Consider the following 67,677-nt stretch of genomic DNA (forward strand, 5'->3'; position numbering starts at 1 on the left):
ACAGGGATCTGAGTCAAATGGTAATAGCAACCAGGCTGTCTGTGGGCACGTGCCTCAGTTTTCATAACAGAAGAGAGCAAAGAGAACAGAGTTAGCAAGCACTGAGTGTCTCCTCTTTGCCAGTCACCATGCACATTATGTGCCTTCTTTTAACCTCACGAGAATTCAACAAGGGAACAGATACACTAATAACCTCATTATACAAAGGCCACAGACTATAGAGCAGCTAGGGGCATAGGCTCTGGAGAAAAGACTGCCGGGGTCCAAACTTTGGCTCTTCTTCTCCCTGCTGTTTGCCTTTGGGCAAGTTCCTTCACCTCTCTGTGCCTCAGTGTCCATTCTCATCAGTTCTTCCCTGGCCTCCAGACTTGAAATGCAACATTGGCCCTTCCCCGATCTCCAGCCTGCTGACCCACTCCGCAGATTTTGGATTTGCCAGCCTCCTTAATCAAATGAGCCAATTCCTTAAAATAACCCCCAGGCTCCACCTCCCTCTGGAATGTATGACCCCCCCCCCTTTGCTTCTTCTCAAGCCAACGATTGTCCACACTGGTGCCATCTACCAGGCCCAAGAGAAGGCCACTCCTCAGGAGAGCTGGCCCAGCCCTGGCAGGTGGGGTCAGTTATTGCTGTCATGGTTATATTTACCTAGGTTGTAAAGGCCTTTACCTCCCTGGCTTCCAGCCCAACATCAGGGTAGCACCTGGTGGGGGCATCACGGCTGGGGGTGGAGGGACTTCTCACACCGAAAGCCCATGGGCTGTTTCTGGAGTCCGGTTTGTCAGTCCTTTACCCTTCTCAGCAAAACTTCCTGAGCCACAGAGACACTAGATCATTTTCCCAAGGCTACACTGCTAGTGGATTTCAACCCAGATTTGCCTCCAGGGACCACCACCTACTTCTACTTGCTGTGGCATTAAATTAGGTAATAACCCAATCACACATGTGAAGTGAGTAACAAGCATCACATCTGGGGGCGCCTGGGTGGCTCAGGCGGTTAAACGGCCGACTCTTGATTTCCGCTCGGGTCATGAGCTCACAGTTTGTGAGCGTGATCTCATGCTGAAAACAAGGAGCCTGCTTGGGATTCTCTCTCTCTCCCCCCTCCCCCATGTCTCTCTCTCATTCTCTCTCTCTCTCTCTCTCTCTCTCAATAAACAAACAAACGAACATTTCAAAAAAAATAACCACAACGTCTGGTGCATTTTAGGTGTTCCATAGTCATTAGCTTTTCTTACAGACATGATTGTCATCCAATCTTTACAAAGGATTGACACTTAAGACAGTTCCACCATTTTCTCAAAGTTACTCATACCGAGTGAAGGTCAGAGCTAAGATGACTGTGCAATGCTGATAGGAAAATAAAACCCACCGAATGAAAGCATTACTACTTTATCGGCATTACCTCGGTGGTCTAGACGCCCGTACATTTGCCATACAAAATGTGAGAGAAGTTAGGGTTGCAAAGTTAAGACACTTCAAAGGCAAAGAGTTGACATTTCAAAACCACAAGAGCATTTCTTGCGAATTTGTAATTCTCATAAAAAGTGATGAATGTCCATGCTATTTGGCCTTCCACCCCTCCTAGGCTGGCTGGTCAAAGTCAAGGTCATGGCTTGTGGCTTTACGGCCCTGCTCTGAAATCGACTGGTCACTAATACCCTGTCATCCAGTCCTCTGCTGCCGGAGGATGGCTCCTGGGTCCAGTCCAGGTGTGAGCTTGCCATCCTTAAAGATTTCCCAGGAAAGACACCTCTGAGTCTCCCCTGTCATCATTTCCTTCCTGTAGCTAATGACCATTGTCATCAATGCTTCATATATCCATGTTCAAGGATCTTGGTTAAAACATCATGGTGGTGGAAATTGGGTAACAAACGTTCACCAACTGTTCACCAACAAACAAACAACAAACAACAGAGGAACCAGACAGCTACGGCTTACGTACCCACAACGGGAAACTCCAGGCAGTGGCAGACAGGGATGAATGCATCTGCTATGTGTACATGGAAAGAGGGTCAAGACATATTGTGAAGTGAGAGAATCTCGAAAACGACGCTTGTAAACACCATTCCGTGTATTAACGGATAATAAGGGATGCTGATGCTTTCTCTGCATTTACTTAACATGAATGTGAGATAGAAAAAGCTCTGAATTAGCCAAACTGACAATAATTACCACCGGGATGGGGAAAAGTGACACAAAAATAGGGGATTGCAGCTTTTTCTGAGCCGTCTTAATTTTTCCACAAGAATAATGTATCCATGCGCTGCTTATGCAATTATAGAAAATTTCAAATAAAGTCGCTTTGATTATTTACATTAGAGAAACGGTAACATAAGGTGTTAAAGGATGCAGCGTAGGTTCAGATCTTGGCTTCCACGTTGACTGGGCCACTCAATAGCTGTGTGACCTAAAATAAGTTTACTTAACGTCTCTGCGTCTCTTCAGCCTTTTCTATAAAACAAAGCTGATACTAGCACTTAGCTCAGAAGGTGTAGGGAGGAATTAAATGAGGTAATGGAGTAAGCACTCAACTCTGTGCCTAGAGCATTAAGTGATAAGTAATATTGGCAACTCGTTTGGTTCCTGAAGACCTCTGAGGAACTGTGGCTTCTGCCCTGGAACTGGCAGAGATCTACTGGCGATTACTAAACGTCTCATCACAACTACAGGATTTCTATCAGGGAAATATCCAGAGTTCGTGCCTCACCCCCAGTGCACACACACACACACACACACACACCAGAGGAGAAGAAACGGCAGGACAAGTGACAGCCAACAGGGAAGCTGGATGGAGAACAGGCATGAGAGCTCTTGTCTGTTGAGGTCAGAGGTTGTTTACGGAAGCAGGTCCCAAAGACCCAGGACTCATCTGACATCCTTTCCCCAACATGGCTGATCCCCCCTTAGCTCCGAGGGCAGGAGTTCACCCCCAGGGAAATCAGATCCCTAGAAGAAGGCATTTGGAAATAGAAAGGGGCAAATAGAAGAACTGAAAGAGAGCATTTCTTCCTTCCTGTAAGACCACCACTCAGTTGACTGTGCTGAGCGCTGGCTGAGCAGGGAAGGTGGACAATAATGAGGGGGTGGCTGGGAAGGTCCAGTTAGGAGAGTGGTGGGGTAGGGGGCTTTCTCCAGAGAGTGAGGCTAGACCAGGCTCTGTCTATCCCAGCCCAGCACAGACCCAGAACCACAGCATGGCTGTTAAGGATGTAGGAGTCCGGGGAAGCAGGGCTGCTGTTCGGCACAACATATCCATCTGAATTCCAGTGACTGGCTTCGGGGCCAAATAACTCTGTAATCTTACCCTTCAAGCGAGGGAGGGACTAATGCTTTCCTTGGCACTTAGCCAGAGTCTACAAGCACACGTCCCGAGCGTTGCCTTTACAGAGCCGAATGCTATGTATCCTGATTAAATATTGGTAATAGCTCTACCTGCCTTATCTTGATCTGGTGGAAACCTGGTCCCCGGGGAGCTGTGCATTCAGGCTGGGATTTACCTGCTGTGCTACATGCCAAGGAGATTTCCTTGAGTCATCTCTGCAAAGAAACTGCTCTAAATTATGTAAAATCCAAATCTGTGTTTTAAATACTTACATTAGCAAAATCGTTTGTCTGACTGTTAAACCCTAAATAAAAGTCTCCTTCAGCCATCTGGGTTTGGGAGGTGAATAGCAGGAATGTCACCTGTGTGACTTAATAAATCACTCATTAACTTTCTCCTGGCAGGTTCCGTGGGGGGTGGTGTGAAAGGCCCGGGCGCAGATCCCTGATGCCTGTGCTTGAGGCTGCTGACCATCCAGGCCCTCCCCATCCAGGGCCAGGGCCTGCGAGGTCTGAGGGAGTCCAAGAATGCCAGACCTAAAAGAAAGGACTAGCTTGAAGTGAAATCTTCAGGGGGCAGATGTTACCCTCAGTCCAAGCTTGCCCAGTCGCTCGGGGCCCTCAGGCTATTCTGTGCCATACAGGACCCGGACCTCTATGCTGTGTCTTCCCTAGGAACATGCCAGCCCCCTGCCTGGGACCCCTGATTTCCCCACTACGCACCCTGCTAAAGGGGCAAGATTAGATTACGATTATCTCCCAGGAGATGAGGAAGGGGTGATCCCACGCCCTAGGTCTCTTTGTTGGCAGAGGTCATCAGGGTGTCCCTCGCGAGGAGGGTTTCTGATGGCAGAGCTCACTACAGTAAGGAGGGTGGGCACTTGTGACTCCCCCAGGCAGGTCCCCTGCTCTGCAGGTGTGAGTCAGAGGTTTCTCTCTCCCCCTCCCGCCTCCACCCCACAACCCCTGGCAGACAAGTGAATCTAATCAGAAGCACAAATGCTCAAGACCGAGTTTTCAGTTTGCGCGACATCCTAAGACCCTTCTGGTAAGAGCTCTGATTCGCTGCCGTCTCACACTCCCTTCCACCCCTCCCCAGGCAGGAGATCACGAGTTCCAGAGCTCTGTGACAGAGAAGAGCCACACGCCTCTAGAACGCTGGATATGGTCTTCTCTTCAGGGGAGAATGTTTTGGTGTCAGATCCCATAGGCCACAGAGACAGATCTCTGAGACGTCAGGTTTTCTCTCTCGTTCTTCCCCGGTGCCACCTGTCACTCAAGACACCAGGCCCTAGGATAAGTGCTTTGTGTATTATAGTAGCTCATCTAATCTTCAAGGTAATCCTTTGAGAACCCATTTTATAGATGGAGAAACTAGGGCAGAGAAGCAGCAACCAACGTGCCCTTGGTCACATGGCGACTCAGTGACAGAATCAGGGTTTGAAACTAGATCCATCCGACCTCATAGACCAGCTCTCAGCCAGTCGGAGACTCTAGGGCAAGACCGCTGAGGTTACCGTAGTATGAAATGAGTTACTACCCATGAGGTACTTAGAGCAGAGCCTAGAACATTGTAACACTGTGCAGGGTTTATTAATTCATAACAAGCCTTGTGGGACCACAGGAGAAGATGACGCCGAGCGTCTGCGTGGCCAGGATGCAGCCCACAAATGGAGGAGTGGCCTGGGACCAGGCTGAAGAGCCTCTCAGATCTCTGCCCCTTTCGAACTCCTGACTGTCCCCCTAACCCCATGTGCTGAGGAGGAAGTGGGAGCCACCGGCACAGTTCTCGGCTCTGCCTGTACTTGACGGTCCCTGGGGCTGGAAAGGGCAAGAGTGATCTCCTGCAAGGGCTCCCAGGAAGGCTGCACTCAGCCCCCTAAGCCTGGACGTTAATACAGCTGGAGTTCGTTTGCATTGGGATCGCACGGGCACCGCATCATCCAGGAGATAAGTCTGCATTATGCAAATTACTTGTGCCAGGATTCTCCAGAAATAACCGAGCCACAGGGGAATTGCCTAACCGCTTAACCCTTTCCATCCAGCTCCAGATTGAAAACAGACACTGCTGATCAATGCGAAGTTTCCCAGGACTTGATAACTTGATGAGCAGACGGTGACCACTCAGGATGGGTGTGACGGGCACGGGACTCACCCAGTGGGTTTGCGGGTTTGCCCTTACAGCTGGTTTGAAGCCCGAACTCTGCCTTCCCATACCTCTTGAAGGGGAATGTGTTTCCTCCAGGGGATCCTTGGGGCTCACTGAGGGCGGGAGATTCCTCCAACGGGCCCCAGGAGCTCAGAGTCATTTACTCTGACTGACAAGGCGGTGGGGGTTCTCAGAAAGGTGGTATTTGAACTTGACATTGGGGGTGAGTCAACCAGAGAGAAAGAGCATGTCAGGGACACAGAAGCAGAAAAGTCTTCAGTTTATATTGAGGACAGCAAGCGGTTTAAGCGGACTAGGTAACGAACAAAGGCAAAGTGCGTTTTGTTTTACAGAAATCAGTGTAACAAAGCTAGGGATATTTACTAAAATCACCAAGTTCATATCTATGAGCTATAAAATTTACCACTTGAACAAAAGACAAACAACAAACAAACAATTGCCCAAACTCACTAGACAGATTTCCTACCGGCAGGCATGTGGGCATTGGAGGTTCCAAAGCAAAAGGTAAGGTCGGCACAAATACAAACTCATAACTGGCATTTGCATAGCTGAGCTCCCGGGTCCAGCTGGAGCAGACAAGCCCCAGGAAGGCCAACAGCTTGGCCACCTGGGGCTTAGACTGCCAAGTGAGAAGAAAGCAAAGGGTCCCTCAGAAAGGCCAGTTTCCCCTTGTGAGTGGCAATCTGAGACATCAGCTTTTCTTCTGGCGTCCATAAGAAGGAGTCATGGGATCTCAGGGCGGGTGGCCAACCAGAGAGCATCTGATCCATCCTTCTATTTTGAGGCCAAACTGTACTACCTCTAACAAAAAATGGAGACAGAGAGATGATGCTCATCAAATGCGTCTTGTGACAGTAATGTTCCCAGCCCAGCCTGTCCTTTGATGCTCAGAGATCTTATTGATTCCATTCACCCTATGGTGACGATTTTACTGCCTTTATTTTATTTTATTTTTATTTTTTTAATGTTTATTTTTGAGAGAGAGACAGAGAGAGACAGAGCCTGAGTGGGGGAGGGGCAGAAAGAGGGAGACACAGAATCCAAAGCAGGCTCCAGGCTCTGAGCTGTCAGCACAGAGCCTGACACAGGGCTGGAACTCATGAACCGCGATATCACCCATCTGAGCCGAAGTTGGACGCTTAACCGACTGAGCCACCCAGGCACCCCTCACTGCCTTTATAACCAAAAGCTGTTTCTTTAGCGTCAGCCTGGAACCCTGGAGAGGAACTGTGAGCATCCATGGCTTTAGATGATAGAAAATGGACCACCTTCTCACATATGCTTCCTACATTTGCCCTCGCTTATCAGTTGACAGAACAGGACTCACTAAGCCCTGTGCTCTTAGAAAAGTCACTTAATCCCTGTGGACTCAGTTTCATCTCTGTAAAATGCAGATAACAGCATCATGTTCTCATAAGATTGCTGTGGAGATCAAAGGAGAACATAGAAGCTAAATCTGTTCATAAATAATGCAGTATAAATATAAAATATCATAGTATTATTTCTACTTACAAAAGAACAATACCAGTGAGCAAACAGTAAGCACAATGAGGCTGAAGTGGCTATATTAATATCAAATAAAGTAGACTTCAAAACAAACGGTATGACCAGAGACAAAGAGGGATATTTCATAATGATAAAAGAATCTATTTATACTGAAGCCATGACAACGTAAATGTGTATCTACCTAACAAGAGAAATTCAAAATACATGAATCAAAAGTCAACAGGACTAAATAGAGAAATAAATAAACTCACAATCATAGAGATTTTAACACCGTCTTTCAGCAATTGATAGAATAAGTAGACCAAAATAATCAGTAAATACATAGGAGACTTAACACTATCAACCATCTTAATTGAATTAACATGTATAGAATACCACATCCAACAGTTACAGAATTTGATTTTTTTTTCAAGAGATCATGGTATATTCACCAAGAAAGACCAAATGTTGGTCCATAAACACAAGTCTCAATACATTTTAAGATCGCAATCTTACAGACTATGTCCCCTCGCAACAGGGGCGCCTGGGTGGTTCAGTCGGTTAGGCATCTGACTCTTGATTTCGGCTCAGGTCATGATCTCACGGTTCATGGGATTGGGCCCCATGTCAGGCTCTGCACTGACAATGCCAGGCCCACTCAGGATTTTCTCTTGCCCTCTCTCTCTGCCCCTCCCTTGCTCATGCTCTCTCTGTCTCTCTCAAAATAAATAAATAGACATTAAAGAAAAAAGAATATATTCCCCCACAATAGAATTAAATTGCAAACCAGGAATGTTATGATTTCTAGAGAATTCCAAAGCATTTGGAAATTAAAACATACCCACATACCCATGGCCAAAGAAGAAATCACAAGGAAAATTAAAAATATCCCTGAATTAATTATAATTAAAATACCATACATAAAAATTTGCAGAGCACAGCTAAGGTAATGTTAAGGGAAATTTATAGATCTAAATGCATATTTTAAAAGGTATTAAAAGAAAATTCAGTGACCTCAGATGTATCTTTAAACTATAGGTCAAATGTAATTCTCAACCAGGAGTGATTTTATTCCCTAGAGGATACTTGGAAATGTATAGAGACATTTTTGGTGTCACAGCTGGGTGAGGGAGAGCTATTAGCATCTAATGGATAGAGGGCAGGTTTGGCCCTAACCATCCTGCAACGAATCAAACAGCCTCCCCCAACAAAGAATTATCCAGTCAAAAATGTCCATAGTGCCAGGGTTGAGAAACCTGAATTAAATATGGCATGGAAAACAGCCCCACAAAAAAAGCTATAGGCCCAGATAATTTCATTGGTAAATTGTTTCAAACATTTCAGGAAACGATGAATACCAATCTTACACAAACTACTGTAGAATACGGAAAACAAACAAACAAACAAACAAACAGTTCCCCATTCAGGTTATGAGGCTAGCATAACCTGTTATTAAAACCTGATAAAGACAGGACATATATACAGGTGAAAATTTTTTTACCAAACAAGTTACATCGTGGCCTAGTGAGATTTATTCCAAGAATACAAGGTTAGTTTAAATTCCAAATAAACCTATTGATGTAATTCACCATATTGACAGAAAGAAGAAGAAAAACTGCATGATTATCTCAATGGATCAGAAAAAGTCACATGACAAATTCAGCATCATTGTGACTTTTTTTAACTCAGCAAATTAGAAATAAAAAGGTATTTCCTCAATCTTATAAAGGGCATCCATTAAAAACCTACAATTAATATTATACATAATGGTAAATATTGGTTTCTCTCTAAGATCGGGAATAAGGCAAGTATGTTGCCTCTCTCCACTTCTATTCAACATTTACTAGAGGTCCTAACCCATGTGATAAAACAAGAAACGAAAATAACCCAAACAGACTGGAGAGAAAGAACTCTGTTCACACATGAATGTCTATATATAAAATCCTAAGAAGCCTTTGAAAAATAGCGACTATAATCAATAAATAAGTTTAGCAAGATTGTGGGGTACAAGGTCAATCCACAAATGTTAGTTGTATTTGTATATACTAGCAGCAATTAGAGAATGAAATTTTTAAATACAATTTCTTTTATGATAACATAAAAAAATGAAATACTTAGGAGTAAATTTTGAAAACATGTATAGGATTTGTACATTAAAAACTACAAAACCTTGGTAAGAAAAATTTTTAAAGAACTAGATATATGGAGAGATACACCACGTACATGTATTGGAATATGCAATGTTTTAATATGTGAATTACTGAAAATTGATGTACAAATTTAATAAGATCCAATCATAATCTCACCAGGCTTTTTTTGGGGGGGGTGGGGGGGGAGTAGGAATTGACAAGCTGATTCAAAATTTACATGGAAATGAAAAGGACCTACAATATTCAAAGCAATCTTGAGAAAAAGAAGAACAAAATTGGAGAACTTGCATATTTGATTTAAGTTTCACTACAAAGCTATAATAATTAAGACAGTATAGTACTAGCATAAGAATAGATAAATGTATCAATAGATCAGAAAAGAAAGTCCAGAAATAGAATTAGACTTACATACTTATCTAATTTCAGCAAAAAACATCAGAAAAATCTGATGGAGAAGGGCAAGGCTTTTCAACAAAGACTATTTCATACCCCACCAAAAAAAAATGGATATTAGGTTTCAACATAAAACATAAAACTATCAAGCTTCTAGAAAAAAAATAGGATAATATTTTCACAACTTGGTAGGGAGGGTAGGCAACAAAAATTTCTTAGGTAAGACACAGAAATAAATACCCATAAAAGAAACTACTGCCTCAAATTAAGATCTTATTCGCACTAAAAGATACTATGGGAAAAATGAATGTGCAAGCTGCAGCCTGGGAGAAATATTCACAAAATATATACGGGGCAAAGGAATTATATTCAGAATACATAAAGATCCTATAACTCAATAAAAAAGAAGACAAATTGCCTTATTAAAAAATGGGCAAAATATCTGAACAGACATTTCACAAAGGAAGATAAATGAACAATAAATATGTGTAGGACAGTATCCAACATCATTAGTCATCAAAGAAATGCAAACTGAGATACACCAAACATTGGCAAGGATGTGGAATAAAATGGCACAACCACTTTGGAAAAAGATCTGGCAGCTTTTTTATGAAACTAAATATATACCTCCTATATGATACAGTAATTCACTCTTGGGTATTTACCTGAGATAAATAAAAACCTATGTGTACCCACACAGACATAGGCAAAGTAAACCAACTCGCACAGGACTGTTTTTAGCAACCGCATTCGGAATAGCCCCAAACTGGCAACAGCCCGGGTGTCAGTCAATAGGAAAATGGGTAAAGCGACTGTGATGTGTTCTTGCCATGGAATAGTACTCGGCAGTTCAAAGAAACCATACGTTCAACAATGGGGGTAAGCATGAACAGCATTATACTGAGTGACAGGAGAGTTACACGAGGGAGTGTATACTGTATGATCCGATTCATGTTAATTCTCCAACAGGCAACACTGATCTATGAGGAAAAATAATTGGTGGTTGCCTCCATGGAGTTGGCAGTGGAGACTGAGGGCATGAGGGGATTTGGGAGTGATGGTAACATTTTGGGTCTTGATAGAGATTCGAGTTACACAGGTGTACTCGTTGAATTCTTACATTTCGTTTTACGTAAATTTGCCCTCCCAATAAGAAATAAGAGCCCTGATCTCAGTTGGGTTTTTTTTCTCATCTCATTTTTTCTTTTTTTTTTAATTTTTTTTTTCCAACGTTTATTTATTTTGGGGACAGAGAGAGACAGAGCATGAACGGGGGAGGGGCAGAGAGAGAGGGAGACACAGAATCGGAAACAGGCTCCAGGCTCTGAGCCATCAGCCCAGAGCCCGACGCGGGGCTCGAACTCACGGACCGCGAGATCGTGACCTGGCTGAAGTCGGCCGCTTAACCCACTGCGCCACCCAGGCGCCCCTCATCTCATTTTTAACATACGCGTCCTAAAGTACTTAGAGGTGAGTGCACCGATGTCCACGACTTAGTTTGAGATACATCTAAATACAAAATCGATTAATGGAGAAAAAGATGCATTAGATCAGTTTATAATAAACTAGAGAGAAATGCTCATTGTAGCTCTGGGGTGGGGGGGGTGGTGAGCATATGGGCATTCACTGTATGTTTTTTTAAATTTTGGTGCCTGTTTGAAAATTCTTATGATGAAATGCAGGGAAAAAAAGTAACGGTGATGGGAAATATCAGAACTCTTCCTGGTAGCCTCAGGGCAAAGGTATGTGCGCTTCTCCTGTTTCTTTCCTGCCCACTCGCCCACCTGTTGCCATGAATGGGTTCTTCTAAACACAGGCGTCTGATAAACCCACATCGTTACGTTGAACTTGCCCAAAAGAATATACAGTGTTTTCAGTAAGTCTGCGCGTACCTTCTAATTTTAATAGTGGTTGCCAGTATAAGGTTTATGATAAGTACATCATTTAAGTATATGAAAGGTACCCTTATTTCAGACGTAAAGCTAGTGACACACAACTGCTATATACAGCAGTTTGTGTAATAAATGAAACTCTATATTTATATAATAAGCAAGCTATAAAAAATATAATTATTTTGCAGCCAGGTGATTCTGTTTTACCATCAGCGATAAGAAAGGTAGTTTGCCTTTAAATTTTGTTTCGGAAGTGTTTCTACCATACCTGTGGGCTGCTTTTAAAGTTTCAGTACAAGATGCCGGAAGATCTTCTTTACCTTCTACTCAGGAGGAACTAACATTCATGCAAGGTTTATGATAGCTACGTCAGACGTTCCCACGGGCACTTTAATTCTACTCTGACATATATCATACCCATTCAAACCTAGTTTCGTCTGCTCTAAGCTGTTCTCCTTTTCACCAGGTACCTCTGCGGCAGATGGGGTAACAATGGCTTTTGATGTGAGAAAGAGTCTGTTATTCCATTTCAAAGGTGCAGGTAAACAGATCTTGTACAGGGGACACAGCAGCAAACACCTAGTGTCTGAACTCGCCCCAGGTGAGTTGGCGCTGAGTCACTGCAATGACTCAGCTCAAAAGCCTTCTTGTCTTCAAGTTCATAGACCAGAGTCACTGTTCCCGGGGGGGGGGGGGGGGGGGGGGGGGGTCAATAGGGCCGAATGCCACAACTCCAAAAAAATATTTATCCTGACTTACTTCCTGAGGCAGAAAGACAGAAATTCAGGTCTGCAAAGGCATTTAGGCGTTCTCGATGCATCTTTACCCCAAAGCCCTTGCACTCTTTATTGGCTTATGCAGAAAGGATTATGCTTTTTCTGTTTAGTAAGATGGTGTGTAGATTTCTGTTTAAAACGGAGAAAGTAGATCTGTAAGTCTAAGAGATTTGGAAAAACAAAAGAGGATCCCCTTCAGAATAAAGAGAAATACCTGTTTCAAATTATCTCATAAAAACTTCATACCGACTACATCATTCCTTCCTCTGAAGGGCATTTTTTTTAATTTAGTTTATTTTTGAGAGAGACAGAGACAGAGACAGAGCAAGGGAGAGGCAGAGAGAGTGGGAGACACAGAATCTGAAGCAGGTTCCAGGCCCTGAGCTGTCAGCACAGAGCCCTACTCAGGCCTCCCAAGTCACCAGCTATCAGATCATGACCTGAGCCGAAGTCGGACGCTTAACGGACTGAGCCACCCAGGCGCCCCAGAAAGGCATTTTTAAATCAAATCTACAGAACAGGGTACTCTCATGAATAATTTGCCAGAACTGAATTCTGTGTTGAAATTTACCAAGGTGTTTAACCCATTTAATTTCAGCCCCTTAGATATTCTGATTTATGTTAACGATGTCAGGAAACAAAAAAGAAAGGCGAGGAATTCTAGATTTAGGAAATGTGCCAGCACCTTGGCTGAACATGGTAGCTGCTCACTATGATATTGTGATTTTTAAGAAATAGAAATTTGGTCTTCATCCTGTTCCTAGCACACTGCTCCTAAAACCCTTGGAATTTCCTAAGTGACCAGGGGGATAAAGACGTTTTGTTAATGAAGCAGTTTAGGATAGCCCCTGGGTAACCTAAGGAGGGGCTGGTTGCCAGAGAAACCAACCTGCCAACTGAGGCTAGATAGTCCTGAGAGGGAAGAGAGGCCAGAGGTTGATTGAAATGATCGCCAGGACGGATGATTTAAGTCAATCAGTGACCGTGTAATGAGCCTCCATAAAAACCCAAAAGGGTGGGGTCCAGAGAGCTCCTGGGTTGGTGAACACTGGGAGATTTGGAGAGAAGGGTGCGTGGGAGAGAGCAGGGGAGCACCGCTCCTTTTCTCCCATCCTTTGCCCCGGGCACCCCCCCCCCCCCACTGGCCCGGCCCTTAAGTAAAATACTTCTCTGAAGTCTGTGAGCCACTCTAGCAAGTTAATGGAAACTGAGGAGGAGGTCATTGGAACCCCCAATCTATAATCAGTGGGGGTGCGGTCTCGTGGGACTGAGTCCGTCACCTGTGGGATCCGAGATATTTCCAGGTGATGGTGTCAGACGTGAGTAACAGAACTGGACTCCCTAAAGCACCTGTTAAATGGGTGGCTAACGTATCAAAAGGAATGCAAAAAAGGAGCATAATGAAGACAGAGCTACCATCATCACTTCCCTGGATTTGGAAAGCACCCAAGCATAAGTGTGCATGGAGCGCTTTGGAGCTAACAATCTACTAATTCTCAAAATTCCTCACCCTCAGAAATGGGCAAATGATACTCCCCTCGACAGAGGAAAACAACCCAGGCACACAGGTGGCGTGGCAGACTCAGAATCTCAACAGCAACTTTGAAAATCACGACACCTGAGAAACCGCCTCTGGGGACGGTTGGCTACAAGTCCATTGAAGGACAAACTTTCAGAGAGACCACAAAAGTACAAAAAGGTAAGACTTCTGGCTACAGTCTGCGTAATCCATTAAATATATTTTGTTTTGTAAATCTACATCCATTCAGTTTTCTATCTGTATTGTGTATATACCGCAGGTCCAAATGATATTACCTCACTTAGTAGCAAAACGGGAGGGTTTGGATATTGGCACATAGATAATTAGCACTGTGAGAGCATATAGGACTTGGAGGGGGACACCACTAACCATCAAGATTCTAGATCTCAAGGTCAAACAGCCACCAGCCGGCTGACCTAAAATGGTGCCCTTCTCCCTGCACATCCATTCTGGATTCAGTGCTGACCAGGTGATTCTCCCAATATGTAGACCCCTGAGTGATTGCAATCTGAGGTCGTCCACGTGGGAACATTCCAACCAACCACACGTCTTCATCCGTATCTTCTTCTGCACCCATCTTTACACGCAGGGCAAACGGTAATACTTGCTGGATGAATTGAGGTGAACATGTGAACTTGGATAAGTTACTTAACCCCTTTAAGGGTTTCTTCTCCCTATAAACAGGAGTTAAAATGGTGCCTTCCTTAGTTGCTTTTTGTGAGGATTAAATGAGATAGTGGCAACACCTTTACTAGTAAATGTGAGATACGTAGAGCACCTGGGTTTATACTTACCACTCATGTCACGACGTTAACAACCTTCCATTTGCTCCGCTAACCCTGAGTGGCTTGTAATAAGGGCTATGCCTGACTTTTTAAATTCCCCAACAAGTAGCTCAGTACCCGGCACGTACATGTTATTTATTGCATGTGGCATATGAGGCAAGAGTCTCCAGTCTCATTTATCAGAAGTCAGTTACAACCTCTCTGGAGCCCTCCTGAGTCACTGTAGACACCACCAGCTTGTTTCACAGAAATAGATAGAATTTTAAGACCGCAACTAAAGACATTAGTCATGGCTCAGTTACACCCTATCATTGGGATAAGCAGATTTTTCAGCCCTGCAGGGGTCATTCTAGTGCCAAGGTTCTTCAGGCCACAGCCAGCTTCCCTGGGGTGGTCCCCATGGGGGGGTTTAGTGACAACTCCAGCAAGCAAGAATCTTTAATCCAAGCTCCAAAGTGGGGTGTGTATATCCTAGGTATCACAAGAGACAATCCATTGGGGTATAGAAAGAAACTACTCATTTATGAGAAGAAAAGAAATGAAATCTACTTGGATTGAATATGTGAACTAAGGGGACCAGATGTCCCTGTTTGCCTCAGACTGAAGATTTCCCAGAACGCTTGATTTTCAGTGCTCAATCATGAGTGAATTGTTACCTCAGCATGGACTAAGGCTGGTGCCCAAACTGTGTGACACATGGGTCTGAGAATGTTCCCAGAGAGACGAGGACGTCCTGTATGGGAGAAAGGTTGATGGTGGTGCCTTTGTTCAGTTCATTCACTTCCATCAAGTTGCAACATAGTGAGTTTTACAGGATGAGCTTCTGTGTGATTAACCTTATGGACACAGCACCTCTCAGTGACGCAAGCTTTATAGTGGGATGGGACTCTTGCACCATGAAGAGAATCACTGATTATCTCCCGGCTAAAACTCCAAAGAACTGTCAGACTGAAACATGAATTGTGGATATTTTTTACCTAAACTTGCTATTCTTTTTTGGTTGATAAGTTTACTGTGCAAAATATGTTACCTGCAGATTTTTTAATGTTTCATGTATTTTTGAGAGAGTGCAAGCAGGGGTGGGGCAGAGAGACAGGGGGACAGAGGATTCGCAGTGGGCTCTGGGCTGACAGTTGTGAGCCCGACTTGGGGCTTGAACTCATGAACCAGGAGGTGGTGACCTGAGCCGAAGTCGGACGTTCAACCAACCAAGTCACTCAGGTGCCTCAGATATTTTTTAAGTAACCAACATAATTTACATTTAACCAGCCCATCAAAACAAAGATGACATTTTAATGATGCTTTTATAAACTCACACAATGGGGAAAACATTTAGAAAGTGGAAGTTTAGTAGATGTTGAGGAATATATCCATCATCATGGGCTATTGTTGCTGACAATTATGATTTAGGTGTGTGTCACCTATGAAAACTGTCTTCATACCTTTTTTTTTTTTAAGTAGAAGCAGAATGTTTTAGCTTAAGAATTTTCCAGATAAAGATTTTGAGTGGTTTTAACTCAGTGTGTTGAAAATATAAAAAGGCAGCCCCCTCAGTGAGTTTATAAGACTAACTGGTGTCAGCTAGGATGGCAATTTACCAGCCAGATTTACAAATAAAGCTTTGCAAAATTGATGGAAGCAGTTATGAAATGATTTTTTAATTTGTTTAGCACAGCCAATGATTTACTATTTTTATTTGGATCTCAATATCTTGGTATAGTGTCTTTTTCAGCTATGACATCCATTCAAACCAAGTACCTCAACAATAGAACTTAGACCCAGATCTTCAACTTGGAGTTTCACAAAGATTTTATTTTATTTTATTTTATTTTATTTTATTTTATTTTATTTTATTTTATTTTATTTTATTTTATTTTAAATTTATTAAGTTTATTTATTTATTTTGAGAGAGAGAGCACAAGGAGGGGAAGGGGCAGAGAGAGAGAGAGAACGAATCCCAAGCAGGCTCCACACCACCAGCACAGAGCCTGACGCAGGTCTCGAACCCACAAACTGCAAGATCGTGACCTGAGCCGAAGTCGGACGCTTAACCGACTGAGCCACTCAGGCGTCCCTGGAGAATCACAAAGAGTTTAAAAATCAATTTAGATATATTCAATAATATTTCTCCTTCTAAACATTATTTATTATTATTTATTATTTATCAGTAACAAATAACTTTAATAATAAAGTTAAAAGAATTTTATTATATTAATGACTGAAACAATGCTTTAAAATATTATGTTTCATGCAGCGCCTGGGTGGCGCAGTCGGTTAAGCGTCCGACTTCAGCCAGGTCACGATCTCATGGTCCGGGAGTTCAAGCCCCGCATCGGGCTCTGGGCTGATGGCTCAGAGCCTGGAGCCTGTTTCCGATGCTGTGTCTCCCTCTCTCTCTGCCCCTCCCCCGTTCATGCTCTGTCTCTCTCTGTCCCCAAAAAAATAAATAAACGTTGAAAAAAAAAATTAAAAAAAAAAATATTGTGTTTTATATTTACTTGATCTTTTAAATTTCTCTTGTGACCGTTCTATAATGGATATTATGTTCATAGAGGAGTTCAGGGATACGATTTATAAAAAACTAAATATACGTGTATAGGGATGGACACTCACACTGAAAAGAGATCACTGCACTAGCAAACTACTTCAAAGCAGAAATCTGTAATAACTCTTGATGCCTGCCTAGCCCAGAGCTGCTACTGAATAACATGTATTCAGTGAATGAATGGTCACGTTCGTCAATGTTGTCATGTCCTGGAGGACTGCCTTTTTTAAAGCTGAATAACCATCGTATGTATAGGTCACATTTTCTTTATCCATCGAGGACATTATGCTATGTGGAAGAAGTCAGTCACAGAAGCACAAACACTGTACAAGTCCATGTCCACGAGTGTTTTGCCAAAATAGTTAAACGCATAGAAGCAAAGAATGGAATGGTGGTTGCCAGGGGCTAGGCCGAGGGGGAAGAGGGAGTTGCTAATCAGCGGGTATTCCATTTCAGTTATTCAAGATGAATAAGTTCTTAGAGATCTGACGTATAACATTGTGCCTAGAGATAACAATACTGTATGGTATACTTACAAGTATGTTGAGTGTTCTTGACAAAATTGATTAATCTAATTTTAAAAAATTTAATTTTACTGAGGGCTGATGGGGGGTGGGAGGGAGGAGAGGGTGGGTGATGGGTATTGAAGAGGGCATCTTTTGGGATGAGCACTAGGTGTTGTATGGAAACCAATTTGACAATAAATTTCATATATTTTTAAAAAAAATTTTTAAAATAAAAATTTTATTTTATCTTGAGAGAGAGAGAGAGAGAGAGAAGGGAAGGGCACAGAGCGAGGGAGAGGCAGAGAGAGAGCATCCCAAGCAGGCTCTGGCTGCCAGCGCAGAGCCCAACGGGGCTTGAATTCAAGAACCGCGAGATCATGACCTGAGCCGAAATGAAGAGTCAGACACTTAACCGACTGAGCCACCCAGGTGCCCCTAAAAATTTTTAATTAAGAAAAAAATGTAAAGCCCTTCCGAAGAATCCATAGGTGTACCTGAAGAACTAACGAATAAGAAGACCAGCTTATGGAAGTTCCTACCCAAGCTTTAAGGGGGGAAAAAAAAAGCATCTGAGAAACGTCATGTGTCTGAGAGTCTCAGAAAGGAGGCTCCACTGTAATCAACTGTGTCATCCGTATCCGTATTCCTTCAACAGAATCGATGGAAAATCTCCCAAATTCATGCAATTCAGCGAGGAATTACTGAGTACCTCACCTCTGATTCACAAAGTAGGTTACTACAAAATGAGTGATCTATGATTTCCGATTTCAGGAAATTCATGTTTAGAACACGTCTCCAAATTCCACTGAGAGATGATTGCAGACGAAGGATCAGAGAATTTGAGCCTCGTGGTGGCATTATCATGTTGTAGAGGCCCAGCTTCTTTGTCCCACCGGGTACTCATCTTCTCCTTTCTGCCTCATTTCACGCTGGAAATGGGCAGCTTCACGGATCAGAATCTGACAGGGCACCGACCTAGACCAAGGCGGCCATATGTTCCACACTGCAGACCGAGGGCATCACGGAAGCTGGTGACAGAGGCAAAGTACATTTTTAAAAGATCTTCCCCTCCCACTGAGTGTTGGTAAAACTAGAGGGGGAAGAAATCCTCAAGTACGTTTCCTTTCGCATCTTTATTCTGGATTATGGTCTACACAGAGACTAAGAAGGAAGACAACGGTGGTGATCAAATAAAGCATACGAAATAGCTGGAGATTCTATTGTCCCCCAAAATCTGGACACAAGACATATGGCAGAAGAAAGTGGACTATTAAAAAAAAAAAAAAAACAAAAACGGTTACCCCAGGAGAGATGAACAGTGAAGGCAGTGATCTCAGAAGTTCTTAGTAACTCAGAAAGTCACCTGGAAAAGGAGGCCTTCCAAACCGTTACTCACTCTAAGGACTGGTGTTCCAGAGGACTGGCAGGCTTCTTGACCGTCCCTCTCACTGTGATGTCTGGCCCTGAGAGCTGGCTTCCTGTGGGCCTAGCTTCTGACACATGGAGGCACCAGTGGTTGAACTTACCTCTGGACACCCAGCATCACGAGAATGGACTCATGTAGCATGAATAACACCCAGGAAGGGCAATAGGGTTAAACAGTTTCCTTCATCATCTCAGATCCCCACTCGCCTGGAGACAAGGCTACGGGCCTCGCACGTTGTGCCCGCGGGAGCTGGGCAGCAGGCAGGTGGGGCCGGTTCCTTCTTCCCTTGCTGTAGATCAAGTTGCAAAGTCAACAAGACTGGTGTAAGCGGCTGCCTACACTCACACTGCCCGACACGGAACTGCAGGTGAAGGGGGATTAATCTGATGAGAAATAAAACGCTTCGGCACAGGAGTCTGAGCAAATCTTTATTAACATGTTTCCATTTTAGCAGGAAAACCCAGGAAGAAACTGAGGGAGGTTATTACAACCAAGACCTTTTCACCTCAAGGTAAGGAGACAAAAAGACAGTTTAAATCTTAGCAAACACTTAAAGTACTTTATTTCCTTGGTAGTTTTTGCCAACCTAACTCCCCTACAGAGATTGCTTCTACGTCCTCTCAAGCCCTCCAAGAGTAGGCTGAAAAATCTTGCATAGTGTTTTCTTAAAGGAAACCAGGGTGTTTGATCCAACAGGCCTGAAACCGCCCCCCCCCCCACCTCCTTTGCCTACTCGCCATCACTACCAACAAAGATGTCAATTCGGTACCTGAAATTTTACGCTTTTAAATCCAAAGAGTAAGTCTGAGTAAAAATAATTCAAGATATTCGTATTGAGATTTTAGGCAGATGCTGAGACATTTGGGTCAAAATAAACCCAAAGCAGAAAAAAAAAAAATCCAATGAAAGACAACTTTCTGGAGTTTTTATTTTAAAAGGGCAAGAAAATGTGTCCAAGAGGCCATTGTTTCTGAGAAAAGTTTATTACCTCGTCATGGATTCCGCCAACTAAGCTGTCTGCCCAGTGCTGACAATGGGGTTAGCCAGCAGATGACAGCCCCTGTCAGGAGATGAACGCCCCCAGCAACAGCTGTGCTCCAGCACCAGCCAGTTTGGAGGCCCCCCAGCCAGAAAATATCCGTTGAAATTAAACCCAGTGGTACTTCTGGCTGAGCTTCTAGAAGCCTCCAGGAAGGTGCCTGAGAAGGAGGCTGTGGTCCCACACAATGATGGCTCTTTATAAGACACAGAAGAACCACGTGTGGCACTGAGCGAGGACCCCGCCCCCACGGGGCTTCAGTGAGTTTTGGTTCGCACACAGCGAGCACCGGAGGGTCCGCACGTGGGAAGGCGCAATCAGAGGTATTAACCCTCCCGATTATAAGAGCTCGGCTTTCCTTGCAAGTATCCTCAAGGAGAGCGACAAAACCACCAATCGAAGCAATTATTGCTCTTAAGTTTATTCTCCTTCTTAATAACCAAGTAATCTGAAGCTCAGTGGTTCCTTAGTCCTCCTTCTCCCCACCCAACCTTCTCCTCCCCCTCCCCCCACCGCAACACATGCGTGCGCGCGCGCGCGCACACACACACACACACACACACACACACAACGTTCCCCTCCCTCCTCTGTCCCTCAACCCACCCACTCTGCTGTTGATTTTTCTCCCCCGGAACACCACCCCCACCACCTAACTGAGCCCCAGGCCTTGGGACTCTGCTGCCTAGACTGTAAATCTGGCCAGCGCAGAGAACAGCAAACAAAGAATCAACTGTGAGAACTGACAGCTCAAGGACTTGGGCAGTGGGTCTGCAAGGCCACCCCATACACCTCAAAATGACAGAGGGCAGGGCGGCACTGGCCCCAAGACAGCTCAGCTGGGCTGCTGCTCCAATGAACAAAATGAGGCAGAAATAAAAGCACCTGGGACATGGGTTTGCAACACTGGCATCAATATTACCACAAAAATCTCTATAATTCCTTCTCAGATAGGAACAGAAATGGAAAAAAAAATGAAGGAAGGAGGAAGGGAGGAAGGGGTTCGGGGGAGGGAGGAAAGGAGAAAGGAAGGGAGGAGGGGGGAGCAAGGAGGGGGGAGGGAGGAAGGCAGAAAGGGAAGGAAGGGAGAGGGAGAAAAGGGGGAAGAAGGCAGGAAGGCAAGGGGGAAGAAGGGAGGAGGAGGGAGGGAGGGAGGAAAGGAGGAGGAAGAGGGGAGGGAGGAAGGAAAGCCAATTATTCTAGTTGAGGGTGGAAAGTGTAGTTGTGAGACAGCTACTCCAAACAGGTGTGAATCTGAGGCTCAATCCCAGGCTCAGTGTAAAATCCCAGGCTCGGGGAGCAGGACTCTCCGGGCGAGCAGGCCCTAAAAGCCTTCCACCGAGAGCGTGTGGTTGAGCGAGTAGGCGTCGCCATCCTCTTCCTCCAAAAGCAGCTTGTCGATGGTCAGGGAATTGATGGCCCTCCTGGGGTCTTCCGTGTCCTGAAGGACCGGCTCGGGGATGGAGATGGGAAGCTGGACGAACTGGGGCCCGGGCAGGGCTGGGGCCGGAGGCTGGTACTGCAGGGTGGAGGCGGGCAGTGTGGACAGGGGCTGCGGCCATGGGAAATAGGTGAGGGGCGCCTGGTGCTCCGGGCCCTCCAGCTGGGGCCCCACGGTGGGCGCGGCCGCTCCTCTGGTCTGTGATGGGGAAGACAAGGGACCAAGGGTTAGCAGCCCCGGGGGTATCCGCTCGTCCACGCTCGTCCTCCTCCCGGTGGGGAGCTCTCCGGCCCCCTCAACTTGGCCCCTGCCTGCGCTCTCAGCCCGGGGAGTGGGGGGGTGGGGGCTCCATTTCCACCTGCTCGGTGTCTCCCCCCAAGGAGAAGCCACGCAAACTTCAGCTGGATCCCTGCCCCTGACTCTCACTAGCTAGAAGTCCTGGCTCCCACCACCTCCCCCCGCCTCCATTTTTCTCTTCTGTGGGGTCCCTTACGAGCAGGACTGACATCGCAGGGCTGAGCCAACTGGAGACGCTTTTCCAGATTTTATTGCATATGAATTCCATCCTAATTTCAGAGATATTAAATTGTGGAGGCGGGGGAGGGGGGGGATGCACATCTTAAAAACTGGTGAAAATACAGCATGTTAACGAGACTGCCCCCTGGGTAGCAGCTGTACCCCCAGGCGGCCGCTGTCACGCCTGGACACACACGGTGTGTGGTCCGCCCTGAGGTCCGCCCACACGGTGCCACTCATCTCCCACGTGATCGGGACCGACCCGGACGCTGGGGGGAGCCCAGTGCCTGCCACATCCTCATCCTCCTCTGTCTCTGAGCTGGGTCCCCGTGGCTGTCCCCGGCCCTTCTCGCAGGTGCCCTATAAACAATACCCCTCACGTGGGCAACAACCACATATAAAGGTCACTTTATAAAACCACACTTGAGGTCAAGCCTGCAAGAGAGGCCGGGCCTGGATTCCGACTATCTCCCGCAGCTGAGGCAGCAGGGACAGGGAGGAAGATCTCTGCGTGAAATGATGTGAGAGAGGCTGAAGTCTCCCCCTACCGCCCCTGGGAACAGAGTCATTTAGAAAAGAGATTATGTCAGTCCCCTGGGAATCTTGCTACAATGCCCGTTTTGGTACGAGAGGTCTGGAGTAGGGCCCGGGATTCTGCATGTCCCATCAGATCCTTGGTGACGCCAGGGTGGCTGGTCCGGAGACCGTAGCTCGAGTAGCAAGGCTTTAGGGTGTTTTTCTATAGAATGATAGAGCTGGGAAGGGTCTCAGAGGCCTTCCAGCCTCCCAGCAAAGCCTGACTGTTTCCAGCATTTCAAAATTCCCATGGAAATCCTACTTTGTGGAGTCAGGAACCGGGGACTGCAGGTTTCTTTGCTCAGGGATAGAATTCCACCAACCCCGGGCTTTAACAGGTCTTATCTCCTGCTAATCAGCGGTGCTGACTAGTAGCTCTCACCAGCTTTGATGCGTTAATTTACAAAGTGGCAAAACAAACAAATTATTTCTTAATAAATACGGTCTGTTTGATACACAGAGCCTTTCAAGGTAGGAGGTGGGGATAATGAAAGGATAAATAATGAGAGAAATCCTTGAGATTGAAATGACTGAGAACCATTACGTCCACCACTTCCCGCCCCCACCAAAGGCCCCCGATATGGAAATGAGTTGCTTGGGAAAGATGTTGAATTCACTCCTCTAGCCACCATCATCCATGCCCACAACCGGTTTGCAGAGTAGCCAGGTAGGGTTGGGGGAGGAGAGCTCTTGTGGGCCCTTGCCTGGATGGTGATGAAAGGGCAGGTGCAACAGCATGACGCTGAACCCTTGAGGGAAACGGGTGTGGGGAGGTGGGGAACCAAAGCCAGTTCCACCTCAATGTGGGCTTTGCAGCTACTCCTGAGGCCCCAACTCACACCCCCAGAGTGTTCCCTGAACTGAGGCTGGATATAGCTACACCCATAGACCTTTCCTCCTCCGAACGCTTAGGGGATTCCCATTCCTTTGCTCAAACAGATACCATTCACATAAAACCACTTCTCTTCCTTTCTTTGTGTCTGGGGGAGCAGGCCCTTTCTTTCCCATCGGGCACTCGAAGGCAGCCCTTGGTTAATGTTGCCGGCCGACTTTGAGACAATCATAACGTAACATTTATTGAGTGTTTTCTGTATGCCAGGAACTGTGTTAAGTCCTCCACGGGCATCATCCCGATTGAGCCTGACATCAGCCCTCTTGTTAGTATACCCATTTCACAGATGAGGACACCGGGGCTCAGAGAAATTAAATTACTCAGTCCAGGATCACATAGCTAGTAAGGGACAAGGATTTGAACCCAAGCAATCTGATGCTAGAGTCAGGACTCAACAAATAACTCTGTAGGTGGGTCTGACTTCATCAAAAGTAGTTTTCTGAAAAGTCTTGTCACCTGTTGCAAATCCCACTATGAGGTGACCGATCAGCCTCTAAGTCAGCGGAATAGAAAGAGAGCCCTGGTGTGGCACAAGGCCCCAGTCAGACCTCAACTGATACTCCCATTCACTGAAAACCGAAACTTCCAACCAAGACCTTCTGCTTTGGGGGCAGCATGGGGAGATTTAGGGCAGAAGGGCCGGAGAACATCCCCGCCCCAAAGAGCACAACGTACGACAAGGGAGGCCATCCGCCTTCTTCGCGGAAGGTCTATGGGAAGAGCAGGCCTCCCTGCGGGACAGGAAGGGCTTGAAGACTCAGTTATCCTGAGAATCAGTAGCAAGAACGATCAGGGGTCAGGAAGTCAGCCCAGGTTCCAAAGGGTGTCCTTGGTGCAGCAATGCTTTTGTGTGACGTACCGTGACGTTAGTGATGAGCGGCTGGGAGGCGTAGGTCAGCACGGAGGAGGGCCCCACCACCGTGTAGCTCGGGCACATGGGCTGCACGTACATGTCAGCCGAGTAGGGGCAGCTGACAGCTTCGTGGGACACGTACTCCGTGTAGGGTGTCCACGGGGCCAGGGGTTGGAGGGTGGCCGGGGCCGGCTGGGAGAGCCAGCCGGCACACAGGGCCCCCTCCTCTGTCACTGTGGAAGCGGAGACCTCCATGTCGAGGCAGGGAGGACCTGTGGGAAGAAGGAAATTACAGAGTTGCAGGTGTGGCCCAGACGAGGGGCCTGGAGGGGACCAGGGCTGTGGGGAGCTCTTACCCACTGTGGTGTAGGTAGCCAGGGGCTGATGGGGCAGCACCACCTAGAGGGAGGAGAGACTAGGATCAGTGTTCAGCTCTCTCCATCTGGCCCTCTGCAGAAAACTTGCCCAGAGGGCCCCAGGGGAGGAAAGTATACGTTGGGGGGTGATGGGGGGGAATCTTCCTTCTCAGACCAAAACATCCATGTCATGTCCCAGGCGTCACCACCTATACTTAATGGGGGATGCGTGTTTCCGTTTAGCAAGAAGCCTGTGCACGTAGGGAACTGGCCTCGTCGTCTTCCCAAGGGGGTACCCAGCTCACGCCAGGACGTGTGAGTCATCTGCTCACTCAGGCCCCCGGCATTGGCTTTGTTCAATGGGGCCAGCCCGTGGCCCCAGTCCTCCTTGGTCTACCCAGGGATCACTGACCTCTTCTCCCCTAAGCCCATTCGTCAGCAGCCGTACCTGGCAGCGTGTTGCCTTTGTGGCCTCGCTGAGCCTCGCCTAGAGCCAGGGCCCCTTTGGACACCCCACCGCACACGCACACGCGCACTCGGGCCACAGCGGCCCCCTCACCGCCGTAGGTGTGACAGCCGTCCCGCTGCTGGCATGGCCTCGTTTCCTCCGGAGCAGTTCCTTCACTGGCTCCTTCACACGGACGCCCTGGTATGGCCGGGGTGGAGCCGGGGCCTGTTCTGGTGCCGAGGCTGCGAAAAACAATGTCGCCGGTGCTCATCGGCCTCTCAGACGAGCCCCCACCCCGGCGTATGCTCCCCTCTTCTCAAGGGCCTGCCGGCTCACCTCAGCTGTGCCTGAGCAGGGAGGACCCGGGAGACTTCCTAGACAATTTCCCCCGGTATTGCCACTCCTCCTGCCCCAAACCGTCTATAGCTCCCTTCTGCCTGACCAGTTCAGCCCTGTAAACTTAATGTACAATTGAAAGTCCTGGGCTGCGTCAGCTCAACCCATTTTCCGACCACTTTGCACACTAAGGACTAATAAGCCCTGACTCTGGCCAGAAGGTCTACTCAGACTTCTCTGGTTTCCTGCTTGTCTCCTCTCCTCACCTTTACTTGAGATTTCCAGTGGTCAGGATTCACGCTCACACTTCTCAGCTTCCTGATTTGCCCTGGCTCAAGACTAGTGCAACCCTCCTGGTCGCCCACGGCTGCCCACAGAAGTGGCTTCATCCTCCAGCCTCTTAGACAGGCCTGGTTAGTGCTCATCATAGGGGGCAGTAGAGGATGGCAAAAGAGCAGGGACGCCAAGTCGGATGGCACAGGCCTCGAAATCTGCCCCTGCCACATTCTAGCTATGTGATCCTGGGCAAGTCACTAAACCTCTCTGTGCCATTTCTTACCAAACGAATGTCATAAGGGGTCGCTGACCTAGTAAATGGGGAGCACAGTATATGCTTAGTATAAAACAGGTACAGAGCAAGCATTTAATAAATTTGCAATCTGCTATATAATAATTAGTAATCCTTCGGTGTAAATTTCGTATGCCCCTAACCAGATGATAAGCTTCTCAAGATGAGATACTATACCTTCTTTCTCTATATCTTCTCAAGTAGCATGTCCACAGCGAGCTCAGTAAGGGATTTGCTGATTAACCGGTTGGATGATTATTTGGAATGTGCTGCCATTCATCCCCCCCACCCCCCGCCTTCCCCTCTCCTGGACCCATAGAATGGGCTGCAGTGAACGGTTCCTGGATTCTCCGTGGCTCCCAGGGCAGAGGACCAATACCCACTGGTGATCCACATACCGGGAGCCAGAGAGTATCCAGCCCTGCTGTAGAGAGAAGGCTCCCTGTGCCCTTTGTCATCAAAGCTGGGAAACCAAAGCACTGAGCTGGAACCGGGCACTTCCTGGCCAGGGAGAGCAAGCCAGAAGCAGTCATGGCTGGGCACTGACCATCTGCCCTCCCAGACAGCCCACAGTCTAGGGCCCTGGGCCTTTGGAGGGCAGGCCTGGGTCAGCCAAGAATAGTGAGTAGCCCTGGCCCTGGGGACTCACACAGGGAGCCCATTATCATCCACTGATAAGGGTCCCAGGGACCTGGACTCTGAATCAAAAGCCTGGAAGCCTAGGTAGCTATTAAACCCGGAACCATAGTGCTACCTGGCTGAACTTTGCTCAGTAAATACCCAACTGATAAGAACTCATGCCTGACCCGGCACCAGACCTCCCTCCATCCATGCTCCAGGCACACACGCAGTTGGCCTTGAAGCCCAGCAGGTAGAGAGGCAGCAGGGGGAGGGAAAGGGGTGTCCAAGAGCCCCAGGGACACATAATACAGAGAACCCCAGACTCAGATGCATCCATGGGGCCTCCTCACCTGGCCAGGTAGCAGAATTGACCAGGGAGTGGTACGCAGTGCAGATACCCAGGCCCTGCTTCCAGGTAGCTCCGATTCTGGGGGGTTGATGTGGGCCTAGGAATCTATATTTTAAAAGTCTTTCGGGTGATTCTGAAGCTCTGCTGGGGTTAGCATCACTGATAACCACCCCTAATCGAATACCAGAGTTTCCCTCTAACGTCCTGATAGATAAATTATCATCTTTTTAATTCCACGCCCACCCCCGACCCCGCCCCATCGTAACAAGGAGTCTCAACTGATACTCATTCATTCTTCCAACTATCCGTGGGCACTGGGAATACAGCACTGAGCAAGATAGCTATGGCTCCTGCCCACATGCATCTTGCATCTAGTGGAAGAGACATGCAATGAAACAGTTACAACCGACATAAAATCAGACTGAAACTAGAGTGTGGAGCAGAGAGATCCAGCCCCATACCAGTGCCCCAGCACTACCTGGGCACCATCACCTTCGTAAAAGCAGCATTAACAACAGACTTGAGAGCCAAAAATACCTATATGCAAAAGTGGGCTGTCGCTTATTGGTGGCAAGGTCTCGGATGATTTATTTAACACCCCTGGGCCTCAATAACCCACGTCTCACACAGTAGTTGTGAGGATTCCCTGCAATAATACGCCAGAGGTCCGCAAAGCCATGGCCAGGGCCAGCTATGGTAGACGCTACTCTCCTTCCCCTCCCTCCACCCATTTCCACCTTCCTCTGGGGAGCTTCAGTGTCAGGAAGCTCTATCCTCTTGCTTGACCGGCCGCATGGTAACAAGCTCCATTTTGCCTGGCATTGCCTTCTGATGAAACTCACCGTTCAGAATCCATTGACAGCCTTCTCACCTCTGCAAATGAAGATCGTAATGGCACATACCTGGTAGGCTTGAGAATTCCAAGTAAATGCTTGCAACAGAGCGTGTGCTCAGCAAGCATTAAATACATGTGAGCGAATAGTATCAGCAGGAGTCGTATCCCTTTCCAGCATCGGAAGGCAGATACCAGGTCCCCTGTAGTCTGAATGCATATCTGTCCTTCCAGCTATTTCTTAATGACATGTTCTGAATCCTTCTAACCCTCCTTCTGGGTGCCTCACTCCTACACGGGTTCCCTGTGCCACTTTCTCTCATGATCAGTGATGCCCAGCATTGGCCACAGACCCCAGGTGGGGCCCCACATGGCAGCAAACAGGGGCGCCTGCCTTCCCACACTCTGTTCACTCATTCTCAGTCACCCGCAGTGGCTTTATTCGCGCCCATATCAGACCACACTTGTCTGCAGCTGGGTTTCCAGCTATTCTTAGGCACGAGCGCAGCCTGAGGCATTGCACACTCGGAAGAAACTCAGGGGACAGGGTTATTTGGGGGTCTAAGCACGGTGGCCACACTCTTAATTCAGCTGAGGGGCAAGAAAGGCTCCATCCCACGTGCTCACATCTCAGTCCAGACCAAAGACAGGTATACGGCTAGCCCTCTCTGATTTGCATGTACGCTTGTGGGGAAGGGCCCAGAGGACTCCCCACCTGCTCCCTCCCAGGAAGTGGACACATCGAACACTTGGCTGCAAAGGGGCCAGCTGGGCATTTCCAGGATCTTGTCAAGGGAGGGCTTCCTGCCTCCTGTTGTTTTTGAATCAATGAACAAAGAGGGCTTGGGGGAGGTGCTACGAGCCGAGGGCATCACCCTCTGATGTCTGGACTTCCTTAGAAGCCACAGTGTCAACAGGTGTGCCCTGGCACAAGGACCATATGGAGAGCAGTTTCTAAGTCCCCACCTCTTCCTAGTGCAAAACTCCCAGAGCTCTCAAGGACCTGCTGCCTCCCCACCTACCAGCCCACAACCAGCTGCCAAGGAATCCAGGAACTGACTGCCAGTGCGCATGTTCGAGTGCTTGAGGGTGCTTCAGCCGGTGTCTTTGCAAAGTGACCGTGAAATACCGGAATCAGAAGCCTCAGGACAATTCCCCAAGGACCCCAGTGGCCAAGCCTATTTGCAAAGCCAAAACCTGCAGTTATTCCTTTTCACACCAACCTTTGTAAAGCAACAATAAATGTTTCTAATTCTGTGGTAAACACTGTACCCCACCCCCCACCGCCACCAGCCTGAGAAACCAGCATAAAAATTTGGAAGGTGAAAAGAAATTTGTCTGAAATCGAGATTGCTTTGCCTTGGGAGCGTGGGGATCCCTGAACGGAGCCACTTTAAAACAACTAGACTAGAATACTGAGAAGAACATTTTTAAGATTCTTAAAATAATTTTTTTTTAAATTTTTTTTTCAACGTTTATTTATTTTGGGGACAGAGAAAGACAGAGCATGAATGGGGGAGGGGCAGAGAGAGGGAGACACAGAATCGGAAACAGGCTCCAGGCTCTGAGCCATCAGCCCAGAGCCTGACGCGGGGCTCGAACTCACAGACTGCGAGATCGTGGCCTGGCTGAAGTCAGACGCTTAACCGACTGCGCCACCCAGGCGCCCCAATAATTTCTTAATAATAAATAAGAGACAAAGAAAAGAAAGCAGGAGATCAAAATGATGCTACCCGGTCCAGTTTCCCAGAGTAGAGTTGACCAGAAGTGTTAGGAGTCCCCTGACCAAACGGCAGCTTGTCCTGAAAGCCTGAAGCCTCCTCACCATTTCTCCTGTGGCCGAAGGCCCGTTAAGTCTCCTGGGAGCAGCCAAGTGTCAGTCACTGAGAAAAATCTTTCCACCTAAACATGAGCCTCTTGGCCTTTGCTAGCAATCTCCTTTCCTCAGGGCGAGTAACGTTCAGCCATGTTACTTCCCACCACTGGAAGTCAGTCGCCAATGGAGTTTGGGGGAAAAAAACAAAACAAAACAAAACACAACAACAAAAACCCCACAAAACTCGTTTACAGAAAAACCTGTAACTTTGGCCCCAGTGAGGGCTTTTCTTTTCCAAAATAAGCGATGAAAAAAATCTGAAGGTATAAAAAGTCAGCAGAAGACATTTCAGTTCCCCCTGCCACACAGCCGGACAGGCTCCACGTCACAAAAATAAGAGCCCTGCAGCTGTCGTTCCACTGGAGGGCACAGACCATGACAGATCAAGCCGACGGGTCACCTCTGGCACTGCTCTGTCTGCATGCGGGCATCGTGTGTGTTCGCCCCGAGCTTAGGAAGCATATGGATGCTACTCATTTAATTTTTTTTTTTTTTTTTTTCCACGTTTATTTATTTTTGGGACAGAGAGAGACAGAGCATGAACGGGGGAGGGGCAGAGAGAGAGGGAGACACAGAATCGGAAACAGGCTCCAGGCTCTGAGCCATCAGCCCAGAGCCTGACGCGGGGCTCGAACTCCCAGACCGCGAGATCGTGACCTGGCCGAAGTCGGACGCTTAACCGACTGCGCCACCCAGGCGCCCCTGGATGCTACTCATTTAAATAAACACGGCCCTCCAGTTCCCTGAAGAAGGGATAATAAATATCACCGAGGACATATGCAAAATTGTCAGCACTTGTTTATTTAATCGCCCCGTGTAAACCACATTCACGCCACAGTGAGGAAGCTAAGGAGATAGGTCCCTCCTCATGGCTCCTGGTGGAGCTCACACCCAGGCGTTTGTCACTGTAACTTCTCCTCCAGTCAGCTTTCAGAGAGCCTTCATCAGCCAGGTGCTACCTAGAACAGTGTCGAGGGTCCTCTTGAAAGAAGACGCTTCTCCTAGCCGCTGTCCTGTTACAGATTTCTTGCGAGCCACCAGGGCCAGGCAGTAAGTTCAACAGCAGATGGGACTGCTGCTGTAAGGGCTAGTTGGGATCCAGGGTAAGCCTACATTTTTACCATCAAGGAACCCGGAAGAGGAACCCATCTCACTCATGTCGACTATCTACCTCGCTGAAAGTGCTTTCCATTTACATCTGACTGGTTGAACCTCCCTCCTGCAGCCACACAAGGCCATTTTGAAAGACAAAACCTTCCTAGCCCAGAAGGACACATGACACACTATTGATCACTCCAAGTAACCTCGGTAAATATTATTCTCTTTTGCTGTTGAACCTTCAGTATTATTTTTTTAAAGATCCACTAAGGAGAAATACAAATAATTTTCTCTTCACTTGTAGCAAAACCAAAAACAAATAAGTGAACAATAGGAATTCAAGCCCAGGGCTAACAAACTTGTCCTAGCTTCTAAGTGAAAACAAAGTCATAAAAGTTGCTGACACTTTTCACTTTAACGTAAAGAAGTTTGTTTGTGTTCTCTGCCTAAGGTAGTTGAGGGCGCCTGGGAAAGTTTAGCTCATGTGGCTAAAGGATTATCCACATCCTTAATTGAAACACTAATGTGAATGTTCCTCTTCTGGTGAAGATCTGAGTCAAAGTTTTCAAATTTGTTCTTTCCATTCATGGACAATGGCTGAGTTTTTTCCAAACAGGAAGCAAGAACTTGGGCTTTGGCCAAAGGTTGGACTTGACACGCTACAGAAAAGCTTTCCCGCCCAATTTACACTGGATTGCTGTTTACTTTTTTTTTTTTTGTAATGGACTCCAACAAAGAGATTTCATGCACATGTAAATGTGGGCTTTCTACTCACTGGTGTTTGAACTGAAAGGGCTCTGCTGCTAGGAGGTATCACCACGTCACTCATACGTTCTAGCAATCTGGATAACACACAGGGCAGAGGCGGAAAAAGATAGATGGACAAAAAATGCCTTTGAAGGTGTTTAGAAGATATGAGAAAGTAGAACCTCAACCAAATTACAATCTGGTGTTGCTTGTAAGGCTGCTGAGGCAGCCGAAAAGGAGTAAGTCGTGGCATCTTGATGTGTAGACTGGTACCTCTCCACCAGGAGAGCTCCAAGATGGCAGCTGATCTTGGGCTCTCTGGTCTCACCAGAGAAGGAAAGGGAAAAGTAGTGACATTTCCTCTCTCTTTGTCTCCATTCTAAGAGGCATACTTCCATCAGCCCCACAGAGGCCGGTCACTGGGAAAGGATGAAGGAGAGCCACAGACCTGGGCGGGCCAAAAGCACCTAGAGCTGACGACCTGAGAGAGCCACGGAAGGCTCCTAAAGTACATCTGGGGTGACCACAGAGGTTTGTTCAGTCTTAGAAAGCACAGAGTCCCTGACCAAAGGGGTCTAGGGGCCGAGTGATCCCTGTTGAAGGGAAGCCTCAGTCAGCCTGGAATGAATACCCAGGGTCACCACACTGCTCTCAGGTTATGTTAGGCTTAAGCAGAGAGCTAGTTTTCCTGCAGTCTGCTCTCTTCCACCAGGTTCCTGCATGAGGTGTTCCCATTCCACAGCCTCAATATTACCTGGACTGTCCCAAAGTTCTGGATGTCCCACTCCATGACCTTGGGAGAGGTCAGCCAAAAGGCTGCTAGTGCCAGAGCCTTCAGACTCTCTTCATGGGCACTGCTGCGGAGACATCCTTCCCCCGAGGACTCTCAAGGCCTTCCACACCATACGTCCATCCTCCCTCCAAACCTCCAGCAGAACAAGCAGACCACGCAAGGCTCTTGGGTTGCTCTTGGGTTGCTCTCTCTACTCCCAGAAACAGTGTCTGTGTTCTGCCTCTTCTTTGTGGAGACTCGGGCCTGTGTTTCCTGGTCGTGAGCTTAGCCCCCAGGAACTCAGAAATCACCATGCTCACCTTTGCACACAGTGTTGTGACTCACACAGCCTTGACACAAATGATTTCAAGTGTGGCCTCACCACAACTCCTGAAATAGGCAGGGTCGTTCTCCCTCTCACCCTCCTTTCCACTGATGAGGAACACGATGCCCAGAGATGTTAAGTGGCTTGCCCAAGTCCACACTTGTAAATAGCTTTGTAATCAGCTAAACCCAGGACCTCTGATTCCAAGCACAGTCCATTTCTGCCTCACCACCTGCCTGTCCTCTGCCTGGGCAAGCCCATTTATCTCTCTGGGTAACCCTGGAGGTCAGTCACCAAATGTCCCCTGCCAGGTTCTGACCCTCATTCCTCTCGTTGGAGTCTGGGATTGGACCACCCTGATCCAGTCTCCTTTGACTGCCAATTTCCCCAAGAAATAGTGTTTCCCATCTGAGACATGAAAAAGAAGTCCATGAGAAGGTTACCAGCAGTGTGCTCACATGAGTGACGAGAACTGAGAGGCCCAAACAATTCCCCGCAAAGTTTTATTTTTGGTATTTTCGACTGAAATGACAGTGGATAGGTCCACCTGAGAAGCCAGCTGCATCTGCCTGTCTCTTACAGAAACCCGGGTCACCAGAGCAGAAAGTGCTTCCATCTGAGATACACTGGGTCCCAGTGCAGAGGACAAGACTAGGAGAGCCCTGAACAAATACTCACTAAGCAGAGTAAACCAGGTCCCAACCATCATGGAGCTCACCATCTAGTCTAGTGGGATATCGACATTAATTGAATAAATGCACAAGCTAGAATTACAAACTAAGACAGAGCTGCAAGTGCCTCACAGTTGAAGTGTTTTAACTTGTTTGGCTGGTTTCCACCACCACTTTATTCTTACTTGGACTTACTTAAGCAGCAAATGGGGGTCCCCAGTCTGTAGGGGCTATATAAAGGGGACAGTGCAAGAGGCATGGTTGTTCTCCTTCTGAGGCAGAGAAACTAGTCTGGGGTCAGGCTCAGCCCACACCATGAATGTAAGTCCTGCCCAAGACACACAAAGTAGTTCCAGATGTTCAGGGTCCACCCCCAGCCTAGGGGTCCTGGATGAACTCCAAAGATGTTACACCAGCTGGTCTTATCCTATCTTGGCTGATTAGCCCATGGAAGGCCAGTCCTAGGAACTCAGATTCTGAGATAGAAATTGGCTGGCTCCAGAGGTTCTATATCTCAAATCTAACTTCCTGAGATTCATATTTGCAGGAGCTTTTGAGTCAGGATACAACTGCTCCCAGTGAAGTAAAAATCCACTTCCATCTAAGGGTGGACTTCTTTCAGTGGGGAGGGGAAGAAGCATCTAATGGAACCCTAAAATCCTTGGCCTTGAAAAGTGGCATGATGCTGTTGGGACTCAAGCAGACCTAGTTTGGAAAGCCTACTACATAACTTATCACTGTGTGACCCTTGCCAAATCATTTAACACGCATGTGCTTCAGTTTCCCTATTTGCTGAATGAGAGTAATGATATCCATCTCATGGGATTATCATGAGGATTGGATGAAATTAACACAGTTAACCACCTAGTACATAACAGGTGTTCAACAAATGGCTATTTCTCCTGTGACCTCAGCCCCTCACTCATCAGGGAAGTAGCTAATCCTTGTGTGGTGATTCTAACTTCTCTTGTCTTGCTACGTCCTGATACTGAATGTCTCTATCCTCAACACACCCAGAGCGTCTGTGGCCAGCAAGGCCTGTCTCAACCTGCCTTCATTGTGCTCCTGGAAGTCATCCCTCAGGTATCTGGGCCTGGTGTCTCCAAGCAGCAGGAGAGCCATGCTTAGGAGACAGGGGGGCAAAGATGCTGCAGAGAGACTGGTCAAAGACTGCAACTGAAAACAGAACAAGCCTGGACAGGAGACATCAAAATCCTAGCATTGGTCTCTCTTAAAGGCACCATGAGCTGAGCAGAAGGATGCCTTTATGTCTTTCTTCAGAAGCCAGTAGAGGAGTACGTTTGTGGTAGATTTAAATTTTTAAAGAATGCCAGGAAGGAGCACCTGGGAGATTTCTGAGAGACAGACAGAGTAAGATGGCATGTCCTTGTCCTGACCTCAGATACAGCCCCTCAAGGAATTTCCGTGTATCTCCCAAAGGACAGAGATAGAGCCATGACTGAGACCATGGTCATGGTACTTCTCCACAGGGCTAGAAATCTAGGAGCACATATCCCATATGGGTTGGAAACATGGCAGTGTGAATGGGAAGGCTCTTCGGTGGTCAGGGAGGGAAGTTTTATCACCTATTAGAGCAAAGCAGACTTCCAGTTGACATACTGGGAGCATTGCCTTAGCATTATCAAGAGAAACAGGAATCAGAATGGGGAGAGAGAGGGTCTATACTGAGAGCACAAGACCATAACGGGGATGAGCCAACCCAAGGTGTCTACCCAAATTTTGTAGCAAGGTAGCACCAAAGTGAAGAGACTGAGCAGAGGAGACAGATATATCTTTCCTTACTAGATTATGACCTGGAGGCTGAATCTAGAATTGACAGTCTGATCAAGAACAGGAAAAACCTATGGTCAGGCAGCTAGAGGAGAAGAAACCCAATTGTTTGTTCGTTGATTTAAATAATATCTAGTTTGAGATTTTCCAGACCAAAGAGATTAAGGAAATCAAATTTTCCCAAGACCACTTCCCTGGAGGAAGACTCTTCAGACCCAACACCAGCTGTACATTTGGGGTCAGATCCAAATGCTCCAACCCCAAGGCCTGGGGCACAGCCCCTGTGAGTGAAATTAGACCTTATAATTGATTCACGATGTGAGGTATAACTGCCAGTCAAGATGAGCTTTTTTGCCAAGTCTCTGGTTTACTAACCATGCCTCATGACGTGGGGCATTCCCTCATGAAGTTGCTAGAATAGCAAGCCAGGGAGAGGAGTCACCAGGTCAATCTTTGAGGAACAGATGCCCTTCTTTCTTCACAAGATACCCACATAGACTGAAAATATGACCTTCACAGTTTCAGAGCTTAATGGAGACCAATACAACACGCTTCACAGTGACTCACTTTGCTTTGGGAGTGTAGCCTTTACCCTGGAAGTATTTAACCCAAGGACTTATTACCAGCTATGAGGAATCTTGCTGAATGAGTGGAGGAGGGGTCCAAGTCATGGTTGTCCAGCTATGACCTAAAGAACTTTGGAATACAGTGAAGGCACCCGGAATGGCCAACAAGAGGAAGGAAGTAGGAGAGTCTGGGGGTGAATAAGCAGTCAGAGCTTCAATATCCTCCCCAAATGGCTCCATTTTTATTTCTGTATTGGAGTTCTGCAGTAGGTTTGGTTTGAATAAAGAGGTTTGTGCCAAAAAAAAAAAAAATGTTGTAAACACCAGCCTACACATCCTCGGATTTTCTTCCTAATGCTCACATGTTATATCCCTCATAGGCTTCTTCCTCTCCCAAGTTCTAAACAAGAAGTCTGACTATCTATCGTTTTATCATTTATTCTTGAAGATCCATATCCAATGCCACATGCTTCAGGATACCTTCCCTGATTCCATCCTCCACTCTCCACTGCTGAAGATAATTTATTTCATCGCTTGATTTCCCTACTAGGAATAATTCCATTATTGGGTGGATGTCCCCACACAAAGGATGACACACGGGTCATTGATTTTCCTTCCATGCCTTTCTTTCCTGAATTGGTGTTGCTTTCATCCAGCATTCGAACTTTCAACTCTCTTGTCTCCCTTTTTTTTCTCTCTTTTCTATCTCCCCAGCATTTCTCAGTCCTGGAAATTTATAACAATCTTTGTATATTTGCTTCCTACCTTCCAATTAAATATATGAGTCTTTCTAGAGGATTAAAGAGGAATGCAGTTTTTCTCACGTGTGGTCAGATCCTTTTTGGTCCCAACACCTGGTCTGAGAATATCTCTGGTTTATACCTCTTTGGCTGCCTGTTCTTCCCAGAAAGTGATACTAATGAAACCATTACTAAGAAAGGCAGCACACTGGTGTTTCAGTTTTCGGTATCATTGTGCCATTTCTTGAAAAATTCAAGGGTCATTCTCCTGATGGCTAGATTATAAACACCTCAGTCCAATTTTGTGAATTAAAAAAAAACAAACACAATTGGTCAGTCAGTATGAGCCTGCCGCCTGATGAGGCGTGATTGAAAATTGTGGCCCAAGTTCCAAGTTTGGTCACAGAATGGCCAGCTTCACCATCGGCATTAGCCCTGATCACTAGCCCCACCACAAGTTACAAGACTGGAAATGTGCCGCCCTGCTATTTCACAAGAAATGCAGAACTCAGAGGCCACACAAATTACGATCTATAATTAGCCGCATCAGCTTTGTTCTCAGACGGAGAGCGAGAGGGAGCGGGAAATTAAGAATAGTAACTAATATTTATTATTGAGCATTGACTTAATGCAAAGCACAGTAGTAAACACGTACCACAGCCTGTGAGGTAAGAGCTACAGCCCCATTATATACTTAAGGAAATGGCAACAAAGTGAGGCATAAACCTAGGACTCAAACTCAGATCTGTCTCCACTAGAGGCTAAACTTTAAACCGCTAACGGCATAGAAAGAACAGAGATGGCACTCTGATTCCAAATAAACCCCTACTCTCTAGATGTTGCTTTCCACACCACACCACACGCGTGTGTGAATGGACAGCCTGACTCTTCCAAAGTCTAGATAGTTCAAAAAGAAGGCAGTGCCGACGAGGCAGAAGCTTGGGTCCCAGCTCAGGCTGCCACACAGCTCTTCATCAGTGCTGCCCGGAAAACAGATGGGCTGCACGTTGGCAGGAGGGGGAGATTCTGGGTCACTCTCTCCGCGTTGAGCCCTCCCATTGCAGCTGAAATGTGTGCAAAGAGCCCAGTGCGGGAGGTAAGGAAGCAAAGACTTTATTTCTTTCAGTAAGTTAGATGAAACGCACGCATCAGAATGAGGGCGTGAAGTATGAACATCAGTCTGCCAGCTGCCGTACTTGATTTTTGCCATCAGGTGTCCATTCCTTTATCTCACGCGGAAGGCCTGTGCCTTTACCAAGAGCACCCTTCTGAGCCCCGGGAGTGAGCCGAGCCCTGTGGCGGGGACACAGGACAGCTTTGTAAGACAATATTCAGCGTGAGTTACTAACCTAATCTTTAAGCTCAGATTTTCTCATCCAGGAAATGGAGCTTGAAACAGAACCTGCCTCTCGGAGTTTCTCTGAGGATTAAGTGAGATAATACATCCAAAGTGTGGCAAAGACTGGCCACTGCCACACCCAACATCAGCCTTATCCTTTCTGACTTAACAACCCTACACGATGGGGGGTGGGGGGGTTGTTTTTTTTCTTTTTTCTTCTTCTTCCATGTCCAAAACACAGAGGTGGTGGCTGGAGCTAAAGTGGCACAACCACAAAGCAACTTTGACAAAAGTTGCATGCCAAGGACAACAGACCGGAAAGACGGAAGTAGCCAGAGGTGTCGCTGGGACCGTAGAGTCTGCATACAGTCCTGCACAGTCTGCTGTGGACTTGTTCAGTGCGACAGAGTGAATGCTGCTGTCTTATTCAAACCCACGTTGTTTCAGGTCTCCTCACTAGCAATCAAATGTAATCAGTCTGATGCGACAGAACATGTGACACAGTGCAAGGCACCAAGTAAGTACTCCGTGCCCCATAGCTGGTACGTACCCCTATGAACAGGATGGAACGTGTCCTGCCCACGGCACTGCAATGTCCAAAGGAATATTAGAAGCCGTCCCCTGTAACCTCCAGCTCAGTAGCTCTCACCTTGACTGCACATGAGAATTGCCTGGGAAGGTTTGAAAAGCTAATGCCCAGGGCCATTTAATGAGAACCCTCGGGTTGGGACCTGGGCATTAGGATTTCTTTAATTCCCCAGAGCGTTCCAATGCGTAGCCAAGGTTGAAAAGCACTGCTCTGTGCAGATGGGAGCATGCCTTCTACTAAATTAAAGACTTGGGTTTGAAAACATGTATTTATTTGGTATAAGCATTCATGAAAGCTCAGAAATTACAGCTAGAAAAAGAAGATGAAGTCAAGTTCACTCTCCCTGCTCTTAACCAGGAAAGGGCAAGTCCCATTTTATAGCTGGAACACTTGAGAAATAAGGTGCTTAGGTGGCTTGCCTGTAACCCCACACCTAATTACCTGTAGATTGGAAAGTAAACTCCACGTCTCCTGTCTGCAAGAACAGTGCTTTGTCCATGGGGCGCCTGGGTGGTTCAGTCGGTTAAGTGTCCAACTTCAGCTCAGGTTATGATCTCGCCGCTCGTGAGTTTGAGCCCCACATAGGGCTCTGTGCCGACAGCTCACAGCCTGGAGCCTGTTTCAGATTCTGTGTCTCCCTCTCTCTCTCTGCCCCTCCCCCACTCACGCTCTGTCTCTCTCTCTCTCTCTCTCTAAAATAAATGAAAACATAAAAAAAAAAAAAAAAGTTTAAAGAACAATGCTTTGGCCAGACCATCACACAACCGGGACAAGAAGATTCCAGAGAAAGCCTCTCTATCCCAGGCAAGCCCACTCTCCTCAAGCATTTGTTCTACAAAAATGATTAAACTAGAATGTTGCCAGGTACTTTATAAATGTGAAACTTATGTTAATAATCTTAATTAACCAACCTTGACTTGGTTGGCTCAAAGTCAGAAACTGGTGACATCTTCATCAGTAGGCAAATAAACTTCTTTAGAAAGAAATCAGAAGGAGGAAAGAACCTAATACCTTTATTTTGTAATGGGAAGGTTTAAAAGCAAAAATTTACAGAACTTCTAAGCTAATTAAATGTCCAGGTATTTAGCTAATAAGTGTAGTCAACCTTGGTTCTTTTTGTTCCTTACAACAGAACGGATTTACCGACTTAAACTGGAGGAGAGATTTCCAAACCTCTGACTTGGGAACTTTCTGGGTATAGAGAAAAACAAAGTTGGCATTTTTCTTTAGTGAATACGGGGAGAAGGAAGTGTCCACCTTGAAAGATTACTCTTTTTACCAGTTAATCTGTGTGCTTGGTAGATGTTTGTCACTTACTTTACTTCCTTCTGTGCATGTGACTTTGTGTCTGTCTTTTAGACCCTACTTGTCCTTATCAACAAGAACCACTGAATCAATAACATAAACTTGGTAAGAAGTAAAGGTGCTTGCTAAGTGGGCAAAGGTTGTAACACACAATAGAAATGTTGGAGGTACTGCACAGACCTAAATTACTTCTTGTTACCAGTTTGACTGAGTTCCTACAAGAGATAGACTTCCAAATAGTAGATGACTACTATAGGCGTTTCTTATGTTTTACTGAATTTTCACTTCCCTTTAAAAATTGGCTATTTTGGAGGGCCTGGGTGACTCAGTCAGTTGAGCATCCAACTTTGGCTCAGGTCATGATCTCAAGGCTTGTGGGTTCGAGTGCCATGTCGGACTCTGTGCTGAGAGCTCAGCCTGGAGTCTGCTTCAGATTCTCTGTCTCCTTCTCTCTCTGCTCCTCCCCTGCTTGTGCTCTCTCTCAAAAATAAATAAACATTAAAAAACATTGGCTACAGGGGTGCCTGGGCGGCTCAGTTGGTTAAGCATCAGACTTCGGTTCAGGTCATGATCTCACAGTTGGTGGGTTGGAGCCTCACATCGGGCTCTGTGCTGACAGCTCAGAGCCTGAAGCCCGCTTGGGATTCTTGTCTCCTCTCTCCGCCCCTCCCCTGCTCATGCTCTGTTTCTCTCTGTCTCTCAAAAATAAATGTCAAGAAAAAAAATTTTTCTAATTGGCTATTTAGTGGAACCCTGGAGTAAAATCCAGAGTTCTACATGAATGACAATTTTGACACCCTAATGTATCTATTTGTGAACCTGTGCTCTGTTGAAGTTGTCGGAAAGCAAAGGCACATTCATGCCATAATAGTTTAATAACCATTTCCTGTTCGTAAAGTGCCTCCCTGGGCACCACAGCAAAGAAACACCAAGGCCATGTCTATGGGGAATCAAGGCAACTAGCCAGTTCAAAGAAAATCAGGCAGCCTGCCTTTCATTATCGTGTAAACCTTCCCTTACACAAAGAACAACAAGAAAAAGCAGTTATGTGACTCATTCATTTTGTAACAAATGGTGTTGAGTTTATTATACACGGTTCCATAGCTTTCAAGGAAGAAGTCAATCAAATCAAATTTCAGCATTATGCAAATCGCTTAATCAATTGACTGCAAATTTTACCTCCCACTGGCGCTGGCATTGTGTGACCCCAGGACGCAGAGAAACCCAAGGAAAAGAGTATCTACAGTATGAACCAAATCATTTTAGTTCAGAGGTCAGCAAACTATTTTCTGTAAAGGACCAGATAGTAAATACTGTAGGCTTTGTAGGTCACATGGCACCTACTCAACTCTTTCGTTGTAACAAAAGCAGCCCAACAATATGTGAATAGACACGGCTATGCTCTGATAAAATTTTATTTGCAAAAACAGTTAGTGGGACCCATGTGGCACTAAGGCTGTGGTTTGCAGATCCCTGATTTAGACCCGCGAAAAATTGTTTGAAAGATGCTGTCACTCAAGAATATTTTGGTGATGTCTTTTTAACTCTGCTAATCAAATTGTGGAAAAGGAGAGACAGGAAGGAATTTAGCATAACCCTGATCCTTCCAGATGGACACAAGGGAGATATCCCAGGACAGCACATACTCTCTCTCACCACGCTCAGGAGACTTGATAACACTACGTACATTCCCTACTTTAGCTCTGACAGAAGCCTTGTAAGGCAGGCATTAAAATTCCCATTTTCCAGATTTTTAAGAATCTAAGAAGGTTGAATAATTAAGCTGCCGAGCCAACTTTCAAACCCAGACCTGCCTCACCCCATCGCTTCTGCTGTTTCTACTGCCCTGTAGCCAGTTGGCCTTAACAAGGACTTCTCATTGGGGTGGATGTGAATTCATTTCCACTCGGGACCTGTAGGCCGAAGTGCAGAGCCCAGAAGGGAATCTGCAGGTGCCGTGACTTCTTTATCTAACCGGCCAGTCAAGCAAAGCTCAGATCCATGGATGAGGCTTGAAGATTTCCACTTCTGTGTGTCAGCACTTCCGAGCTGATCTGAACCAGAGTCTGTGTTCACATTTCGTTCACAAACAGGGATCATGGGCCAGGCAGGGAGGAGGCAACATTTACAAAGTGGATGTTTTCTTAACCCTTTCCAGAACCCCCTAGTACAGTCATTTCAGATCATGGCCCGAGGGTGTTTTCTGAAAAAAGAAAGTGCCTTTTCAGCACTCTTGGTGTCTGATTTCAAACTCTGCCCTTCCATCAGGTGATTCTAAGTGGGCTGACAATGCTGCCCTGTTTTTACCGGTTTCCCCACAGAATCTAGTCACCTATGACCCCTCAGTGTCCTGGAGGAAGGTTTTACTTGAATCCAGGGTAAGGGGTCCGGTGCCCAGGGCCTTTCTTAATTTCCTTTAAGGTGCCAAAGGACAATTAAAGATAATTCGGATTGTATGCATCCGAACCTGTAACACCATTCACTCCAGCTATTCCACTGAGGAGTTTACAATACAGTCTCCCTAAGGATGCGGCTTTGCTGGACCTGACCGACCTCTGGGGTGTCAGCAAGAAACATGCCTCCAGCATCCCCTTAAAAAGCAAAACAAACAAACAAAAAAAAAAACCACTGCTAATATCACAAGAGGAATTAGAGAAGGAAAAATGCAGTGCATAACCAAAAAGGGGGAATATGGCGGCTCATGAACGCAGGAAAGCAACCCGTATCCCAGACACTGAAGGCAAACGACAGCGATCAACAATATGGTGGCATCTCAGCTCACCAAGGTAAGGGTAGCTCTGAGGAATAGGTAGTATTTTTACCCCATTTTACATATGAGAAACCTAAAACTTTAAAAGAAAGAAAGAAAGAAAGAAAGAAAGGAAGAGAGAAAGAAAGAAAAGGAAAATGACTTACTCTGAATAGGTAGGAACCAAGGCAGAAGTCCCCCAAGGGCTCATATAAAATCCACCAATTCAGCTCTAAGCATAAGGGTTTATGGACGCTCAGCGCTTCCAGTAAAGACAATAATGCCTGCCTCGGCTGCATAGCTGTCCCGTGGGGCCGGCTGCCGTTACCTCTGCAGGTCAGGGTCTTCCTTCACCTAACTGTGCACACCACCCATATCAGCATACCTCTAATTGCTGTGGAAGGATTCCATAGCTCTCAAGCCCAAATGGAAGTTCATCTCTTTTTATTTTAAAAAAAAAAAAAATTGCATCTTGTTAGTATCAACGATGAGACCTCGCAGTCTGAGAGATTTTGAAATCACTCCTCCAAATTATACATTAACAAGTTCAATTCCAGAGAATTTACACAAGTAACAAAGGAGAACAGTGAGTTGGTGATAAAGGACTCTAAGTTACGTTTTCATCGATGAAGGTGTATTTTCAGAACTCAAGGCCTCCAGGAGAATATCTTTGTGTAAAATAAACAAAGACTCCCCAATGTATCATCTTCTGTAAATCTAGATTCTCTTATATGAAGTTTGCTTGCAGTAGGGTGTACATGAATTTGTTAAAAGGCATTGTAAAGACCCAAGCACCTTGGAAAAGACAGAGTGATTTTTTTTTTTTTTTTTTGGTAATATTTCTCTCTTGAGGTAGCACAGAACTGAACCCCGGTAAGGTTCAAGTCTCATAAGGCTGTCGAGTTGACTTTGTTATTTCAAGAAAGGAATGTTGTAGATAATCTCTGTATGATTTCCATTATTAATAACAGGAGTCTCTGTTTGATCCCACATAATGGAAAGTAAAGTTCACAGTTGTTCCATCCGACCCCAGGGATAAACATTAAGGTTAAAGATAAACCCGCTGCCCCTTTGCACTGGGACACACGGGCCTCGCCACCAAGGCGCGGAGAAGAGTGACTTAGGCAGGACAGCGGAGCGAGTGGAGGCACGCCTGACCAAAGCCAAGTTTCCACATTGTCCCAGGGCACGCACGCAAACAAATCACGCCTTCGGCAGAAACCTAAGTCACTCAGACAGCAACAGGCCCGAGGAATTGAACCCCAGGCCACAGGGCAGCCGTGGATGAAAAACAAAGCCAATCATGTGAAGGACCCCACGGCCTTCCCCTCTCGGCCCCAAACCAATGTCACAGTTGGCTTTTCTGTTGTGTGAATCATGAACTGCCCTTTCCTCACCACAGTGATTCATGCCTCGCAGCGGAGACACGATGAGCTGTCCCACCTTGGAACACTAGTTCGTTCCCCTGCAGCCTGGAAAATCAGCATCACCTCTGCCAGGTCGCTTTCTCCACCGGGCTCCGTCGCCCACCTGGCCCCTGCGCGCCCCTGGCTGGGGACAGGCACCCCCGATGCCTCCATCGCCACCACCCCCTCCCCCGTCCCCGGGTGGGCTCGCCGGTGAAGCCCCGGCCCCTGCCCATGCTTGCACGACTCTGACAGCCACGGTCAAACCACTTACGTTTCTGCCAGAGCATGGCCTGTGACAGGATGTTGCCTTTTCTCTTTGAAGCAGACAGTTTGGCTGCTTTCACGTGAGACCTGGGTGTGCTCTCCTCCAGTGTAGCCACCGCCTGCTCAGAGGCTGTTTCCTCGGCTTTTTAAAGGCCCGAGTCCCCGCTGCGCGGGGGCACAGCGTCGTCACATCCTCCCACCTCAGGTACCCGGGCGCTTTTTCTGTAGCAGGGCTGCCCGTCACCCCACTGTGCGCTCCCTCGGAGGCCCACCGGCCACAGACCCGCAGAGCCAGCCAGCTGGATCTGAACAACAACACAGCACAGAAGGCCGCGTCCTGATGACCGGGGTCATCAGAGTGTGGTGCGGTGCACGGTGAGCGTGAAAATGTCTGTGCGTGCGAGCTGAGCGAGCATGTGTGTCAGCCCTGGACCTCTCCACACCCACGAGGTGCCCAAAAGACCCCTGGAAAACTCTGGGTTTTCTGGGGCGCCCATTCAGGCTTCTACGCCACAGGCATGTTAGCAGGACTCAGTCCGCCATGGGCCCTGCTCAACGGGAAATGCAATTCCCAGGGGCCGCTGGTTCTCAACACAGGAGGAAACACCTGTAGCCTCTTCAAGCCTCACTAAACAACCTCCTCATTCTTTTAATACTGCTTTTCTGTTTATTCCATTTTGAAACACAACAGCCCCTCCCTTGCCCCCCGGCCATGACCAAAATGGCGAGGCCTAATCATGCTTAAATATGGGAGACGCTGGTTCCCGTGGTCCGTACGCCCGTGGAGAAAAAGGCCAACTCGTTCAGGGAAGAGAGGAGAGGACACCCATGCTGTTTAACCAGAGCTGGTAACTGAAAGGGAACGTGCAGGTACAATATGAGCGGGGCCTCTTTCCTAGTACCCACCCACCTGTTAGCATGAAGCTTCTCAAAGGAAAAGTCACGAGGCTCACCACCTGAGAGCGTACAAGTAGCAGGCCACGGACTCCCTCCCAGTTTGGAAGCCTCCCGCCTCTCTGCATCTGAATTCACATGCTCAGGCCCCCGTGACCCAGGTTTTGGGATTAAGACCCTCTGACGAAGGTCCCCCAGGGCAGATCTGGGGCCTTGACCCCTATGCTACCTCAGAGCCATCTGACACAACTTTGTCCACTGGAAACAGAGGCACATCCATCCGGCCCAGCTCAGTCATGGGAGAGGTGGGTTCCCGGGGAGGCTGTGCCACTCCCTGCGTCCTCTCCACCAAGTCACGTAACACTGAGTCTAAGTTTTCCTTGTTTATAAAATTACGAAGCAGTTCTCTGAATGTCCCCCAGGGTTCTTAGGAAAGACATGTGACCTCACTTGTCCTGTCTCACATCGTTCTGAGTTTTGTCCTGTTTCTCCAAGTTCCACGAAGTTAAGAACTTTTTCTTACGTATCTTGGTCTCTCCTCCCAGGCCTAGCATGATGAGTTTCATGAAGCAATCATAATAACAACTACTTACGAGGCTCCAAGCTCTATGGTAGCCCTAACGACATTATCTAGTGGAGTTTCCACAACTCTGGGGAAACTTCTATCTATATTGTTCAGAGAAACAAATGCTCAGGAAATTTAATTTGCCCAGAGTCACAGGGAGATTGGGCAATAGGCTGACCATCAGACTCAAGTTCATCTTACTGGAGCCAGAGCTTTAAATAATCACACTGGCAGATGTGTGAAATCAGTGAAAGCCAAATGTCAGCCATGTTTAAAACCTAGAACAGGTTGATGGAAGCTCTGAGGTAATTCCTCTATCCTCTGGAAAGAAGGGAGAACCCAAATCTAGAGGTGCTCTGGCAAGTCAGATCTTATACAATAGCAGATAAAAAAGGATGTCAGTAGTTTAGCCCACTGTCATGCCCAGCTATAAGCCCAGTAGTCTATGACAGCCTTGAAGCTCAGGAAGTAGATTCCAGCTCAGTGCTTCCAGAAAAGACTCTGGATATCAGTGACCACATATAAGGGAACCAAGACTTGATCAAAATGTCAAATATTTGCTGGGAAGACATTCTCTGCGGCTAAGAATCCAAAGTGAAACTTCATGGCGTCGTTCAAAAGAACAGAAGGAGGTGTCCATGTTTACGACACTTCAAGAAGTCGAGGAAAAGAAAAAATTCCCTTAATGCCTCTAGATGTCTCAAATTTGGGCATGCTCACATTTTTTTTTTAAACTTTCCTATATTAAAATCAAAACTCCCAAAATAATTCAGTGAAGAACTCTGATCCGTACTGCAAAAGAATTCTAGCTTTGCAAAACAGGATTTGCCACAGATTTCATTCCTTCCTTCAAGTGAACAAGTATTTACTAAATTCTCACTATGTGCCATCATCTAGACTAGGCCTTGTTTTCCCCTTTCCATTTGGGCCTTCATCATCTTTTTCAGCCATGGCACTTTATCATCATGGGTCCATGAAAGTCCCTCTCTTACTTATTCATTCACTCACTCATTCTTTCATTCATTCATCCCCATCCACATCTGCCATGTCTGTTCTTTTTCTTGTCCCCACTCACCTCCATCACACACCAGTCAAAGCAGCTATTTTCATCTGGTTGATGTCAAGCCTTTTATTTGTGGATATTTGTACCTGTTCTTACAAAGTGTATACTGTTTGGCATGCATGCATTTTTAAAAATTTTTTTAATGTTTATTTATTTTTGAGAGACAGAGACATGGCACGAGTGGGGGAGGGGCAGAGAGAGAGGGAGACACAGAATCCGAAGCAGGCTCCAGGCTGTGAGCTGTCAGCACAGAGCCCAACGCGGGGCTTGAACTCACCAGCTGTGAGATGGTGACCTGAGCTGAAGTCGTACGCTCAGCCGACTGAGCCACCCAGGAGCCCTGGGCATGCATGCATTTTTAATTTATGTAAGTGGTATTGTCTTATAGTGCTTACCCTGTCCCTTAGTTTGTAACTCAGCACTATGTTGTATCCAACCACATTGCTATGTAGACATTCCCTCCGTCTCTTGCAATGTCTTGAAAGGAGCCCATGGAATGCAAACACTGTGTTTTACTTAACCAGATTGCCTCCGAATTCTCCCTCCACAATCAAAGCATCAGTGAATATTTTGATGCATCCTTTTACAGATATATATCCTTTTATGGGTTATATGCCCAGAGGTAGAATTACTACCTCAGAGAATATGCATATATTTAAGTGGAACAGATACAGCCAGATTGTTCTCCAGGACTCCCACCACCAGTTCCCAAGGCTTCACGTATTTCCATTTCACCGCCCAACGTGGTACCAGCCAGCTTTCCAGGTTTTGCCAACCTAACAGATGCAATGATGGTTCATTACGCTTTTGTTTTACGTTACTAGCACTAATGCATTCGAGCATCTCTTCCTATGCCTGTTAACCTTCTGGATTTCCTCTTCTCTAAAATGACTTTTTCTTTTGCTAATGTCTCTAATAGGGTTGCTGTCATTTTCCCATTGATTAGGATACTTTGTATACTCTATTCATAAAATTCTAGATATGATCAGTTTTGCTCAATATAGATTTCTTCTCTTAACCTGGCATCTGTTAACTTCACTCATGGTTTTTTGAGTAGAAACACCTAATTTATATACATGGGCCTGTCTTTGAATTCTGTGGTATCTCATTGGTCTCCTTGTCTGTTCTTGTACTAATATTTGAAAGTTTTCTCTATTATTTATTATAGTACATCTTAAAACTTTAGAACAAGCTTTTCAAGCTCCTCCAAAAAAAATGCAACTGGAATTTTTATTGCCTTCTCCTTGAATTTTATAGATACCTTTAAGAAGGACTGATACCATTATAAGATTAATTTGGTCCCGCTAAGCATGGGATAGCTCCCCATCTACTGAGATCATATTCCATGTTCTTTATTACTAGAAATTAAAAATTGTCTCCATAGAAGTCTGATGTATTCTGAGCTAAGGTAATTCTTTTTTTATTACATTTTTTTAATGTTTATTTATTTTTGAGACAGAGAGAGACAGAGCATGAGCAGGGAAGGGGCAGAAAGAGAGGGAGACACAGAATGTGAACCAGGCTCCAGGCTCTGAGCTGTCAGCACAGAGCCCAACACAGGGCTCGAACTCACGGAGTGTGAGATCATGACCTGAGCCGAAGTCAGATACTTAACCGACTGAGCCACCCAGGCGCCCCATAAGGTAATTCTTATTTGCTTCATAGTTCCTGTTGACATTGTGAACAGCATCTTACTTTTTATTGTATTTTTGAGTTGGCTGTTGACGTTATTGAAAAATTCTAATAATACTGTGAGTTTTTCTTACATCTTGCTAAACTCTCTTATTGGTTTTAACAGTTTGTCTGTTGATTATGATGGTCATTCTAGGTAGATGATCATCTCTCCTGTTAACTGTAGCAGTTTTCTCTTTCCCCTTCCAATCTTTACATTTCTTATTCCCTTTTTTATAGTGTTAGAGAGTACCATGATAACAGCAATGGTGATAGTGGTAATTCATGTCTCATCCTTGTCTTGGATATGATGAAGACAAATCCCTAAAATTAATATATATTAATATATATGATTTATATATTAATAATTAATTAATGTATACAATATAATATATTATATAAATAATAATTAATGATATTAATATATATTTATATATGAAAGATCTAATATTAAAAGAGTGATAGACAGTCAAACTGTAGGGGTAAAGAAAAACACCTGGACACATTATTGTGAAGTTTAAAAACAACTCATACAAAGAGGAAATTCTAAAAACCTGTGGAGAAAAAGAGTATATTAACAGCTGAGGAACAAGAATCATATTAATACTAGTTTTTCTTAACAGCAAAACTAGATGCAAGCAAACAATGAACAAAACAGAAATTGTCAGCATCGTATAGCCAGATATTTGGTGTTGGATAGAAAATCCATACGACCTTCCAATGAATGAATCATCAATGCAGATGCAGACAGACTGGAGCAACCCCTAAACTAGAAAGATTGTGGCCCAGAAAAGCAGAGCAATTTGTAAAGTCATATCTAGAGAAAGATTTCTTTCTCTCTCTCTCTTTTTTTACTGTTTATTTATTTTTGAACAAGAGAGAGAGAAAGAGAGACAGAGTGCAAGTGGAGGAAGGGTAGAGAGACAGGGAGACACAGAATCTGAAGCAGACTCCAGGCTCTGAGCTCCAGGCACAGAGCCCAAGGCGGGACTCAAACTCATGAACCGTGAGATCATGACAGGAGAGATCATGACCCGAGCCAAAGTTGGATGCTTAACTGACTGAGTCACCCAGGCGCCCCTAGAGAAAGATTTCTTGACCTTAGGGGTGGGGTGAGAGACAAAGGGAGGACCCAGTGATTTTAAAGAGGGGTCCTGTGTGTGTGTGTGCTTATATACATTTTCCTTGGGAGACAGTCTGTACAGTTCATAAGAATTCCAAGGTTAAGAACCACCATTTATTTCAGAGAAGTACTATGATATCAAATTTTTAAATACATGAAAGATACATTGCCTAAGTCCAGCTAAAACACTAATGAGCCCCCAAGTGATATGGGAAATCCGTGGGCATAGTATCAAACTTCATTGCTACCTACAGGCAATCTCCCATATTTCCTTTACACACCGAGTCAGCCAAGCCCATTTCTCATTTCTCCTGCAAATAAATACCATTTCATTCTTCCATCGAATTTGCCTCCAGGCAAGACAGCAGAGCATAGTGAAGAGATTATTTAATGTAGAGTCAGAGAGCTTGGTGTGGAATCTAACTGTACTTTTAGCAGGGTGGCCTTGGATAAGTTGTTTCAACTCTCCTAGCTCTAGTGTCCTCCTCTTCCAGATCAAGATAATAATAACAATAATAGTAAGGATAACTGTTGTTATTGCAATGATTGAATGCAATAGCCTAGGGTAGAGGACTCTACATCTACTAATTTTCATTGTTTCATTCTGATCAAGAGACTCCATAACTGAATTCCCTTTCATGTTTTTGTTCTCAAAACTCATGCACACCAGGGCCCCTTCAAGCTTGAATAGTTTGTACCTTTCCAAGAGAAGAGCAGGTCCGCTACCTTTGCCAAAGAAGCAGTGGGATTCTGACCACGTCTTGTCATCCCCGGTTCCCAGCCATCATCTGCGCATCTGGCTGACAGCTGCATATGGCAGGCTCTTATCTGGGAGTAGCATTAATGGCTGGGATTTCCAGCTTTATTATGCCTTAAATAACTAGATGTTATGACTAGGTACAATTAAAAAAGGAAAGCACACTCATTCTGATTGCATAGACCCAGGGCAGAGTGGGCTGGATGGGTGCCAGTATTCAGAGCTATTGTACGTAGCAGCCTGGCCTTTGGAACAAGCTGGAGGATGCCCCCCCTCTTTTTATGGCTATCCTGAATGCCTCTTGATGCTAAACAGATGGTTCCTAGAATTTAAAGGTGACTTTAATTATTATCTACGGCTCAAGACTGCCATAAATAATCCTGGAAGATAGTCAAGAAAACTTAGTGGTTATTACCTTTGATTCACCTGTTACCCTGGAGCTTTAAAAAACCAGCCTTTGCACAAGAAAAAGTCTCCAGGCTATTCTACCCACATGTGGTCCTTTCAAGGCAAAGGGACTTTTTTTGTGTGTGTGCTCTACCCTTCCTCGGCATCTCACACTGAATAATAACTTTAATTTGATAGTTTAACCTCCATGTCACTAACATTACCTCCCCCACAGTCTACACAGTTGATGGCCACCTTGGAGAAACAGCTTCCCTCTTACTTCTACAAATGCTTTTTTTTTTTTTAAGGTTTATTTATTTAGTTTGAGAGAGAGAGAGGAGAGAGAAAATCCCAAGCAGGCTCCATGCTGTCAGTGAGATTCCATCTCACAAACCATGAGCTCACAGCCTAAGCCCAAACCGAGTCAGGCGATTAACTGGCTGAGCCACCTAGGCTCCCCTCTACAAATGCTTTTTGAGCACTAACTCTGTGCTGGAAATTATGCTAGACATTAGGGATTTCGCGTGAGGAAGACCCAGGCCCTGTGCTCAAGTACTTATCACTGTTAAGAAACACCGGATTTTTTTTAAATGAAAAGTCCTACAAGAATTCCTAAAGAATGGTTCACATCCTAATTATGCAGGATAATTGTTATAAAGAAATGTTCTTGAGTGCCACCCTTAGAAAACCTGGTTCAGTAGGTCTGGGAGCTGCCTATGACTCTATTGGCTGTTTTTTATCTTTAAAAAAAAAAAAATCAGATGACATTATTTGGGGTTTAAGAAACACTAACTTAGGCAATCAAAAACTAGTCCTTCCTGAGGCTCAGGACCATCCTTTGCCCTCACTCCCCTGTCCGGGCAGAGCCCCATATGACTGACCTGATTCCAGGGAGGATTGTAATTGGCTGGACTTTGCAAATGTGCAAGGGGTCCTGCCTGGGATGGTTGTTGCCTCTGGTGACCTCCTTGGCCATCTGCAGCTCAAGGCACTCCGAGAGTATCTCTTATGGGTCACCTTCTCCCCTCACCCTCCTGGGCCAAATTTGAAGCAAGCATCTCCCACTTGAGTGTGGTGACAGAGAGCAGCCTTATCAACTTCTAGATCTCTACCATTAAGTGTGCTCTTAGCTGTAGGCTTTATTAAAGATTCCATTTACCAAATTATGGAAGTTCCCTTCTATTCTGGTAGAGTGAGAGTGTACATGATCATAGGGTATTGTGTTCTGTCCTATTGTTTTCCTGCCCCTACTGAGATAGTCACACTGTTTCTCTTAATCGGCTAATATGAATCACATTCATCATTAAAATTAAAACCAAAAAACTAGTTCTGTCTTCTTTCTCAAGATCTCTTTTCCTTTTTATCCTCTTTCAAACTCTTATTCATTGGAATGCCCCTAGAAAGCCCTGATTAAGAAGAAAAACAAAAGTCTCCACCTGAAGTGTAGCATGGAAGATCCTTTGTCTAGGGAAGCAAATAAGCATCATTTCCCACGCACGGAGGGGAGCTTGGCCCCACCAAGGAGTAGTGGTCAGGTGACTCTGTGACCTGGCACCCACTTGGCATGCCCATGACTCAGACCACTCAGTCTCACTGCTTTTCAGTTCAGTGTTGAGAGGTCCCCCAAGTGACCAGAGCCCCCCCAAACAATGGACATCAGGGATGCTCTTGGCCTCTGTTCCCCTAAGCTGAAGGTTCAGAAGAGTAAGGGGAGGGGAGTTTGTCCAGTGATGTTTGCCAGTCATCCTTCCTTCCAAAATGCAACAAAGGATCTCCTCCAAGATCCCCTTCCTGCAACACCAAGCCCTCTGGTGACTCAGGATTTTTACCAGGTGTACAGTTCAAGATTTGTGCCCAAACACTGTGGAAATCAGAACTACGGTAAAGCTAAGGCCTATTTCCTTGTGAATCGAAGGTCTGGTTTACTACAAAAGGGAAAAGGCTGCCGACAAGCCCCGACAAGTCTATTTGCATGCATGCCGTGCTCCCGGGCAGCTGTTGGTCACACGGGGAACTGCCAGGCGGGCCGCTGTAGTTTGGCGGGAGAGCAACTCGAATGACTGAATGAAGAGATGGAGAAGTCGAAAAGGAGACAGAAATAGAAATGCAAGTGGAGAAAGAAGAAAAAGAGGAAAAGGATGAGAAAGAGAGAGAGGGGTGACTCAGAATTGTAGACATCCTAAACGTCCAAGGGGAAAAAAGATCCGCCTCTAAAGACAGAGCTGTTAATTCAATCAGGCAGTAAGTGTGTGGGGTACGTGTGGCCCAGTACCACCGGGGAGAGACTAGTGAACCGAGTAAACTAAGCGTGTGCTCAGTGAACCCAGAGGCAAAGTCAGAAACTGACAGTCCGTGCCTACACGTCATTGACCCTGGCCTGGGCAAGCACTTAGCCACTAAAGTATATGATGCCCAGCATATAATAAGAATCTATAAATGGTGGCCATCATTATTCTTTTTAATATGAAATATTTTAAATAATATGGAAGCTTTTGACTTGAGCCCAATATCTCTGCCATTACCTGTGGGAGCAAATATGGAAAGTGAAAACACAAACACAAACAGGGTTAGAAATGTAATAGGCACGCAATAAATAGATATTGATTGGCATGAATATATTTAAAAAAATCTTTCTTAGTTAATGTGTTCCACAAATGGGCACGGTCACACCACGAAAAAATAAAATAAAATAAAAATGAGGGGAGGGGCCAGAGATCAAACAGCTCCAGGAGCTCCCTGTGTACCTTCCAGTTTGCAAAGCCAATGACAGCCGAGATTTACGGACATTTACTATATGCCAGGACCTCTTCTCAATGCTCTGCACATATTATTTCATTTAATCCTCATAACAATGCTTTGAAGTATTAGCCTCATTTTACAGGTGAGAAAACAGACAGAATGAGGTTAAGAAACTTGGCTAAAACACACAGCTCATAAGGAGAGCCAGGGATCCCACCTGGACACTTGGATTCCACAGCTCTTTTTTTTTTTTTTTTTTTAACTGAGGTATACTTGACCTATTCATTTCCTGTGTACAACACAATGACACAAGTATATACTGCGAAAAAGTCTTGTTAACATCCATCACCACGTATAGTTGTACGTTTCTTCTTGTGATGAGAACAGCTCTACCACCATGTAACACTACCTCACCACGAGAGAGTTCGTTTCCAAACAATCAATCATTCACCTCTCCATTCATTCAGCAAAGAGTCGTTGACGGTCATTCTACTGTTATCCAGGCTGTATTTGGCACTGAGGATATATTAGTGAACAAGGAAAGGAAAGTCCCCGACTTCACAGAACTTACATTCTAATGGGGGGGTGGAGGGAGGTGGGGGAGGTGGAAGAGGGACAGCCAGCACCAATGTCCTCACACCAGAACAAGGAAAACAGTGGGTCAATAAATATCTTGTGTTTCCATAGAAATATGCACATGCAGGAAAGCATTTCTAAGAACCCAGCTAAGGATACAGATAAAAACCATCAGTGATGTTAAACCCAGATATTCTACACTCAGCACACTCAACAAACATCAACTGAGCACGAACCACTCCCTCACCGTGGCAAGGTAGACACTGAATTCAAGGAGGTCCAAGCTCGGTCATATAGCAGGAGGTGGGGCGAGGGCTCTGGTGGGCTTTCCACTCTTTCACAGATACCTACAAGGATTTTACCAGGGTATGGATGCCACCCCTAGAAACCGAAAGTCCAGTAAGACCCAAATAGCCTTGTTGCTTTCCCTCTTGTTCAGCCTCAGCTGCAACTCGGACCACTTCTATATCTGCAACAAGGTGAGCATTTCGCACCAGGGAGGCGGCCTTCACAGGCAAGAGCACCAACCTTAGAGCAAGTTACAGACAGATTGCTAAGTCCCAGATCCATCTCAGCCTGAGTGTAGATTGCCCGACGCATTGACGACACCAAGCTGTGGAATGCAGAAGCCTTGGCAAATCGCCTTTTCTGGTCCAAGAAGAGCCAGTTCCTTAAGGAAGCATCTCGGGTTCCTTTTGTACCCAGAAACTTTGACACAATGCCAGTTGTAGAGTATATGCTCAGTAAAGTCTCCTGGATGGGTAGATCGCCAGCCATTTATTCTTTTTCAAACAACCACGTGGACAACGGTGGCCATGCCTGAAGTTGGAGAGCAAGCTCCGTAGCCCATCAAATTCAGCTGAGGTCACTAAGCATCAAATTCAACTGCGGTCACTTTACTCAGGATGCCGACTGAGGGGTACAGTGTCTCACAATAGACTCAGGCTCATGCTGTTAAAAGTTTTGCATCTTGAGTCTTGAATAGCCAACACATCTTGGGCAAGTTATCTTCTCTGGGTGTGAGTATTTTAAAATGTTTTGGGTGGATTAGATTAGTTAGTATGTGAAAAACACTGCAAGTGCCTGGCAGATAGTAAGCCTCTAAAAGCGATAGCTATGACTCTTACAATGCTGTGGCAGGGCTCGCGCCCGAGGCCCCAAGAGGAGTCGTGTGGTCTTGCCTAGACCACAGAGGAGGGGCATGAGGACATGTAACAGAGTGTGTTAGATTACATGATACAGACACCTAGATTCACAAACATGCATATCAATGAGTACAAAGATTGCTGGAAGAACAGGGAGATCACTGTGGGCTGATCCTATGTAGATCACTTCAAGGCCTCCTCCAAGTCCACTTGGATGATCATGGAGCTCCCTGCTATTTCTCTGGGTCGAGGAACCAGGTTGCTAAATCTGTTTGTAAATGATGGTGAGTCACAGCGTGTAATCTAGGTAGCCCTCTGCTCTCACCTGTCAGAGGATGTGATGACAGCTTGGACTGATTAGATCGGCCAGAGCAAATGGCAGACGTCAAACATTTGAACACCTGCCCCTGTCCAGCCCTCCGAATACCCTCGGGCAGCACTGGCAGGTGACTCTGGCTCTCAGTCCCCGTGAATGCCTGAGAAGCTCACGCTGAAACCAGGCAGTAACTGAGTGTGGATGCTGGCCACCCAGAGAACTGTATATTTGGAGATTTACTTTAGTTCTAAGTTTCAGTTGCACCCCCTGACCCCTAAGAGAACTTTCTCATTAGCCAAAGATGGAAGGACCACTGGGCAGAGGTTGCAGAAAGAAGTCATGGGGGATGGCTCCCAAGGTACTAAAGAAAGAACAGAGTGTCTAAAGTGTAGCTTGGGAGGGAAACACTCTAGGAAGGAAGGGTGAGTGAGCAAGTGTCATGGCCCCTACCCCCAGACCCACCATACGCTGCAACCGTGTCCTCCCTGGGAGCCCCCCCACCTCTGAAAAAGTTCCCTCCAAGCTTAAACTGAACACGCCCCCTTAGTAACCCTCAGCACAGAAGATCGGCCGATATTGTCCCGAGGACGCCACGGCAAAAAGCAGTTAAGAATTTGATCTCTGGAATTAGATAGATCCAGGGTTCAAATTCCGGTTCTACCACTTAAAACTGTAATCTTAAACAGGTCAGTGAACACTCTACCCCTCAATTTCCTTGTCTGTAAAATACAGGTAATACTTCCTTCCCAGGCTATTGAGGATCAAATTGAACACTGCATGAAAAGCCACACCACAATGCCAGTAACCGTGGATGCCCCGTGAAGGTTGGCCATTGCATTACTAACCACCGGGCGAGCGAGCCCACGGTGGGAATGAGCCCCAAGGACGCCAGGCTTGGTGAAGAAGCCAAGCCGACCAAGTGCCACAACCAGCTTATTCCAGTGGCTCATGGGTCCTGCCTTTTCCACATGTCACGTTCAAGTTAATGCCACCGTGGGGCTCATCGACGCTGCCCCCTCACTGCTACTGTTTATCTCCATGTGAGCCCACCCTGACTCCCTCTCCAGATGTTTGTGCACAGCCCGTGCCTGGTCTGAGCAGACCTCCTCGCCAGGCGACTGACACCAGGCACGGTGTCTCTCCTTGTGATACAATTACTCCCACCCACCATGATATAGTTATACCCGTGTCGGCCCAACAGTCTTAACACAGTGGGATAGTAACACACTAGCGCTCTCATAGAATCACTCATTTCACAGATGCTGATGAGAGCCTACGAGGTGTCCTGTCCCCATCAGACCCTTCCCCCTTAGAAGCGATTGCATTAGATCTTAGTTCCCTGGCTCAGGGAACATCTCCCAGATGGTGAGCCATGAGGCGGCCACGGGGAAAAGGCTGAGCAACCTGGACACAACAGGGAATCCTTTTACGGAGCAGGGGCGGGAGGGGGACCGTCCTCAAGCACAAGCAGGAAGTGAGAAACGTGGCTGGCCAGGGGGGCTGGCCAGCAACCGCTCCTGCCGTCTTCAAGGTGCCCGGGGCTCCACTGCAGGTGGCGTCAGATGTGCCAGGGGAGCCTGGCTCAGGGTCCCTGGTGGCTTCCTGCCTGGACAAACACGCCTCCGCAGCGCCGGTGGACTGTCCCCTCTGCTGAGCCCCTCGGGCGGCGCTCACACTAGCCCATTGTTCCTCCCGCTGGCAGCTCTCTGGCTCTTGCTCCCCGGCCCTGCCTCCAGCGACCCCAACAGAGCCTTGGCTGGTCTGCACATGCCGAGCAGATCCTTGGGGCTCAGTGCTTCCACCCTGGTGCGCCCCCACGGAGGCGGGGGGCTCAACGAGTGCCTTCCCTGTATTGAGGACATTCCTCCAAACAGGGACCGAAACAGAATGTTGTGGGAAGGCCATCGGACTGACAAAGGTTTTCAGCTGATTTCTGTCATCAGAATTCTTTTCTTTTTCATCTCAATTATTAAACAGATCCCCCAAAGTCTAAAACAGAAAGAAGAGGACTAACTCCGGTGAAAACCGAGTGAGGTCGTCGGCTCTTTGGAGTCTCCCACCCCTTTGGCTGCCCTGGCCCTCGGTCAAGCAGTCCACAAGCATCTCCGGAGAACACACACGGTTGGAGATGTTCTGCCCCGTGACGTTCCCCCTTGAACTCACCTTGCAGACCGATGTCTTCCGGCCAGACTCTGAGACACGTTCCCTGCACCACCCTGACCCTCTGCACGGACCTGCCCCCTGGCCCACAGGCCGGTACAGCTATCTCCCGGAGGCAGACCTGTCTGTTCTCAGCCTGGCCACACCTGCCTCTGCTGCCACAGGGTCTGGTTTCGGCCCCTCTGCTCTTCGGCCTCCTCCCTACTTCCGGCCCATGGTGGTGGCAAATGGCCATCGAGTGGCAACTCGCGCCTAGGACTTGAGGGCAACGCAGAGCCAAATCGACCCTTTGGTACAATTGAACTCTGCACAAGAGCAGACTGTGTCAGGATTAAGAAGCAAAGGGTTGGGGTTTCTGGTGGCTGTGACTTTAGAGACGGCCCCTTCTGTTACAGGTAACTTCTAAACTGTCTTGGTGCTAGGTAAGGTCCAGAAAAGTAGACCGTGCTGATTTCTGGGGTGGCAGGTAGGGTCATGGAGGGCCCCTCACCCACCCTCCCCAGGCCTATCCCCAGTCAACCCCACACGCCTTTCCAAGTGTGCCTCAGTTCCAGCAGGGATGGCAGAGAAGTGACCGCTACTCAAGATGGGAACATTTACTACTGCCTTATTCTTTGCCCAAAGCTACTGCACTTTTCTGTTATGTCTCAGGTCCCGTCGACTTTCCCTGAAAATCAAGACAAATTGAAACCACAAGTGTGGACCCAATCACAACGCCCACTTCCGCCACCTGCACTGTCTTCCCTCAGCTGGTCTCTCTACCCACCCCCAGGAGCCTTCAAAGCCATGTGCAAAGACCAAGACCTACGTCTTCCACAAAACTGCTTCTACTACTGCTCCTCTTCGAGCGTCTGTGATTCCATCCTCCCTTTTTGATCATTGATAACACACAGATGGAGTCTTCGATGAAAATTGAAATGTATGTTTTTATTTCCGTAATTCAAACATCAGTTTCTTGTGGTCAAGGACCAAGGCTTCCTGGAATCCCCCATGATATCCAGCACGGTGTTTTACATTGTGATTTGCGAGAGGCTAGTGTCCACTTAGTATTAGCTGTCTTACGCCGCTAACTAGAAACTCCATGTGTCGAATGTATATCCACGCCGAAGATAGATGCCACACGTGTGCTTTATCCAAAGAACAAAACTCGGGCTGAAAAAGAACACAAGAGGCAATACATTTGAATCTCACAATCTCTTAGTCCATTTCATATTTTTCTAAGCAAATATTCATAAGTTTCATCTGTACAACAGACAGCTTCTGTCTCCCAATACTACGGCTCATCCCCCTCCCCCGGCCAATGCACTTTCCAAAGTGTTGCCACAGGATTTATTTCTCATGCAAATCTGTCATTTTCTTCCACTGCTTAAAAACCCTCAGTGGTTTCCAGTTGCCTTTAGGCCCCGGTCCAAATCCTTCATGGGACTTCCTAGGCCCTCGGGGATCCGGACTCACTGCCTTTCCAACCTCATCCTTCCATCCCATGGCCTACGCTCTCCAGGGCCTGGTTTATTCAGCTCACGGCTCTTAAAACTTTCACATCAGGCTCTCTCTGGACTCCAGGCCTTCACTCGAGCTCTTCCTCTTTCTAGAATGTTCTTCTCTCCACTCTCTTCTTCCCTCCCCTGCGTCCCTTCACCTGGCTGATTCCTGTTCAACCCTCACTTCCCCAGAGAAGATTTACCTGAGCCCCAGAGAGCAGATCAGAGAAAGTACCAGATGCACACACAGCATCCTTCCTGTGTCCCCTCTTCGGTGGCACTCATGTTTGTTTCCCCCCGTAGATCTTGAGGTTAGGGACAGTGTCCCTCCTGCTCATTGACTAGCACCACCACCCCAGTACCGAGAATAGTGCTAGTTGAATAGAATCATTGAAACGTCCCCACATTCCAGCCAAATGTTGAAGGCATCTTTCCCACGTACAGTGCTGTAGGCCATGAAGACATTACCCTTCAAAGTAAACTTTAGGATCACTGTTTTTTGAGATTAAATTTATAATTCAAGAAATAGGTACTGTGAAAAACAGTTCCCTGACCTCTAATTCAATCCAGTTCAGCTTAAGAAATCAAATTACTTATTTCCCCTACCACAACCTTATTCTCTGCCTCAGCCCTGTCCACCAGCCTCACTTGTGGTCTGTGGCTTGTGGGACACAAGAGGAAGGAAGGGGGGAGTCGTGATCACCAACATAAACAGCGCCAGTTAATACGATTACCCAGTATACTGTTGCCACTTGAAGCAAAGCCGTCCTTCCTGGAAAAAAAAGTTCTAACACTGCTGATGGTCTGCAAATCTGAGACAGCCTCAGTCGACGGACGAGGAACCGGAGACGGCTTTCTGTGTACATAGACCAGACAACCATTTATGGAATGTGTTTCCCGGGGGAGCCAGTGCCCTCCGTCCATTGTTCTCCACTCCTGGCTAAAATGTACCGGTTAGACCTCGGTCCTTTTGCTCAAGGCAATGGTTCTCAAACCTTACCATGCATCCGAGTCAGACTTAATAAAACAGATCGTGGGGACGCACCCCCAGGTTTTCTGATTCAGGAGGTCTGATTCAGGCCCCAAAATTTGCATTCCTAAGTCTGCAGGCGATGCTCATGCTGCTGATTCAGGGACCACACACTAAAAACCTCTGCTTAAACTAGGAATGGTCTCAGCCCTGGTTGTGCATGGCGACACCTGAGGAGGCGTTTGACGTTACGGAGCTTAAGTGAGGCCTGAGCTGTATCACAAATGTGCCACAAGTGATGCCAATGCATGACCAGGACTGAGAACCATATATGTGTTCATCTGCATCGAAAGGTAATGGTCCTTCTAAAGGCTTAACACTTTGAAGTGGAATCAGTCAGTTACATGCCAGTATGAATGAGTCCCCAGGGTTTCCTGAGATACGATGTCTAAATGAAAAAGGGCATCCCGGATTGGATCCTGGAAAAGAAAAAAAAAATCAATGAAAAACTGGAGAAATTCTAATAGTCTGTATAATCTAGTTAATAGTATTATATCAATGTTAATTTCTTAGTTTGGATCCACGTACCATGGTTATAGAAGAGCTTAACATCAGGGTAAGCCGAGCGAAGCGTACCCAGGAATTCTCTGTCTGTTTTTTCTGCAACCCTTCTATAAAACTAAAATTATCTTAAAAAGCTTTTTTAAAAAAGGCTCTACGTGGTACGTGCCAAGTCATCGTTGCTGAAAATGTGTCAACTGGCAATTAATATGGCATTATTCTTTAGATATAAGGTAAATCTTTTCAGATGTAAGATTTAAGAATTGTACATCAGTAAGCCTGGATTAAATGTCAAAAAAAGCATGGCCTCACTATCTTCGTCTCGATATTTGCTAAATTACGCTATAATTTGTATGAGAGATTTTAGGTCTTGTTCATCACAGTATCGCCATCACCTCCCTCAAAGTAGACGCTCAGAGAGTAAGTGTTGAGTGGATGAATGAAAGAGTAATGAATGATGATATTCTGGATTCTGTACAAAGATAGTTGGATAAGCTCAACCCTTGAATTCTTGGAACTTACCATCTAAGAAGGCATATTTATATATTGTTTTACTTAATGATATGTATATTTACATTTTTATTATGTATTATATATAAAGCTGATAAATTTAAGATCTGCATATAAAACCTACAGATATACACACATGTATAAAAAATACAGGTGCCAATAGATAGATAGATAGATAGATAGATAGATAGATATAGATAGATATAAAATCAAAGAGAGCATAGCAATGTGAAGCCAATCCGAGGAAAAGTGAAATTTGTATCACTAGGGATTTTTGCCTACTTTTGTTCCCTGCTGTATCCTGCACCTAGAATAGGTTTGGCATTAGCTCACACTCAATAAATATTTGTTCAATGGATGAATGGCTCAAGCCTCATGTACCAGCCAAGGGGATGCCTTCCAGTTCCTTTTGGGTGAGCGTGTAGGAAGAGGGGCCGCGGCAGAGAAGCCCTCAGTCTCCTCAGCCTTGAGGCAAGTTGGCACGTGCTGTGTTTCTGCTAAATGTTCCCCTGAGATACCTTCGACGTCCTCCCCCTCTGCCTTCCACGGCCTTTCAGAATCCGCATTGTGCACAAAGGTCTGACTGTGTTGTTATCCAAAGGCAAAAAAAGAAAAGAAAGAAAGAAAGAAATACCACATCGGAAATGTCTCCACACGCTCATTTCCACATTGCAACCTGTGTTGACTTGGTGAAGAAATTAAACGGAACTCAACACCCCCTTTGCAGAGTGGAACTTCTCAGCAGAGCCCCCCGCCCCGACCCAAGCAAAAATTTCCCTCAGAATCCCTTTACCCTTGTGAATCGCCAAATAAACATCTCTCCACAGAGAAGGGCTTCTCTTATGGGGGTCCCACGTGGTATTTATGTCCATCTTCTTACAACTCTTAATGAGGGCAGGGCTCTGGACACAGCCTGAGTAATTTCTCTACTTCAGAAACCCTCAAAGTATAGCCGCGGGTCACAAAGATGAAACACAATTGTGTACACAGAAATCTGTCTGGGAAGCCGAAGGTAATTAACTCGGCTTTTTAGGCTTCAGAATCCCAACCTCAAACAGTTCTGTTTTCCTCCTCCAGGCGCTCCCATTATTAGAGACCAAAATTGAAATGAAGCATCTTCTCTTTCCCATGACATTATAATTAATGGGGAAAAGGGAAATGATTTTAGTGGGCTAAGGTCTCCTTCACTTGCATCATCGCCGCTGTTATTCACGGGGAAATGAGAAGAACTCAGTGAAAGAATTTTTCTGTGGGACAGACCTACTAGCTGCAGAAGGGGTGATTCGAGGGACATCCAAAAGACCATCCAACTAAAACTAACACCCTTTCTGCTCGACCACAGGGACTAAAATTGTCAGCATTCATTTCCAGCAACTCACTTCCTTGCCTCTGAAAACTCGCAGAGATATTACCTGAGCGGGGTGACCAGCCACTGTCACATCAGGAGAACATGATATTTATCGGATTAGCCAGCCAGTCAGTTAAAAAGGTCCTACAGGATGGGGCACCCGGGTGGTCAGTCAGTTAAGCCTCTGACTCTTGATCCCGGCTCAGGGCATGATCTTACAGTTGGTGAGCTCAAGTCCCATGTCGGGCTCTACACCGACAGTTTGGAGCCATTTTGGGATTCTCTCTCTCTGCCTCTACCCTGCTCCCAATCTCTCTCTCTCTCTCTCTCTCTCTCTCTCTCTCTCAAATAAATAGGTAAACTTAAAAAAAAAGATCCTACAGGAATGAGTCACGGGAGGTCCTGCTTAGATGAAGGTGATGATGGCAGTGATGGCGATGATATCTTTAGTGATGACAGTGAAGATTGTGGTGGTGGTAGTGACGTGGGGGTATGGGCAGTAGAGCTGATAATGACAGAAAGACACCTCTTTGAAAAACATGTAATGTGCCAGTCACTCTGATGAGCACGCTGCAGTTAAGTGTTCCATTTCCGCCTCACATTCACTTTTATATATCCATCTTATAGACGAGAAAAACAAAAGCCCAGATTAAGCAGCTTGCCCAAAGTCGCCCAGCTAAGGGAAGGGGCTGCAGCCCACCAAAGATTCAAGATGGTGCCCTAGATGGGACACCCTACATTCCCAGAGTAGGAAGCTTTCCAAGGTCCCTGTGGAAGTAAGAGCGCCCCAAGAAAGGAGTAGAGGGCAGGGCATCGACAGACTTAATCCCTTGGCCTCAAGTCCCCTCTGTTCACATCTTTAGGACAGTTATTCTTCAGGGAGAACAGTCAAACTGCCTTCTCTAACACCTCTGTTGAAAAAAATCATAGGAAAGGACAGAGTCACATCTTGATGAACATGGTGTGAGCTGCTGGGTGAAAAATGTTCTTTGCGTGGAATTTTCTTCTCTGAGAAGCAAAGACAGGTTACCCATGCTGGGTACAATGTCCCTAAAAAACTTAGAACTTTGAGGGAAAAAAAAAAAAGAGCTAGGGCATGAAGGTCACACAATTCGCGACATGTTCCATTCACCTCCCACTGTTTTGTTGGCAATACTGAACAATTTTGTGTTACATCACACTGTTACCTAACGGTATTGTTTTGTCATCTTAATCTGTTGTCTCATCTGTCTGATCTTTCCGAACAGACTTCTAACTTTTTGTGAATGGAGACCATAAAGAATCTTGTTTCTTTTACGCATCATGCCCCCTTGTCCCTGCACAGTGTGGGCGTGATGTAGGTGCCTAATGAATTTGGGTGATGTGCTTCTATTGCTGCCAGAGTCAGCTAGCGGGGACTCTGATGGACGCTGAGGTGTCAGAACAGTGAGAACCCGGACAGTTGGGTGAGATTATCTGGCCTCCCTACAAGAACAAAGATGAGTCTCTTGATTTTTTTCTGCAAGCGCCAGGCAAGCTTTGCCAGGTTTGGTCTCTGAAGAGACTCAAGACAGTTCTCCAAGAAGTAGATTTTGCTCATTCTGAAGAATGGCCCAATTTCCTCTGTGCCCAAGACTTTCCCTGTTCAGGGACCAGGGAGGATTACCTGAGATCGTGGATGGAGGCAGGCTTTACCAGTGCACATGCTCCCATTCGCCTTAACCGCTCGGCTGTTAAGAGCACAGATTTGGAGCCGATCTGCATTCAGATGCCAGTTGTGCTCCTTGCTAGCTGTGTGACTTTGGACAACTTATTTAACTTCTCTGTGCCTCAGTTTTTCATCTTTAAAATGGATACAATACTCCTACTTGTCTCATAAGACTGTTGTGAGCTAAATATATATAAAGCACTTAGGAGCGTTCCTGGCGGCACCCTGGTGGCTCACTCAGTTAAGCTCCGACTTCGGCTCCAGTCATGATCTCACGGTTTGTGGGTTCGAGCCGCGCATCGGGCTCTGTGCTGACAGCTTAGAGCCTGGAGCCCGCTTTGAGTTCTGTGTCCCCCTCTCTCTGTCCCTCCCCCACTCACATTCAGTCTCTCTCTCTCTCTCTCTCTCAAAAATAAATAAACATTTTAAAAAATGTTAAAAAAAAAAAAAAAAAAGGAGAGTTCCTGGCATACAGCAAGCGCTGTATGTAGGTTAGATGCTATTACTGCTATTATTTTTATTTATTATCATCATTATTAAAGCATTTGCAGATCTAAGGTATCTTCACCACTGTCACAACATAGGATGTTTCACTTTCTCCCGACAAACCCATGAGACACATTCTACTGTTATCCTCACTGTAGATAAGAGGAAATTTAAGATCAGAAGATGTAAGGGTTCACCAGCTGTGTTCATTTCACTGCACCATTCTTGTCTCTCGACGACGGTGCAGTTAATAACCTTCAGGTGACAATCGGGCCCCATCCTGACTAGAGCAGGGCAGGGGCGGATGGCTCAGAACAGGCTGTTTCCCAAACAGGCTGTGTCCTCGGCTGGCATCCCGAGGATCCTCTCTCTCTATTGTTTGCCCACCACGTGATTAAACCCCTGCTTGTGCCCAACACCTTACCTCTACTGACTTTCCTAATAGAGTCCCTAACTGCAAAGTGAACATCTATCTTTCTTATTCTAATTGGCTTGGTGGTCATTTTGTCTCATTACACCATGCCTGTATACTCTAAGTGATCTTCCCTGTTGCCAGGCTCAGAGAGAGCCTGTTTAGTTGGGCTCCAAATGCGCAGGAGGCTTGGGCTTTGGGCACCTGGGTACCAGGAAGCCAGTGTCCTCCCTTTTGAGCTCTTAGCCACGGAGGGCATGTTCGCAGAAGGCCTCTGCTTCTACAGGCACTCCGAGACCACTGCCAAACTGGCGCAAGACGCTGGAAGGTTACAAAAATGCACCTGCCACGGGCAATGGAGACCCAGAGCCCAGGGATGGATACAAAGTGCACGTTGTAATATATGGTGTCTGCATGTGATGAGGATTTAAGAAGTTAGTTGTTACAATTATTACTATTAATACTATTATTATCATATTATATCTTTTATTTGCCTACTATTAAACATATAGTAAATCCATAGTATATACTACATATAGACTAGAGAACATATACTATATAGTTACACTCCATAAGTATGTAACATAAATAGCACATGGCCTACATATAGCATATTATTGTATTTACTTCTATTAAAGGAACTAGATATTATTATTATAATACACTATAGTGACACCAAGGAGAAAGTGATTATATCGAGCATAATTTGTTCAGGAAATGTGCTTGTAATCCAAAGAACTCGTACATGAAAGCGAATTTCGAAAACCATGGGCTCCGTTGTGATCATGTGACATTCAGCAGCATGTAGCACTCATATATTTTTTTAATGTTTATTTATTTTTGAGAGCGACAGAGAGAGCACGAGCAGGGGAGGAGCGGAGAGAGAGGGAGACACGGAATCGGAAGCAGGCCCCAGGCTCTAAGCTGTCAGCACAGAGCCCCACACAGGGCTTGAACTCACAAGACGAAAGATCACGACCTGACCTGAAGTCAGACTCTTGACCGACTGAGCCACCCAGGCACCCCATCAAGTTAAAATTTATTAGAAATGTTTGCTCATCTCGTGGAACACTCACAGAACAAGTTCCTTGCAATCCAAGGTTTTACTGTAGGTATGAAACGGCAGAACAGTCGCTATTTTTGAAGTCTCACAATATGCTAGAGCTTTCACAAGCATTATTGCTACAACCGTCATAAAATCCCATCCGTGGAGAATTGCCACATTTTGGATGAGACAACGAATCCTTTCGGAGAGGGTTAAGTGACGTGCACCACAGGTCACGGTGGGACCGAGATTCGCACCAGGGTTGGACTGCCTCCAGAGCACAAGGTCTCCAGTGGGGAGCCTGACAAAGAGCCGGGGAAAAGAATGGCCGGGAGAATAGCCCAGAGGCAGCCGCAGGCACCTTCTGAAAGCCAGAAGGACAGAGTCCATCCCCAAGCCTGCCGCCAACGGCGGGGGAAGGCTCTGGCAGGGGGAGCAGATGCCAGCAGGTACGATCGGTGTCTGGCAGGAAGACAGAACCAGAGCCTTCCGAGAGCACGGCCCAGGTGGCTCTGAATCCAGTTGAGACAATTAGTCCCTCTGACATCACAGCGGGGCATGTGCGGAGGTGGCCCCGGCCAAGCCTTGCGGCCCTGCTCTGGGACCCCCCACCCCCGCCCTCCCCCAGCTCCCCGAGCCGCGGAGCTGTGCTGTCCTGTCCCGTCATTCAGTGAAATGTCAGTGTGGGAGCAAACCGAGAGCAAACGTGTCTTTCATTTGCCAATTAGTCACTTACCACCTGTAACTGTTCTTGGGTGTGATGTGCGGGCACGTGCTCTACATTATTTAACCTCGCCTTGATCTGGACTTGGTGCCCCCGCTCGAGTTTCATTAAGTTCCACGTGGGGCAAGACTGTCTTCTATTTAACTGGATGCCCCGGAGCACGAGGCAGACCCACTCCTGGTGATGGAGGGCCTGCTCCAGAGAAGGGAAGCAGCCCGGCCCCTCCCCGGTCGGTGGAGACGGCACCTGGGGCGGAGGTGACTAGTTCTGATCACGGCAGTGCTTCCCCACCCAGCCGTGCTTCCCCACCGGGGCTCAGGGAATCCCTGCCCTGCCTCGCCCTCCCCTTCTGCCTCTGTGAGAAATGGCAGCGGCACCACACGTGGGCGTGGGCGTCTGGTGTGAAGACGTTGGGTGAGTGACTGTTTGCTCTGTTGTTTTCCTGCCCTTTCCTGACGAGATAAGATCTGGACAGGCTTGCGGTTCTCTCCCACCGACCCTCAAAGGCAACACGGAAACCAAGCTCCCATTTCTCAGCCGCCTCCCCCAAATCACACCCCATTTCAATATCTGTAATGAGATCCGGGTCACTTGAAAGCAGCAGCAGAGAAAAACACAGAGCAAGATCAATGCCTCTGCGCTTCCCTTTCTTCTCGGAAGGTGGAAGGTCTCCGGGCAAAAGTGATTTGCATGGGCCTGCAGCTCCTCTCCCCTCTGCTCAGCACCTCAGAGGAGACTCCAACTGGAGGTTGCTAGTGAAGGCCACATTCCCCAGCCCTAAGGGGGTGGGGGGGTGAGCAGGGGATGCTTAAAGGAGAACTAAGTGTGCAAGTCTTCCAGGAGCCTGGGAAGAGGGAGCAGCCTGCCTTGGAGAGACAGGAGAGTGGAAAATCACATATCCTCAGAGAAACAGCTGAAGAGCGGAAAGGGCGATGTGCACAAGCCCTGTGTGCCAGCTGGCTCCCAAATGGGATGCCAGTCGCAGGATGCCCTACGTAGG

At 46.5% G+C, this 67,677-nt stretch overlaps 1 protein-coding gene across 3 annotated transcripts; it reads right to left on the minus strand.

The window, feature by feature from the left end:
* Window positions 1-20,626: 20,626 nt before the first annotated feature.
* Window positions 20,627-44,566, minus strand: POU2AF1 (POU class 2 homeobox associating factor 1). 3 transcript variants are annotated; one of them, XM_047878268.1, is made up of 5 exons: window positions 38,772-38,948; window positions 25,222-25,352; window positions 24,663-24,705; window positions 24,313-24,578; window positions 20,629-21,667 (listed from the first exon to the last, which is right to left on the minus strand). In XM_047878268.1, the coding sequence occupies exons 1-5, from the start codon at window positions 38,827-38,829 to the stop codon at window positions 21,353-21,355; spliced, it is 813 nt and encodes a 270-aa protein (XP_047734224.1). In that variant the 5' UTR covers window positions 38,830-38,948; the 3' UTR covers window positions 20,629-21,352. The 3 variants fall into 3 exon arrangements, with proteins under 3 accessions (XP_047734222.1, XP_047734223.1, XP_047734224.1); XM_047878266.1 differs by having other exon boundaries at window positions 20,627-21,667; window positions 24,313-24,705; XM_047878267.1 differs by lacking the exon at window positions 38,772-38,948 and adding an exon at window positions 44,065-44,566 and having other exon boundaries at window positions 20,628-21,667; window positions 24,313-24,705.
* Between the last annotated feature and the right edge of the window lie 23,111 nt (window positions 44,567-67,677).

Source organism: Prionailurus viverrinus, chromosome D1, assembly GCF_022837055.1.
Source record: "Prionailurus viverrinus isolate Anna chromosome D1, UM_Priviv_1.0, whole genome shotgun sequence".
Taxonomy (NCBI): Eukaryota; Metazoa; Chordata; class Mammalia; order Carnivora; family Felidae; genus Prionailurus; species Prionailurus viverrinus.

Coding starts and splice junctions, on each gene's coding strand:
- POU2AF1 (XM_047878266.1), bottom strand. CDS start 38,829: ATGGACAAAGCACTGTTCTTGCAGACAGGAGACGTGGAGTTTACTTTC. Junction 25,353..38,771: donor GTTTACTTTCCAATCTACAG/GTAATTAGGTGT, acceptor TGTTTTTCGCAG/CCTCGGCACCAGAACAGGCC. Junction 24,706..25,221: donor CGGCTGTCACACCTACGGCG/GTGAGGGGGCCG, acceptor TCCTCCCTCTAG/GTGGTGCTGCCCCATCAGCC.